The 72089-nt window shown below is 39.3% G+C and overlaps 2 protein-coding genes across 2 annotated transcripts; both read right to left on the bottom strand.

Annotated features, from left to right (window-relative positions):
• Nucleotides 1–39488: 39488 nt before the first annotated feature.
• On the bottom strand, nucleotides 39489–58296 carry LOC124275725 (monocarboxylate transporter 12-like). The gene is made up of 4 exons (XM_046711372.1): nucleotides 58133–58296; nucleotides 41611–41812; nucleotides 40993–41136; nucleotides 39489–40522 (listed from the first exon to the last, which is right to left on the bottom strand). Exons 1-4 carry the CDS (start codon nucleotides 58199–58201, stop codon nucleotides 39489–39491), a joined length of 1449 nt encoding a protein of 482 aa, XP_046567328.1. The 5' UTR covers nucleotides 58202–58296.
• A 1927-nt stretch (nucleotides 58297–60223) lies between these two features.
• Nucleotides 60224–68928, bottom strand: LOC124275724 (monocarboxylate transporter 12-like). The gene is made up of 5 exons (XM_046711370.1): nucleotides 68713–68928; nucleotides 64246–64389; nucleotides 62529–63407; nucleotides 61238–61288; nucleotides 60224–60886 (listed from the first exon to the last, which is right to left on the bottom strand). The coding sequence occupies exons 1-5, from the start codon at nucleotides 68906–68908 to the stop codon at nucleotides 60813–60815; spliced, it is 1344 nt and encodes a 447-aa protein (XP_046567326.1). The 5' UTR covers nucleotides 68909–68928; the 3' UTR covers nucleotides 60224–60812.
• Between the last annotated feature and the right edge of the window lie 3161 nt (nucleotides 68929–72089).

The following is a 72089-nucleotide window of genomic DNA, read 5'->3' as shown; positions in this document are numbered from 1 at the left end:
TCATATTTCATCATGGCTGAGAAGGTACAAAGTTAGGGATGGTAGGAGACCAGGTGGAGAATTGTTGCTGGATGGATATAGGTATCTGAGACGAACTGCCAACAGGAATGGTACCATTATATGGAGATGTCAGTGCCTGAAAACAGCCTCAGTCACTACAGCAGCAAATGGGACTGTTGTCAGAAGAGGGGACAAACAGCATACACATCCAGACCAAAGCTCTATTGGTTCCTATATCCTTACCAGTAATGTAAAAAACGGGCACGAGAAGAGCTGGACAAGGGTACCAAAGTTCATTGTCAAAATTGGGATAACTGGCTAGATAAATTACAGAAGTGAGAAAATTTCACTGTCAAAATTTGAGGCTGTCAAAATCGGGACTAAACCTATGTGGATATTGATGGATACATTACTCGAACAAGGTAATAACCTCGACATTGTTGCAGACTTTAGTCTGTTTTATTTCTAATATTTGCATTTTGTTTTTATTCATTTGTGGTAGCATTCAACAGAATAATTTGTTTTCGCCGTGTAGCGTAATGCGACAGACAACATACACTAGGTCATACCTAGGGCGTGTGGGAAATATGATTCATGTTGGCATTCTATAATATGTCTAGATATTACAGTCATGTTATAAATACGCTATAAGTATAAGTAGATCGTATGCTTTATTAAGTTTCAAAAATGCATACAAATATGGCAATAAAATAATTAGGATTATAAGACAAAATACAAAGACATACATTGACTTCTGGATGGCCTAAAAAGTCGGGCCAAGAAAAGTCGGGCCGGGCCACCGGGTAATACTAAAAATGGATTGCAGAATATTAAAACGAAACCCGCACATTTGGGTCGATACACTTCCCACCTTCACAATGCATAGTTTGATTGAAAATGTATCGTTAATGGGAAAAAAGACCAACACAACAACAAAGTCTACATACCGAGATTCCCGTAGAAAAGACACCGCCTTGTTGTTATGCTCTGTTTTCTTGATATGTTATGTGTTTTCATTGTAAAACGGCCCAAATTATAGCCAGCGCGTGATGTATATGCTTATATTTAACTTCAATAGACATGTATCCTGATTTGTTTAGTCTCTGTTCGGCCCAACTTGTCTTCGTGAAAAAAACAACAACTTAAACTCACAGATAGATGTGTTTATATCCATATATTAGTATTATATCTTACCTAAATAAATCTAGAAGCGTAATGCGTGATGTTACAAAAAGACACAATATCACAAGCAATATAGCCTCAATCAAAAGTGTTTACAGTTCTAATATAGTCTCTGTTCAGCCAGACTTGGCCCGTGCTGTCAAAACACCTTAAACCTCACAAATGTATCCTGATTTCTCTCTATATCTCTAGAATAGAGTCATATCTACCTAAGTACGTCTTTATAGAGTCTCAAAGCGTTGTATTTGAAGCAAACACGTTGCTTAAAGTGAAGCCTTATTTTTCTATACATTCTCAACAACCACACAGTATCACAGTCATGCTTTCGGTCCGGTTTGGCCCGGGCTCTCAAAAACAAATTAAACCCCACACATATGTCCTGATTTGTGTTTAATTCCATAGATTAGTAGTATATCTACCTAAATATCAATGTGTGATGTTACAAAATGCTATATGTAAAGATAACTAGTGAGGCCCTTTTCTCTCTCCATTCACAATATACTTGGCTAATGTTTATCATAGATATTCTAGATAACTGTGGATAAACACTGCTGTCCTCAATTACTGAATGTAATCTCATTCGCAACTATCAATTTTGCAGACATATGACTTGCTGTGAAATAGAAGCTATGGTAACGGATGTTTGCAAAAACGTGATCAAAGTCTGTCTCACCACAGGTATCTATGACAAACTAATCAAACGAATAAAGTCGATAACATATGGTTCACACAAAAGAAAAAAGGAAACCATGGTACACTGAAAATAGGCCAAATCATCCGCTACTTTTGTGGTTGTTGCAAACTATATTTGATTTACACTGCTTAAATAGCTTTTAAATGTACCATCAAATCTCTTATAAATTTAAGTTTTCCGTAAAGTTTACCAAACAAAACGTAAATAATCTTCAGGTTCCATATTCTTTCAATTAGGTTTCCGTTTTCCTGAAATTAATTTTATTTTATATCACAATATCTTTTATTTGAATTCTGATGTAAAGAAACACTGACATCACGAAACTAAACCCTATATAATACATAGGCAGTTTAACGTAGGTTAATGTAAGTTTCTGGATATATGCATATGGAGTCAAATATATTTTTCTACGAACGTTTCATTCAAGTTCTCACTAATATAAACCATCAATGGTGGTTTCCAGTTGCTTTATGCAATGGAAACTAACAATGATACATTACTGTCAGTTTCCATTTCTGGAAACTAACCTTGTTTGTTTCCGACAGTTTTCAGTCGCTGAAACTAACCGTGTTAGTTTCAGCAACAGGACTGACTGACTGACTGAGTTTAGTTTTACGCCGCTTTTAGCAATATTCCAGCAATATCACGGCGGGGGACACCAGAAATGGGCTTAACACATTGTGCCCATGTGGGAATCGAACCTGGCCTTCGGCGTGACGAGCCAACGCTTTAACCACTAGGCTACCCCACCGCCCCTTCAGCAACAGGAAACTGCCGGAAACAAACAATCATAGTTTCCGTGAGCAGAAACCTACATGATTCTGGCATTACCCAGTTTCATGTAGGTTTCCGGAAATCTGGAAACCCTGTTATTTTTGCTGTGTATAGTCTCAATCAAAAGTGTTTAGTCTCTCTTCAACCCGACTTGGCCTGTGCTGTCAAAAACAACTTAAACCTCACACATTTACCCTGATTTGTGTTTAAATCAATAGATCAGTATTATATCTACCTAAATATCAATGTGTGATGTTACAAAATGCTACATGTAAAGATAACTAGTGAAGCCCTTTTCTCTCCATTCACAATATACTTGGCTAATGTTTATCATAGATATTCTAGATAACTGTGGATAAACACTGCTGTCCTCAATTACTGAATGTAATCTCATTCGCAACTATCAATTTTGCAGACATATGACTTTGCTGTGAAATAGCTATGGTAACGGATGTTTGCAAAACGTGATCAAAGTCTGTCTCACCACAGGTATCTATGACAAACTAATCAAACGAATAAAGTCGATAACATATGGTTCACACAAAAGAAAAAAAAGGAAACCATGGTACACTGAAAATAGGCCAAATCATCCGCTACTTTTGTGGTTGTTGCAAACTATATTTGATTTACACTGCTTAAATAGCTTTTAAATGTACCATCAAATCTCTTATAAATTTAAGTTTTCCGTAAGTTTACCAAACAAAACGTAAATAATCTTCAGGTTCCATATTCTTTCAATTAGGTTTCCGTTTTCCTGAAATTAATTTTATTTTATGTGACGATATCTTTTATTTGAATTCTGATGTAAAGAAACACTGACATCACGAAACTAAACCCTATATAATACATAGGCAGTTTAACGTAGGTTAATGTAAGTTTCTGGATATATGCATATGGAGTCAAATATATTTTTCTACGAACGTTTCATTCAAGTTCTCACTAATATAAACCATCAATGGTGGTTTCCAGTTGCTTTATGCAATGGAAACTAACAATGATACATTACTGTCAGTTTCCATTTCTGGAAACTAACCTTGTTTGTTTCCGACAGTTTTCAGTCGCTGAAACTAACCGTGTTAGTTTCAGCAACAGGAAACTGCCGGAAACAAACAATCATAGTTTCCGTGAGCGGAAACCTACATGATTCTGGCATTACCCAGTTTCATGTAGGTTTCCGGAAATCTGGAAACCCTGTTATTTTTGCTGTGTATAGTCTCAATCAAAAGTGTTTAGTCTCTCTTCAGCCCGACTTGGCCCGTGCCTTCAAAAACAACTTAAACCTCACACATTTACCCTGATTCGTCTTTAAATCAATAGATTAGTATTATATCTACCTAAATATCACTTCACAGAGTCTCAAAGAGTAGAATTTGAAGCAAAAACGTTGCTGAAAGTGAAGCCCTATTTTCTATACATTCTCAACAACCACACAGTATCACAGTCATGCTTGGCCCGGGCTCTCAAAAACAACTTAAACCTCACACATATGTCCTGATTTGTGTTTAATTCCATAGATTAGTATTATATCTACCTAAATATCAATGTGTGATTTTACAAATGTCACATGTAAAGATAACTGGTTCGTTAAAGTGAAGCCCTTTTCTCTCCATTCACAACATAGCCTCAATCAAAAGTGTTGATAATTGGTGTAAACGTTGGCGTTTAACTATTAATAAGAAGAAAACTAATGCCGTTCATTACCGACCCTGTTGTTTCAATAGATCACAAATTGTATTCAAAATTGGTGATGTTACTATTGACTACACCAGTGCGTATAAGTATCTGGGCGTTTGGTTGCAGGAAAACATTGATTGAAGTTTACAGCTAAAGAAATCGCTAAATCGGCTAGACGAGCACTTGGTGCTATCATGTGTAAATTCAGATCTTGTGGTGGTTTGGCTTATAATGTCTTAATACTTTATACAATAACCTTGTCCAGCCGATCTTATCCTATTGGTCAGCCATATGGGGCACAAAACAATTCAATTGTATAAATGCAGTACAAAACAAGGCCTGTAGATTCTTCCTGGGCGTTGGCAGTAAGACTCCAACTCTAGCGGTCCGTGGAGAGATGGGTTGGACAACTCAATTTTCTAAACAAAAAATTGAAATTGTGCGGTTCTGGAGTAAGCTGAGAATACCTAGTGCTGTATGCAGATGGTCTAATACTTTTCCAAAATCCTGGAATAAAATTGTTGTAAATATTCTTAACAAATTGGATCTCCCCGTGGTTGACCTATATAATATGTCTAAAATGGAATTTTATTACGCCTCACTGTGGATACGATCATTAGATTGTCAGGACTGGAATAAAGAACTTTGGAACGACCGAGGGAAACCTAACGGGAATAAACTCCGTACTTACAGAAAGTTTAAGAAACTATTAACAGCTGAACCATATGTCACTGAACTTCTGCCTAGATCTCATCGCAGTACACTTAGCAAGTTACGATGTGGCACCTTACCCCTTGAAATAGAGGTCGGTAGATTTACACGCCCTAAAACACCTTTAGACGATAGAATTTGTAAATGTTGTCATGGCAATTCGATTGAGGACGAAGTTCACTTTTTTGGTCAGCTGCCCACTATATTCGGATTTACGATATGATTTGTGGGAAAATGTACTAAATATTAACCTTTTTTTCTCTCTCTTGCCACCTTCCGACCAGGCCAAATATATGCTAGGTAATGTTAAATTAATAAAACCCTTAGCTGCATTAGTTACTAAAATGTTTAATAGACGTAAACGCACTTTGTAGTCATGTAATTAAATATACCACACTCCACTGTTGCTTAGAGAATTGTGAGATTCTATTCTGTTTTAGGTAGAATGTAGTGGCTTGTGTCTCACAGGCCAGATGTTATATTTAGAGTCTTATGGTACAACATGTTAAACTGACTGACTGACAGAGTTTGGTTTTACGCCGCTTTTAGCAATATTCCAGCAACATCACGGCGGGGACACCAGAAATGGGCTTCACACATTGTGCGCATGTGGGGATTCGAACCTGGGTCTTCGGCGTGACGAGCCAACGCTTTAACCACTAGGCTACCCCACCGCCCCTACAACATGTTAAACACAAATTATAACACTCTTTCTTCTTGGTAACCATTTGTAAACGCAGTTTGTAGTCATGTAATTAAATATATATACCACACTCCAATGTTGCTTACAAAGCTGTGATATTTTATTTACTACTATACTGTTTTAGATATAATATAGTGCCTTGTGTCTCTTAGGCCATATGGCCGGATGTTATATTTTATTGAATGTTTTAAAGTTTATGTATGTTTTATGTATAACATGTGACACAAAAATAAAAATAGTTTCTTCTTCTTCTTCTTCTGATAATCCTGTTTTCCTGAACACGCATACAGACAATAGAAGTATTAGAGAGAGAAGTGGGAGAAGTATGTTTTCATTAAATCCACAGTGTCTCGCCTAACTGGCCGAGCTGGGCAGTAGCAGCCTATTTTCAAATCATCTGATCTTTACATGTTGCATTTGATAACATTACAAGGTGATATTTAGGTAGATATAATACTAATCTATGGATTTTAACACATTTCAAGATACATCTGTGAGGTATAAGGTGCGTTTGAGCGCCCGGGCCAAGCCGGACCGAAAGCTTGTGATATTGTGTCTTTGTTGAGAATGTATACAAAAATAGGGCTTCACTTTGAGCAAGGCGTTTGCTTCAAATACTACGCTTTGAGACTCTGTGAAGTGAAATGTAGGTAGATATAATACTAATCTACGGATTTAAACACATTTCAAGATACATGTGTGAGGTTTAAGTTGTTTTTGAAGGCACGGGCCAAGCCGGGCTGAAGAGAGACTAAACACTTTTGATTGAGACTATATTGTGAATGGAGAGAGAAAAGGGCTTCACTTTAACGGAGCAGTTGTCTTTACATGTGGCATTTTGTAACATCACACGTTGATATTTATGTAGATATAATACTAATCTATGGATTTAAACACATTTCAAGATACATCTGTGAGGTATAAGGTGCGTTTGAGCGCCCGGGCCAAGCCGGACCGAAAGCTTGTGATACTGTGTCTTTGTTGAGAATGTATAGAAAATAGGGCTTCACTTTGAGCAAGGTGTTTGCTTCAAATATTACGCTTTGAGACTCTGTGAAGTGAAATGACGGTAGATATAATACTAATCTATGGATATAAACACAAATCAGGATACATGTGTGAGGTTTAAGTTTTTTTTGACAGCACGGGCCAAGTCTGTCTGAACAGAGACCAAACACTTTTGCCTGAGGCTATGTTGAAAAAAGTGAGACAAGGGCTTCACTTTAACGGAGCAGTTTTCTTTACATGTTGCATTTTATAACACTACAAAGCGATATTTAGGTAGATATCATACCAGTCTATGGAATTAAACACATTTCAAGATACGTGTGTTACGTTTAAGCTGCTTTTGACGGCTCGAGCCAAGCCGGGCGGAAAATTGTGGCCGAGATAATGTTGAGAGTGTGGGGAAGAGATCGTATCATTTAAATATGGGCATGCTTTAAATACGATGAATAGTGAATTTATGGGGTGGTATGTGATTGGATATAGATCTAAAATCATTTTCGGGCCGACGGAAATGTGTATCGGAATTGGCTGAAGTATTTATACGTATTAAATCCCGTTTCGTTTAACGATTCCACTTATATACGTAACCTAGGTCAGCCAGTTCACAGGCTTCTCGTCTTCCTGGGTTTTAGCCGATTTACTCGTAATAAAGTTATTATGGTACGCGTTTGTGGCTTCCGATTGATCATTATTATCATGAGTGTATGTTGCATTGATTAATTGTAGGCATTGTTTTGGTTAATGGGTTTATTAGCCCATAATAGATTTGGCCCGCCTTGGCCCGGCCCGGCCCGACTTTTAGGCCATCCCATTGACTTCCTTATTTTTCAGTCATGATGTTTTACCACTGGCAGATGATTAAACTTCAAACTGTTTTCATTTGTTATAATACAAATGAAGATGGAAATATTATCGAGTAAAAAGATTTCATTTTGTTGATCAATCTATACCTATACGATCATTTGCGCATGCGCAAGGCGCAGCAAAGGTCACGAATCCATTGAAAATACTGGGATATCGTCCGGGTGCTCAGGGGAGAAAAGCAATAACAAAAGCAACAACCAGTGCGCGGAAATTGCTCTGGATCAGTGCCTTGTTAAATGTGTTCATCATATGATTGTTTTAATCATGTTTTTACACGGTCGGCTTCCGTGTGTGATGTGTTCACTTCCATCAACCACCAGCTCATAATAACACGTCACATGAGATTAGCCATGTGCTAAAATAACACACAAACTTCAAAGCCTACCCCTTGTCAACGTCCTGAGCCTTATAAAAATTGAAAGGTCGGCTTCCTGAGTCGACATCTCAAACTATTTTCATGTAAGTGGTAATAATTCCTGAGCATTAGAGAACAATTGGCTTGTTTGGAATTTAATGCTTTTCATAAACTAGAATCTCATAAACTATTTGTCTCTGGAATCATCTGTGATATGAACTTATGTAGTGATTTCTCTAGAAATTATTTAACGTTATCTAAAATTAAACATTTAGTCACCTTTTATTGTATATGACCAAATTAATAGTTACACTATAAAGATTTTAAGAAGGAATTCATTTCGGTTCTTTTTGCCTCAGTCCGCCCGTTTGTGGACAATATAACCAATTATCTATTATCAAGTTCATGATATTTCGTGAATACACCAACTGCATAACACCGTCTCTGACCACAAACCCAAATGGGTTGTTCTCTATTCGCCTACAGTCTTAAAACAACAGTCTTGACTGTTGATTTCGCAATGATAAACCACCCAAACGGTCCATCCCTTGTGACAGGTGTTAATTAGAGGTTACCATGAAAGAATGTATTCTACTACAATAAACCTATTATTCCCTGGCAAGGGTTCACTTTTATGACATGTAATAAACCTTGTCCAGTTAGTCAGTGGGTCCGGTAAACTTTTATTTAATCAATGATGTAACGTAGGTCTATGTAATTTATGTTTATGCAAACCGTGACAGGTCAAAACTATTTGCACTTCTGTGGATAATAAGTAAAACATACACTTAAAACGGTATTTTGGAAAATGCTAGCCATATCAGGGCAAACATGACAGTCAATAACAATTTTTAACACCTAGAACATCAAAGATGCAGACGAGTGAAGTTATACAAGGGATAATCTACAACGTCTTATAGTCTCCCTGGTTATACTAATATATAGAATTGGTTCCTAGTTGATCGCATAGGAGGACGAATACACTCCTAGGAGGACGAATACACAGTCTATACACTCATGGGGATCCTTGGGAAAAGGAGAAACTGAAAGAAGTAGTGGTAAAATCCTTCCTAAATTTCAAAAAATTTCCAAGCCTTGGAAACGTCATGTTTCCAATTTTGGAATTTTTTGGAAATATGATATTTCCAAATTGGAAATTTTTGGAAATCACCATTTTTTTTCTTGTGATATTTGGTGGGGGATTCTAAAGGCAGGCCGCATGTTATTCAGGCACATATTAAAAGCTCTGACACAATTGACATTTTTAAAGTCCAGACTTAAAACCTGTTCTAAGTTTATTACTTATAATCTCGGCTGTAAATACTCTCGTGTAAATTATCTGTACATGGCGCTTTGAGCATGCCCCATGATGTGGAATAGGCACACTATAAATATGCATTTATTATTATTATATTATGCCTGATGCCCAGCGTTCACACGCACTTGCACCTGAAACCAAGGTGCTCACTACCCTAATATTTTGCTCTAGCTTTTTTCTCCACGTTTACACATGGTTGGAAAAATACCAATGAAGGCCCGGGTTAGAATATTGAACTTCAATAACCCATGCTTGTCGTAAGAGGCCAGTAACGGGATCGGGTGGTCAGGCTCGCTGACTTGGTTGACACATGTAATCGGTTCCCAACTGCGCAGATCGATCCTCATGCTGTTGATCACTGGATTGTCTGGTCCAGACTCGATTATTTATAGCTAAGATACATAGCGTTCACTAACATGAACGCTCATGTTAGTGAACGCTATGCATCTAAGTTAGATTATTTACAGAGCGCCGCCATATAGCTGGACTATTGCTGAGTGCGGCGTAAATCTAAACTCACTCACTCATTCAGTTGGTTCGTAAACTACTTCCATCATTTGCTAGACTATGCAAAGGGAGATAACTCGTGCCTCCCATTCCTCTATCTCTCGCACGAAAGAGTCTCGATCTAAGCTTGGATCGGATCGTAAGATCGGGACCGGCTACAATCGACCTAAAATCGGTTAGTGAAACGGCACCCAGGACTATTAAAGTAATGTGGATATGTTTTCAGATTTATTCACTGTTAATTATCTCTAGGCCTACATGTTGATGCTTGACACTGAGGAGGAGCAATTAGTGCCCATAATCCGATGAAAAGACCCTTAAGCCCATAACAGCCCACTGTTGTCACTTTGGGTACTCACATTCAATCTCGCAGTACCACGACCCTGTCAGGTAAGACCAATTTATTTTGTTGTCAAATAACGTTTAATGAATTATTTACTTTACGTACAGAAATCTGGATTGGTAAACAAGCTAATCTATCGAATTACAGCCACTGGCCATAGGTATTCGTCACTATGCATTATTCGACTTACATGTTAATTTGGTGCAGCTAGAAATATGTCTTGAATTTATTTCATATCCGTTTGATATTGTTCATATTTTGCACATGGGTCATGAATCGTCTTAGCTACAAAGACATAATTTCCGTTTTATTTTCACTTCAGTGCGTGTCATGGTTATGGCAATTTTTAACATGGCGGTCTATGGGGAAAGAATACGCAATGTTGTATATATATGTTGCTCATGTAACTACAATGTGGAAAATTATGTATCTGTGACCAAGATGATTTCCTAACAACCTGCAAAATTTGACAACCAAATATGGAAAACTGAATTAATGAAAATTACACAGCTACACTAAAATAGCATGCAAGTCTATGAGAATTTTGCCGATGGACGTATATTTAAGTCCCATGACTGTATAAACTGTTTTGCTCGAACTAAGGTTGGTGAAGTAAAATAAGTCTATCTAAACATATACTACAATTTTGAAAAATATAGCAAATAGATTATATATTAATGGATTTGTTTTATTCATTTAGGCTGTTGTGAGGAAACATGTGTCACGACTACTCCTGGAGGAAAAGATCACCCTCTCTTACTGAAGGTATGTGTTTATGGTACTACGAAACATAGACATAATTTCACTTTGAATATTTTATTATTATGCTTCCCTAGATACATTTTCACAAAATGAACCATACTAAAGTTACATTTGCAATTGGATTTGAATAACCGGTAACTTAATCATGATTTCAAATTGGACCAAATAAATCTTAACTTAACACCTGTGTGAAATTGCAGTCAAAGTGATCCCTTGATGTTACAATACCGTAATTACTCCAAGGTTATGTCACATGAGATAACTAAACTTCATTCATCAGGATGTTTATGTCAGGCCGTTCACTTACTGAGTGCATAACCTAAAGTGATAAATCTGTAGTTTGCTTGTTGGTATAAATGTCGCTGCAGGTTTAAGGGTTTTTTTAAAACTCGAATGAATGAATGGGGAAATGCAAAGAAAAGTAACGTGTTATTGTTTATGTTTTTCAGCAAATCTGATGATGAGTCTGGAGACTGTATAACAAATGATCAAGGATGGTCAGCAGTAACATGTGAAGGTAATTTTGACCTATCTGTAGTGACTTTCATTATAAATAGTAAATAATTTCCAATTATTAGTGTAGAGACAAGGTTTATGGATGTCAACTCCTTTATTATGTTTTTACATAATAAAGACGTTGACATCCGTAAACATTCATGTCTTGCATTATTCACTTCTAAATACACCTCAAAGACTTAATGGTGTAAACATACAGTCACTACTGGGTGAATATACTTGTGCCTTCAACAATACGACTGACTGACTGAGTTTGGTTTTACGCCGCTTTTAGCAATATTCCAGCAACATCACGGCGGGGGACACCAGAAATGGGCTCAATACGAACTGTAAGAGATTGAATATAGCAATTTGATGAAAATCTATTACTAGTATCATTATTACTATATAGAAAATGCAATAAATGTTCATATATATATATAACGTATTACTACCTCTGGACTGGGAAGCATGTAACTTCAGAGCAAATTTTGTATAGATTGTGTGTCCTCTTTAGAAAATAAGATATTTCATTCCGTCAATGAAGTGTGATGAATTGCATAATTTGAGTTTTTGAGAAAACTAGTGCAAAGTGTGATTGTTCAATTTAGTTCTCTTTTATTCAAACTTCCTTTTGGATTACTCATTTTAAATCATCCTTGGCATTGTCAGTTTCTTGTTGATTGATGTTTGTGTAATTTATCAAAATAACCTAGTAATTCGTTATTACCTGCCATTTTCAGAAACTTGCACAACGCCTAAACAGACTTGCATCTATCGATTGGCCAGATAGACGAAAGAAAAAGGTAGCGACAACACTCACCATAGACATGACATCACCAGTCGTGAGTGACGAAGATGACGTCAATTAGTTGCATTCCGTCCCCTTTGTCTGGGAGTCCAGCAAGCTTAGGGCATACACGACGACACTGGACTTGGAAAGAATCTACACCTCCACTGCTCTCGTCATGGCCAACGTGAGGACGAGGATAAGGCATCCAATCAACCGGAGGGATCTTCACCCAGGGATGCCCCTTATTGGGCTAACTGACCAACTCTTGCAATATAATTGAATTTATTTTCAATTTCATAATGTAATTTTTATTTTATTTTTGTATTGTAAGCTGTATGTTGTGTTATTGTATGATGTATATCATTGTGGATGTTTGGCGATAGTTGTGACATAGAGTGTGTGTGGCTGAATGCCAAGGCGTGCAAATAAATGTCCGATGCAGTTATGTTTTATTACTGTTTTAAGTTGTATGTTAATGTTATTTTTCTCCATTAGCATGATTTCAAATTTCATATTTAACATGCTATTTCAAGATAATAAGTGAATGAAAGTTTAACTGATGAAAAATTACTACTTTGTTATAAATGATATATGATTTCTTAAACTGGATTGAGTTATGCCAAAATGTTTTGCCCTGTTTTTTTAGTGCTATATTACTAGTTATATGTATGATCTTTATTTGCCTTAAATGCTAATTCATATTCATGTTGAGAAAATAAAACAATGAATCTTATTATATATTCTGTTTTTCTTTAAGTAAATGTCATGATAACAAATTGCTTATATTGTTTTTAACAAGAGTTTATGATATGAGTAAAGAACAATGTTTAAATTTGGCTCTTTGAAACGCATATGGAAACCTGTGAACCTGAAATTGAAACCGGTAACTGAAACTATGCGGAAACTATGTCGAATAGCTGGTAACTGAAACTCTGCAGAAACCTGTTGGAGTCTTATTAATAACTGAAACCTTGCGGAAACCTGATGGATTCAAAGTTAACTGAAACTCAACGGAAACTTGTCGGAGTGTGGGTAACGGATACCTTGCGGAAACCTGTTGGAGTGTGGGTAACTGAAACCTTGCGGAAACCCTTAGAAAGTGGGTAATTGTAATTTTCAGTTATTGCGGAAACTCAATGTAAAAGAACGGAAACTCACTGGATTCTAGGTGGAAACTTAAGTTTCAGTCCACTTTCCACCATCTTATATAAAAAAACCTATCAAAGCAAAACAACTTCCTAAAGTAGCAAAGAAAAAAAACAAATTCAAATTCTAAACTAAAACATCTACTCTAAACAAAAACATTCACAAAGTTTTAAAAATACCATAAATCCAAACATACTAACAGGGTGATAACCGAAAAAACAAACAGGTCACACAAAACTAAATCCCCATCTTCATAAGTTTGTGAAATTAGTATTTACCATTAACATAGCCTTACATCGGTGGTTTTACAAAAGAGGTCACTGGTGTACCTATCTCCATGCTAAATAGAGGTATCATGTTTTCAACTCCTCTGGTAGCCATGTCATCTTTAGGGTTGTAAACAAATAACGATCTGTAAAGAGAGCAACTAATATTAAGGAAAACTTTACGAAATCGGGTTTGTTTGATTAATTGATTACTTGCATGCTTGCTTGCTTGTTTGTTTTGGCTTAGTGTAGTTTTCTGTGTTTGGTTTTGGTCGTTCAGTCGGTGGGTTGGTCGGTGTGTCGTTCGGTCAGTCATTCGGGCGGTAGTTTGTTCGGTCGGTCGGGTGGATGGGTGCGTAGGTGGTTGGTTGGTGTTTTGGGTAGCTTGTTGGTTTGGGTAGGGTCGTAGAAGTATATTGTATGAGGGGCAAGATGAAGGGTAATGTGAGACTAGAGGAAGATGAAAGCACGACAAGTGTATTAAGTCCAAAGGACTGAAAGGTGGTTACTAGGAAAGTAAGCAAGTGGATCAGAGAGGTGTGTAATATTTGGGCAAGAATGTGTACAGTGTCACTGGAGAAGTGACGGGGTGCTTAGCGGAAAGATGAGACGGGGTATAGTTACGGATGTGTAGTTGTAAATGTGTAAATAAAGCTACTGTAGGGAGTATGAGGATGGAAATATTAACAATATGATGTTATATGCATGACCTCAGGTCATACAAGAAGGCGGACATGGACACTGCAAAAACGTCTCGATATACAAACTTGTAAATGTCCTGTGAAGACGGGATTCAAAAGACAATTATAATTTCGTAAAGAGGAGATTTACAAGACATTTACACTTTTGTAAAGAGAAGATTTACAAGACATATACAATTTTGTAAAATGAAATTGCAAGACATTTACAATTTTGTAAAGATGAGATTTACGAGGAATTTACAATTTCGTAAAGATTAGATTTACAAGATATTTCCAATTCTGCAAACCTTCCATTTTGTTCTTGTGGGAGCGCTATATCTTGTATGCATTGTCCCTCACATCACTAAAAGCACCCGAAGGCATGGCACATTATTTACATGTTAAAAGTATAAATAATACAGCAGACAGTTTAATAGGAATATAAAAGTGTAACGGGTCAGAAGCTGGATAGTATAGGCAGTTTTAAAGTGGATAGTTGATTGGTGGTTCATAGTCTGGTGAAATGGGGTGCTTAGTTGACCGTGAGAAGGAAGTGAGTGAGTTTAGTTTTACGCCGCACTCGCGTGGGAAGGAAGTCAAATTGGGGTGGATGCTGAAAGATGTAGTGGTCACAAAGTCATAATAAAGATTGGTAGGGTGGTTTCGAGAATGAAGGGTCCTGTGAAGAGGGGGTAATCAAAAATTTTGGTATCGCCATATATATAATAATCTCACTGATAACAAATCTATGGACCATTCATTTACAGGAAACGAAGAGCATCTGTGAAATATTATACTTACCGCTTTACAAATGCCAGTACCTTGTCGTTGAAAGCGACAACACGTACTGGTGACTTTTCCCGCGACACCTGGAGTGTCTTGATTGTGCTGACGGTGTCATTAGACACCTGGACAACGTTCATAGTGCCGTCGTCGTAAGTGGCGTATATTCTCCGACCTGGGGACACAACATTAATTGGTCATTAGGTGAGTAAGTTTAGTTTTACGCTGCTTTAAGCAATATTTCAGCAATATCCCGAAGGGAGAGACGAGAAATGGGTTTCACACATTGTGCCTATGCGGAGAATTGAACCCGGATCTTCAGCATGACAAGAGAACGCCTTAACCACTAGGCTACCCCACCGCCCTGAGAGATCATTAAGCATAACACGACCAAACACAACACACTGCATTCTTCATCGGAATTACATATAATGACTTTCGTTGTGGAGTGATAGTGATGTGTTATGCAACGCAACTTGGTCAGTGGCCGTATGTTGATTCACCTAGTAAGTATTTATTCTGTTATTCTTCGCCAGTATATGACGTCACAGCTCTGGATGTTAACCACTTGTTTTCCTGTCACTGCACGTCACTTACAAAGGCGACCACTTCGGAGTGTTCAACAGAATCGAACAATCAAATAATGAACCCGATATATCCGGCAGCCCACCATAACAATCGAAACATATCTCGAGACTGATGACATACAATCGCCTACGGTGGTTTCACATTAAATGTTAGAATACAATCATAAATGCTTGTTACCACCAAAACATCTGCAAAGGATGCATTTGAAACGGATACAAATTAAACAAAACCCCAAGAACATAGTGTATAATAACATCATATTTCTGAACTGATGGTTCATGCCTCAGGTACAAGTAAGTAAGTGAGTATGGATTTACACCGTTTTTAGCGATATTCCAGCAATATCAAGGCGGGGACTCCAGAAATGGGCTTCACACATTGTACCCGTGTGATTAATCAAACCCGGGTCTCCAGCTTGACGAACGGACGCTGTAACCATTAGGCTTCCCAACTCGGCACCGTCTCGACTCAAGCGGAATTCTTCCCCACTCTTCCTGCAATGTGATGGCCAGTTGTGAAAGGGTTATTTTGATGTTGACGTACACGTACACGTCGATCCAGTTCCCATCGGGTTTAGATGTTCTATCGGGTTTAGATCTGGAGATCGGGAAGGCCATGGCAAGACACTGAGGTTAGAAATGGCAAGGTAGCAGATCGTAAGGCTGTATGAGAAGTAGCGCTGTCTTGCTGGACGAACTCCCTCTGGCGGTCCATAATCGGAAGCATGTGACTTGCAGGGACTTCGTTTATGAACCCCCACTAAATGAGATCTTTGTGTGCTGGATATCCCACCATCATGGACACCGATGGAAGTCTCTCAAAACAGGGGCGAAAACTGGCCTTCTTGGTCGAATCACCACTTCACGCAGTCGATTCCTTACAGTTTGTTCGGAAACTCTTTTCAAACCAGGGATGCGTTGTGCAGTCCCCACGGCTGTCGCAAGACGATGATGCAAGTGAGCAACAATGATGTATCAGTCATGGGCCTGGTTGGTAACTCTTGGACGACCACTTCTTGGTCGATCTTGGGCGGAATTAGTTTGCATGATCCCAAAGGCGAGATATGGTACTCAGATGACCGCTGAAATAAAAGTCGGACTGCGACTCCCCTGCTTCAAGGCTGCCTATGGTAAAGTTTCGATTGGCGGCACTCAGACCTGGCAAGATGATTTCCTCTTTTCCAGGCAAAAACGAATAACAAAATTAAACACAACGTTTGCTTTTTATAGTGATCGATACCGCGTGCTTTTCCGCTTACTTGCATGTGCATTTTTCTTTGCATATTTCCTTGGTGACAAACAAGGGTCAAAGGTGAACTTTCCGCGGTTTGGCACTGAAGCTGTTTGCAATCACACAAAGATGACGTTTTGGAAAGAAATAGTACATTTTGGCTTTTTAGCCCCAGCTACATGAGTCCAATATTCTCAAAATCACCTGTACGTTGTTTCTTCTGGAGCTAAAAGTGGCGTAAAACCCAACTAACTCACTCACTCACTCTCTCACTCTAACAGCGGATTGAAATAACATAATTTATTATCCTCAAGTGATTCAATATGCGTTTGCCTACAACAATAATTAATGAAGAAACAACTACCTTGCACACTTCTGGAAGATATTCATTGTGTAACATGGCAATACTTTTGTTTAACGTTCTTCCAAAATCATGGCAAATTTTGGTCAGAAAAAAGTTATGAGTAGGGCTTAACATTTGCTTTAGCACAGATATAGTTAGGAGATAAACCTAGTGTGTTTGAAAATCAGAGACATGCTTTACTGAATTGATGGCGACTAAATTTCAATTGGAACCGAACTTTAGTCGCCATCAATTCAGTAAAGCATGTCTCTGATTTTCAAACACACTAGGGTTATCTCCATTCTACCATGACCCATTTAAAATCGAACTTCCTCGCTCTGCGGAAGACACTGCGTAATCCGGCATGGGACGAGAGGCGAATTGAACTCGTCTGTGAAGGGAGCGGTAGATGCCGTTCGTATTTTTTTAACATTACAACATAACAATATTCTGTCCAAAGAAATCAAACTACTGTTTATTCAATGCAATTAGGTAATACCCGAGATCTTGTTGCTTTTTTTCATCCCAACTCCACACGACTAAAACCAGCCTATTGTTTTGTGTGCCGTGAAACTGTACCCCCCCTGGCCACACTATAATGGAATCGTCTGACCTACTTATTTTCTTGGAAGTAGACAGTTACGCAACAGTTTGAAATGGCGGACGAGCCAGTGTTGTTTACATTTTGCGAAAGGTTGAAATTTGAAGTGACAGTGGACAATACTTGACTGACTGTTGAATCTGAACCCTGCAGAATCGAAGAATAGATCCTTTCCTGATCAACCTACGACCTGTAACTCATCAAAGACTGTTGATTTTTATGACCGGCCGATCATGATTTCACGTACTGCCTCCACCCCGGCATGCGACAAAAGAGTGACAGTACTGCTGCTTATTGTACATGCGACAAACTTGTGATTCCTTGGAACTTTGTTTTCATTGTTTGGGACTGGACTGTTTCCGAGCGTTTTTCAAAGTAGATGAACATAACAGTGACAACCTTGCGGGGAAACTGGTAGAGAGCAGAATTATTTTGTGAACGATGCAACGGGATATGATGGAGTATGACTATGAGTGGCATAAATGTGGTGTTTCGCCAGACCGTTAGATCTATCTTGCAAATTTCCCATTCTAAACGGAATTAAATATACCATTTACCAGGTAGGTCAATGTTTACTAATGTTTTGCTGCATATTTTGTATAAATAGGGATGTATTTTTACAAGGCTTTCTGATTTATATGTTAAATATTGTTTTGTTTATGTTTGGGGCTGTGTATTGTATTGCATTGTAATTGAGTTTGAATATTTTTATAATAGAAGGTAATATGATAGTGAGGTTCCCTCATAATTGTTGGGGGGGAAATCATATAACTGTATTTTTCGAGTTTAAATAAATGTTTTATCAGCATTTCCATCACGTCTGTTGTGTTGATATTAGTCATGTTGGTGGTCAAGCTGAAGTAGTGCGGCAGTGTTCTATACGTGCGCAGTGAGGCGCAATGAAATCAAACGCATTTTTAATCCAAAAATTTCCAATTGCCTGTGTGGAAAATTCGAAAGTCAGCGTAAAAATCCATGGAGTTGTTGTTATGATCCGCCATCATTGTGGTCAAACGGAAGTAGTTCTCACAATAAGATTTGTTAATGCGCGGTGAAGCGGCCTTACAATCAGATGGGCGTCAATCCACAATTGATGCCGTCTGATTTTTCTGAACAACCAATCAGAATCTAGTATTTTCTTGATTCATGGTAGAATTTGTAGCAATCATGTAGTAAGACAAGGATACATGCTCTATCCATCGCTGACCATGATGAGCGTAATGACTATAAGGAATGAAATATGTTAATGAAATAATTGCCGATGTGTGGCAATTGGCATTGGACGTCTTTGTTTCAGTTATCCTCTACACCACTGACAAATTGTAGAAAATATATGCATGTTGTAAACTTTGTCATTACTGGGCAATGCAAGTCAATTTGTATTCATCAGACAATAGATAATGTGTTTGCCTACAACAATAATTAATGAAGAAACAACTACCTTGCGCACTTCTGTTAGGTATTCACTGTGTAACATGGCAATACTTTGTATAACGTTCTTCGAAAATGATTGCAAATTATGGTCATAAACAAGTCATGAGTAGGGCTTATCATTTGCTTTCATGGAGTAAGACAAGGATACATGCTCTATCAATCGTTGCCCATGATGGACGAAATAAAAGCAAGGGAAGAAATATGTTGATGAAACAATTGCAAATGTGTGCATCTTGGTATCGGACGTCTATCAGTTATCCTCTAAACCACTGGCAAATTGCAGAAGATATAATATATGTATGATGTAAACTTTGTCATTACTGTTCAATGCAAGTTGATTTGTATTCACCAAATATGTGGTATTGAGACACATGAACCTAAAATGGTGAAAAATGGTGATTATTACGAAATACCTTGATATCGTCTTTTCAGTGTGCACAAAAGCATTAAAACCGCTTGCCATGAATTATGTAACTCTCTCACCATGTGGGCTGAAAGCCATGAATAGGCCTCTTTCTCTATAGATGAACTGCCTCTGTGTCTCTCCGCGGTAGTTGACAGTGATGACTTCGAGGCTGTTTCTGAATATCAGGTATAGGCGCCTGAATAAGAAAATTGAAAATGCAGGGATACTGTTACCACAAATTAAAATTCATAACAGCAATCATGAATAACTATTATCGTTTTGTATGCAGCCTATGGTACAGTGATGTCTCCGCGAATCAGCAATCTCACGACGGCAGATACCAGAAATGGGCTTCACACATTGTACCCATGTGGGGAACCGAACCCGGATCTTTGGCGTGACGAGCGAATGGTTTAACCACAAGGCTTCTCCTTGTTTACGTGAATATGCCTTTCTGCTTAAATAGCATAGGACAATGAATGTCATTATGTAGCAAAGTTCTGTTTTTGGACATAATGTATCATATGAGCAAGGTAAACAAGGACACTAGGGACAAGTTGGGCAAGTTGTCTAAGGCGCCGCGCTTGTAAGCGAAAGGTCCCTGGATCGTTCCCCATTTGGGAAACCCTTGGAGATAACATTACTTGCAGGTTCTTTCAGTGTCACAAGCCGTAGTGTGCAGTACACAGCCATGTGTACCTAAAAGAACCCACTCATCCGATGGTAGGTGACCAGATGGTGGACACTCTAACATGTGCAGATGCCTAGTTGAAACGTGCACTATGTGTCCCAGTTCATCCAGCTTCAAATGGGTACCTTGCGGGGATAAGTCTATGTGATAACTCGCTACGCTTAACAGGCTGCATGAGTTGAATGCATTGCCAGAAGAAAACACAAAAAAACATCCGTTGATCAAGGGAACACTCTTCCACCTATTCCCACGAAATGTGCACCAGTTGTAATTTCACATGTCTCCGCATTAAAGAAAAAACCTCTTTTACTGATCATTTCATGTTTATATTAGGCGACAGGCTTAGTAGGTACCCGAGACATAGAACTTCTTAATGATCTGTTATTCATGTCTGTGACTTGGGGTAAAAAGTTAGTCAAAATCCCCAATATGTGCATGTTCATCTAGTGTGAACAAAACAGATTACATTTTCGACATAATATGTTGTCCCTTTCGTCCATACCCAGAACATATCCTCGTAAGGTTTATTTGTTTAGAATTTATGTTTAATATGTCTCCATAAAAGTGTAATCCACGTTACCCCATCAAAATGACCATGTAATTATTTTAAATATTATATGTATTCATCAGATAGTATGCCTTATTTACAGTTATATATTTGGACAATACAATATCAATCCCATAGCCACTAAATTTCAGACGATTTCTCACCATGATGCTTCACAGGTTTAAAGTTTTAGAGATTTGTTAAGTTAAAATACATTTTTAAATCATGCAATATTATTACCTGATAAATAATGGTATTTTACCATTTTGTAATCTTTTGCTTAGTTCCCACATTCAAATTTCGGGCTAGTGAAATATTTTTTGGGCTAGTAACTTTCAGGCATAGCTAACCCGACTGGCTATCCAAATCTGGAAACCATTTCACACACTGATTACATCACGCGCAGAGACACCCACAACAGGGGGCCTGTTTGGGGTCCAAACACAGAATGGACGAAATATAGACAAATAGGCCGACAATGTCTCTTTACAGATGGTTTGGAGAGTGCGCACTCGTTGTTATAGAGCTACAAACTTGAGAGACATGACAATACAAGATAAAAACAGGCTATAGATCGCCAACAACTGAAGGTAGATCCCCATACTAGGGACCATGGAAAGGGAGAGAGAGGGAGAATGAGAAAGAGAGAGAGAGTGTGTGAGGGAGAAAGAGAGGAAGATTGAGAGAAAGAAAGAGAGAGGAACCCATTTAAGAAAATAGTAACACACACGCATATATACTATCCCCAAAAAGAAACGCATAGGCCAGAAATCTGTTGAGAAAATGTTGCATTTTAAAACATGTATAACTCGTCCACAAATAGACTTTAGTACATGATTTTTTACACCAGTTTAGAAGAAGGTAATGTCTATACAACCAAGTGGATACTTTTAGATAACGGAGACGCTGAGCGAGATGGTGACGACGTAGCACGTTCCCGGCGTCGGGTCTCCTGGCTCTCAGACCAATCTCTTACAGTTTGACCGGATATCCTTCGACGTCCAGGCACCCTGGCTGCTGTGCTCTCACCCGTGGCAGTACGATCATGTTTAGTACCCAGATGTATCGATCTTGGGCTGCAGTGGTGACTCGAGGTCTGCCTGTACGGGGACTAATTAGGCCAGTAGAAAAAGCCCCCCAAAATATTTAACCCGGACATTTAACCTAACAACCAAATTTATGTTTTAAATTAATATACTATCATGGAGAATGCATTATAAAAAAAACCAGACAAAATCAGCCTTGGGGAAACTTTGTTACAGTGTAAAAAGTTTGAGTTGCAAGTCTGAAAATGCATTCACATATAATAACGAGTTGTGCGGAAAGTACAAGCATGTTGCTATGAAAAACAATATTGCAGCCACCATGTCGTCTGCTAGATCTATGAGCCTGCAGCTGTAACTTGTGCAAGCGTGCATCACAGACTTTTAAAAGCCTGACAACAATGGAAAACAGTGAGTATTGAACATTTGCCTTGTTATTATGATGGTATACCTTGGTTTAGCACAGTAAATACACTTGATATTGTAACAAACTAAGTGGAATATTTCAGTTGCCTGCTATGTTATAAAGGTACATTAAATTGCACATTTCTTGTGATTTTGTCAGTAACAAATACTTTTTAAGTATTGATTATTGCTTTCTATGCTATTTTGTACTATCAAACTTGAGGAAAAAATCAATTTGCAAAGAGAAACTGCTGTGTTAAAAGGGACTATTTTTTGTTGTGTGAAGCAAAGATACTATTCTCCTAAAACCATATTCTAATGATATGAACCTCTGTTGGATTACCAACTTACATTGTGAAGTAATAAAATATGGCTAAAATTAGAGTGAGCTTACAATGGTTTTAACACCTATGCATGGAGAGTATCATTTAGTTAAGATTCCCATCAATACCTGTAAATATTGCCTATCTCTAGTCAAATGAGTTATTAGTAAGCATGGAAATGCCTAAAGTCTAATCTCATCGCTTCCCCTGTGATTAACAACTGACAGATGATATTTTATGATTATGTTTTTATTAAAAGAATTTAAATCAATTAATAAATTTGTTCATTTAATACATTACTTTAGGTTTCACAGAAGTGATGGAAACAATATGGCAGGTAACATGGCATCTGCTATGAGGGACTAGAAAGATCTTCGCAAAAAGAGCGTGAAAAAGTGAGTATTCATGAAACTATTCATTGCTATGATGATCAGTGAATTGATATATGTAACAAAGTTGTATTTCAGTTGACTGTTGGAGGTAGATTAATTAATTTGTTTTCGTTAAACATTATTCATTCATGATATACGAAAATTTATAAATATTTATAAACAATATTAATTGTTCAACATTTATTTCGGGTTTGGATTGCTCAACTTTTGCACAAGAAATCTTCACGCACATGGCATGACAACCATGGAAAACAGTGAGCATTGACCATATACCTTGCTATCATGATAATGTTGTTAGATTGACAGATTCACAGGAAATTTTGAGATTAGGATAGATACAGTTTTGTTGCTCTTGAATTTTTTGTAGATTTTTCTGAAATGGCTTCATCTTAAATAAATTGATAAATAACGTTGATCAATTCAAATATTTTTTTCAGGTTTGGAATGCCTCATCTGTAATCAAAGTGGCGCTGATGTTAATGTTACACCGAAAGGACTTGATTCCATTTTAGCTGCATCACAGAAGAGAGGAGATGAAAAATTTAAATCATTTAGTAATTCAGAATCACAGATCTTCAGAGTTCATGAGGGATGCAGAAAGGCATACACTTCAACCAAAAATATTATAGCATCATGTAAAAAGAGTACCAATGGACCTGAACAAAGCTGCAGAATTCTTCGGAAGTCAGATAATACATTCAGTTATAAAACAAACTGCCTGATCTGTTGTGGACAAATTGACTTTAACAAGATTAAAAAACATCCTAACCGTGAAGGAGTAAGTAGTGTTGAAATAGTGAATAATTCTGAGAAATCAAGTACACTTCAATCTACACTTCTTGAAGTATGTTCTAAGCGAACAGATCCACAAGCTGTAAGTATACATTCACGAATTGTATGTGCAGGTGACATCAGAGCTGTTGAGGCTGTTTACCATCGCTATTGTATGCAGTTATTTCTCTTGGGTAGTGGAAACAGCAAAGAGAATTCAAGGAATCTGAACTCTTGCAATGCTGAAGCATTCAAGAAATTATGTCAAGTTTTAAACACCCAAACAGGAACACAATACACCATCAACGACCTCAGTCGCATACTTGCTTCATTTCTTACAGAGGACACAATTCCATACAGTGATAAACATCTCAAGCGAAAACTACAGCATCATTTTGGAGAAAATCTAAATATTACTGAGATTGATGGAAAGAAAAATGTGTACACTTTCACCAGTACAGCAGCTTCAATCTTACATGAAAATTACATTGATGATGATCCTTCTGATGAAGAAGAGATATACAAAGAAGCAAAGCATATGGGGAAAACATTGAGAAGCATCCTAATGGAACTGAGGCCCAACGGTGACTGCTATCCATCTCCAGATGATATCAACATTGAACATTTGGAAAGCCAAATACCCAAACTGCTCTTGACTTTCATGCATAGTCTTTTTGGAAAATCAAACTCAGGTGAAATCCACAGGAGGGTGAAGCTTCAAATAGTTTCTCTGTGTCATATAATCATGCATGCATGTACCCAAAACTCTTACCAATCCCCACTGTTACTTGCGTCTGGTCTGTTTGTTCATCAAACTACACGATCAAAGGTTCTACTGAATGCCCTGTCTGCTCTTGGTATGACAATATCATATGATCAAGTTTTGGACTTTGAAAGATCTGCAGTGACTAGTGAATCTGTGTTTGACCTACATCCTGGCATTGATACAAGTGATCAAAGGGGTTACTGCCAGTGGGTTGCAGACAATTTTGATTACAATGAGGATACAACAAGTGGTCATGATTCTACACATGTCATGGGCATCATTACTTGCCAAACACAAACTAAAACAACTGTACAGAAAAAGAAGCTACTTGCAAGTGACATTTTGCCTGTTTGAGAATTCAATAACATACAGCCCTATCTGAGTCCCCAAACTAACCACATGTCAAAGCTGATGTTTTCCTCATTACCATCTGTAGAGGTTCCAAAACTACAGGATTCAAACTTCAAGACACCCTTTGGATGTTGTCAAATTTTCGAAGTCAGATTACACCTGGATGGCAAGGATTCATGGCAGACATTGTAATGGGTGACTTCCACCAATCCAAAATATTGTATCATCCGATGATACCACTGAGTCCACAAACATGTGAAGCAGTTTATTCAACCATGGTGTTTGTGGATAATCAGAGACAGACAGTTAGACAGTGTTGTGCCCTACTTACCTTCGACCAGCCTCTCTATGCCAAAGCATTCAAGATTAAGACAGAGCATCCACTGGAATTTGCTCATGTGAAGTTACGTCTTGGTGGGTTCCATCAGTTGATGTCCTTTCTTGGAGCAGGATGTAAAAGTATGCAGTTTTCAGGCATGGAGGAGCTATGGTCATGTGTGTATGCAACAAACTCTATTCCTAAGATGTTCGAAGGAAAGTCCTACAGCAAGACAGTGAGGGCTTGTCTCTTAACATCAGCCGCATTGCACATTTTGCTCTTTGATAATCAGCAAACTGTCGACAGTGAGTGTGACACACCTGAACACTTCAATGATTCCATAAAATCAGATGATGATATGCTCCTAGAAGTGGAGAAGATTGTGAAGGATCTGTCAGACCATACTGTCAGTGTTGATGACATTAGTTCTACATCACTCATCTCCATCCTAAACACTGTCGAAAAGAAAAAAATGATATTACAAAAATCCAGAACAGCACGGTTATGGTTTCAGTTCATGGAATTTGTTTCCATCATATGCACATTCATTAGAGCGGAGCGCACAGGAAACTGGCTACTACACCTGAAATCATGTCAAGACATGCTTCCATGGTTTGCTGCACTGGGACACAATAACTATGCGAAATACTGTAGGCTGTACATCCAGGAATACATCAACCCTTGTCCCTGTCTAATGAAACCACTATCTGAAGGTCTATTCACTGTACACAGGAACCAACAGCTTTTCTGGAGTGGTACATGGTCCGACATGACGATTGAGCAGTCGCTTATGAGGTCTGGCAAAACACAAGGTGGACTTATTAACATAACACACAAGGATAGTGCGAGGACAAGATGGCTGCTTTCCGCACATGTTGTAGCTCAGTATATAGAAGAGTTGAGGCAACTGAGCAATGTCTCTAAATATTGGGCAGATCATCACCGTGAAATCAATCAAGGACGAGTGAAACAGGACTACAAGGACATGATGAAACTGCTTGACTATCTCAGGATTCACAACCCATTCAGTGTTGATGGATGTGACCTCCGCAACATCTCGACAGGTGTCATTGCGGATGCAAGAGTGAATGTTGACTCACTGATTGAAGTTGGATCCAGAATTCAATCAGCACTGACAAATCGCACCTTTGGTGAGGTTATTTTCAAAAGGAGCAGTCAGGTTGTTACTTTAGAGGTAATGAAAAAATCTCTCACTCTCACAAATGAGGAAAAAGTCCACATATCATCAACAGAGCTTCATCAACGACTCCTCTCAATCGCACATTCATCTGCCCCTTTAGTCTTCTCATATGAGCTGGCTTCTGTCTCACCGTCTTTGTTCCATGATGATGGTACCATGAGAAGAGAAAAATCCACTAAGTCACAACTTGTCAACTGCATCACAGATTTGTACCCAGATATTGTAATGCAAGACAGTAGTCAGCCAGAATATGTGATCATTGATGGATGTGCCCTCCTTCAACAGCTGAAGTGGCCAAAGGTAGGAACTATGGCAGATATGTGTACCTCTTATGTCAGTGCTGTGTCCCACAGATTCAACAGAGACTGTAAAGTAACAGTTGTGTTTGATAGTTACCAAGTTCACACTACCAAAGATCAGGAACAGATGAGGAGGAAACAGTTCAGGTCAGCAATGCCAGATATCGCTGTATTAGCAACAACACCTGTTCCAGGAGATTCAGCAAGCTTTCTTTGCAACAAGAAAAACAAGCAGCAAATCATCATCCTGATTTCTTCTCACCTTCAGACATCAGGAATTGACGTACATCATGCTGGTGTTGAAGGGGATGCCGATATTGTGATTGTGAGAAAGGCTGTGGAGTTAGCACAAGATAACCATACTGTACACGTCATTTCTGATGATACAGATGTCTTTATGGTACTCTTATACCATGTTGATCCGGGCAGTAAAGTGTATATGAAGACCAGATCTCGGACTCTGTCTGTACACACGGCAAAGCAGAGTCTTGGGACTCAAATGTGCCAGCTGATGCCCTTTGTTCATGCCATGTCAGGATGCGACACAACTTCAGCTGTTGTTGTATACAGGCTGGAATATCCCTAAATCCGCCATTTTGATTTTATGACGTCATCATCGAACACCTGGCTGACCTCATTTCACAGGGGTGTCAATGATCGTGGGATCCGGCGTCACATCATAGCATCACACCATGACATCATGCCATTAATTTGGACCAATCAGCATACAGCCAACTCACTCCGGTGTGACTCACCCTGACCGAGGGGTCAATGACCGCGCGCCCCGTGGGAAACACATCATAGCATCACACCATCACATCACGCCATTAATTTAGGCCAATCAGCGTAGAACAACTATCGGGGCTCACTGGACCACTGACCACAAACTAGTTTCGTCCGGTTTCAATTTTACCTATTAAAAAAACCCTCTGACAGTCAGTTGAAGTTATCATTTTGTCCTCTTACAAAATGTTTAGATTTTCTATACTCAATAACCTTTTCTGCGAAGAAAATCTGTCATCTCAGAGTGCGCACCGTTGAGGCATGGTGAATTAACAGTCGCAGCCTCCAGACACTTCCCTCGTCTCACTCAGCCGAGGTGTAATATGATACCTCCTCAAGTTGTACTCCAAAATCGTGGGTCTAACATTAGCCTGTCTCACGGTGTCTGACCCATATTATTTTGCCTACAGCCTAGCCCTCCCTGCACTGCTAAGGCTCTAAATGAAGTCTAGATTTCCCCCAGGTCTGCCTTGGGCTCCTTGTCAATTTAAATAGGTTTGTTTGTTACTATCAAGATAATACATTCAGACACTAAACATTAGTCTAGTCAAACATGTGCACTCATATGTGTAAAAGAAATGATACAGGTTCAGTTCACGGGTTTTATAACACATTTGTTCAATGCAATCAGCGTTCATGAAAATGGTTTGAGTTTGTCTTGACCATCACCAAAACAACCCAACTCAATAGAATTTCAAACGTATTTCAAACTTACCGGTATTCACATTCCGTATTTGAATATCCAATCCATATTGTCATTGTATCCTGCCTTGTAATGCGATAAATATAGGAATCAGGGATGATATTGAGATGTTATACCCAAATCCCATATGTTTGTGATTGTATTGAATGAATCAACCACCAAAACACATGAGACTAATATTGCACCTTCCATGTAAATAGAACATATCTGGGATTGTGTTGTGCAAAATAATCTCCCTCTCACAGTGCTAGCAGAGACGCGATCTGGTGACCCACATTTGCGTGTGTGGGACTATGCTGTGGCGAGAGGGGCGGGGGGCACTGTAGTCCCTGAACCACTTTAATTTCCCCACTGCCAAGCCCTCTCTGCAGTGCTAAAGCCCTAAATAAAGCAAGTCTAGATTTCCTCAGAATCTCTGGTCTCCCTAGGGCTCCTTTTCAATATAAATGAGCTTGTTTGTTACTATCAAAATTATATATTCAGAGACTAAGCCTTAGTCTAGGGGCACTGCTGTGGCAGAGGGAGGGAGGTTCCTGTCGACAGTTATAGCCTGACGACATTTCTCGCGAGTGTAAAAACACCCATGAATAAAACTGCTCGTTAGAATGAACACTAACTAGGGCGTGTCAGCTTTGAAATGTGCGTTCTGGTCATGGGGTTTTTTTTTACATCATATTTAGGAATGCAACTTTCTCTAAAATTCCATCAGGAATGGGGTGTAACTGTATAGTGTAAGCATGAAAGAGTAATCATAAATGACAATGCACTGGTGTATATTATTTTTATATGGGTATTTATATAGCACTATAGTCCATACCGCATGCATGCTCAAAGGGCTGGTAACTTTTTCCTTGGATGTCAATCACAGCCATATTACCATTCTCAACTCCCCGGGGAGCATCTTGCTGCCACTAGGCGCACTAAGTTAATGTGGCTCCCAACGAGGTATACATCACAAAAAAACAAGATAAACTGATTTCATTTTTTTATTAGCTCCGTTTCAAACGAGTACAACTACGGGATAGGAGCGCTCCCAGAAGTTTACTTTACATCTGTTGTCTTATCACCGTTCCCTAATCGTCATGGCCTTCACTCTCTTCATCAGATGTTATGTCTGCATTATCATCTTCGGTCAAGCCTTCGACCCAAGACTTATATTGGTACAGTTTGGAAAACACATCATGATACAGATTATTTGTGTCTCCTACTTGTTTCAGTATTCCTTGTGTCTTTGGACCATACTGCATATGGTACAGATAAGTAATAAATCGGGCATACGTCTCTTTAAACGTGCTCCACATGAATTTGTTCAGTTTGGCTTGAATCATGTCTTCGTTTAAACCTCTTTTCATGTACAGCTGTCGTTTCTCATCCAAAAAGTCTTTATTCAGCTCACGTGTATGTGAATACATTTGTCTTATACCTTGCTCTTCGAGATCAGCCATCTCTTTTTTCCCTGTTGTTTTGTGTGACATCGTTTAATGATTCATCATCATCATCATCATTTTCCATTTCAGGACATTGTTTATCGTGTAAATGCCTTTGTAAGTTGTGGTTATTGCTAAACACTTGACCACAATAGTCACAATCTGACAGTGTACGTGGCGCCTTCACAGGAGAGAAGTTGTCGTCTTCCTCCCTCTTCCTTTTAACTTGGGGTATTCCCGGTGGACACACTAAAGACTTTACAGGACACCAGTTTTTTCTGTGTTTTTGCAAATCATGCACGTCTTGAAACATGAGTCCACAGTCATCACAAGATGGCATGGCTGGGATGTTTTCTTCACACGTCTGCTCACGCCGAAAGGCTAACTCGGACTGAATGGTCCTAGCTTGAATGTCTCCTTTTAAGCTGAATGCATTGGGGCAAAGTCGCAAATGGGGAGGGTTTGGGGTTTTAGATCAACCAACAAGTAACCATATGGTTTCTGGATAGCCCTTTGAAACGGCTCCATGAAACGGTCTGTGTTACCTGGATACATTTGCCTCGCCAAAGTCATGATGGGTTGTTGATCGATAGGGTTGTTGAACAGAAGCAGATAATGGCAGTTTCTTCGTTGTGTGGGATCCTTACTGAAATACAAATTCTGGTTCAAGGCTATCACTGAGAGATTACGATGATGACTTCCTTCCGTAAACAGATCTGTAATGCATGGATCTTTGCTCGCTGTCGACATTAAATCATCGAGGATTACCACATTCCCCACATGGGGGTCCAGAAACGCATCCTTTTCGAGATCAGAAGGAATGCCTTGATGAAATTCCACATAGGGATAAACATGGGTATGAATGGGGTTATACAAGGGCTGCCATCGTTTGTAGAGCCAAATAATACGTTCAGGATAAGGTTTAATGTTCATGCGTTCTAGAATCTGTTTCACTAAGTACGTTTTCCCACAGGAGGTCGGCCCTGAGACAATCATGGTGAAGGGGTGGATCAGTCTACATTCTTCCAAAGCACCCACATGTGGTTGCACTGGTTGCATCATAGGTGGTGGTGGTGGTGTTGGTGGTGCTCGTGGTTGTGGTGGTGGTGGTGGTGGTGGTGTAGGTGGAGGTGGTGGTGGCTGCATTGCTTGTCTGTGTTGATTCCTGAGATGTCTAAGCATGGCATCCCTTCTGGAAAACGTCTAACAGCACACGGGACACTTTGCTGGCTGCATGGTGGTCCGAGTCTAAAATGGCAAAGAACCTGTCTACTAGCTGCTTTTATCTAAAAACACGTCTTCCGTTTCTTTGTGCGACTCTGGGAGGAAGTCATTATTTTGGCTTCAGTTTCCCGTTCTCCTGCATCTGAATACGAGCTTTGGCCTGTTGAACGACTTGTTGGGTTGGAGACGTGAGAGCAAACTTGTCTGTAGAATGGGGTAGGTCCATCTTGACGCCTTGTTTCTCATAATAGATCACATAATCATCCACGTTAGTAAAGGGATTGGGATAGCCTTTAGCCTGCAAATAATAATATTTGGTCCATTTCTTAGGGTCGTCCAAATAGGGTCTCCAGTATCTTCTGTTCATTGTCTTGTTCAGAACGAATACTGACTCTCACACAGAGGTTTCAGATGAAGTGTCACTATCACGGTCCCGTGATAAATGGAGCTTAATCACCGTTTCTGTCCTTTATATAGATGTATGCTAGCCGTAATTCTAACTCCTAAAAACATGTTGTTAGCAGAGCGTGGTTTCGATCCACGGTCCTCTGGGTTATGAGCCCAGTGCGCTTCCACTGTGCCACTCTGCTCTCCCTTCACCTACCTTTGTTAGGACTTTTATAACCAAAATTGATTTATTCTCAAATAGTCACAAATACACACAATATTGTACGATGAACATAACACTCGCGTACACATGTAAATCTACATGACTACTATGATGTCATTCTCTTCGGTCGCTATGCTCCTGATCTAAAAATACCCCCTGGGAAAGTGGTTTAATCCAAGGTCAGCTCAGTACAAGGTCATTGGCACCCTGTGAAATGAGGTCAGCCAGGTGTTCGATGATGACGTCATAAAATCAAAATGGCGGATTTAGGGCTATTCCAGCCTGTATACAACATTCAGCCATATTTGGTTTTGGAAAACCAAACACTTTAAGTATGTTAATACTAACTTGGCTCATAGATTTCATGAAAGGTATGTCATGTTTGGTGAAGCATCAGTTCCAAAAGAGGTGATTGGGGAAATTGGTGAGCAGTATGTAGCTGGACTGTACAGTGGCAGGAACGGCCTGAAACTTGATGAACTGCGTTTCATGAACATAAAGTCATCAAGATATATCAGTATTGAAAGGATGCCACCTACAAGCAGTGCTGCCTTTTTCCATTCACAGAGAGTGCATCTACAAGTCAGCACATGGAAGAATCTAGCAACAGTACTCGACAAATCACAGTATGGATTCAAGTGTGACAATGGCCATGTTATTCCTGTTATCACGGATCGGGCCCCTGCCCCTGCATATATATTGAAGGAGGTCAGATGCTGCTGTAAAACCCAAAATAAACTCTGTCGGTCATGAAGTTGTGTGAAAAGGGGGCTTTCATGCAGTATCCATTGCAAATGTGAAGGTGCATGTGGCAATGGATTTTTTGGTGACGATGATTGATACTCATTAAGATGGTATGATATGACATGATACGTGTGACCTTGAAATGTGAGTGATTTCCTATTATTAGAATGGAATCCCTGTTTCATCTCATGTTTATCATAAACAAAATGGCATCAGCAATTGACGTCAATATACCATAAAAGTTAAACCCCAGTGCCATTTTCTCAACTCACGGTAATCACGGTAATCACGGTATTTTGCCTGGTGCGACCTTGAAATTTGGGTCAAGGTCACACTGGTATATTAACAACTCTGAATTAACCATACACTTATGGTTACCAAATATGAAGGTAATTGTTATCAGTGGTTTATCAGAAACTGCATACTGTATTCATTTGTTTGGACGAAAACGGTCAAATTCCTCATATTGATCTATACTGGATGAGCTATGTTTGAAGGCTCATAAAACAGTTTCCCCATGTCTGATTTTGTCTGGGTTTTGACCAGGAGTTACCTTTAGTATGACGTAATAAATCCACATAAAATTTGGTTGTTAGGTAAAATGTCCTGGTTTTTTACCTTTTCCACTGGCCTATATACCTGTTTGGTTGTAACCAGCTGCAAGCAGTGATATTATTGTGCGCAGACTAACATTCAGTCGCCTGGCAACAGATGATTGGTAATCTCCAGCGTGCATTCTTTCAATGGCGATGTTCGACGTGGCGAAGTGATTTGACCTTGAAACTCCTTCAAAATGAATGCCATTTCCGAAGTAATCTTGATTTCTATAGCCAGACAGTGCATGCTCTTAATATCTTTGCTGCACAATTTCAACTGGAAGGTGATTTCTGTTGCGTTGTAGGGATGCCTTTTTTAATCCTTATCAAAATCAACATTTTCAGGTGAAGTCGATTTTTTTACTTGTGCAATTGTGTAAAGCCATGTTCTCAACACTTTCGTTACATACTTTGATGATTGTTTGAACACAATAAGTAATTAATGGTTTTTTAAAAATACAAATCGCCTATGCGTGTCTTTTCTTGGATAGTATATATAGTTTCTCGTGATATCGCTGCGTCCATGTGGATTGTGGCTTGCTCGTTTCTGGCTAAGTCAATGTCACATCGTACTGTCGCCATATTGCCTGGTATTTCAGGGAAATATAGTGATGACCCAAATCAGCCACCCTTATTTTACATACAAAAGGTCACCGAATCCTTAATATCCGTTCATAGGACAGATTGGCGGAAAATGACGAAGTTCAAAACGGACCTTTAACAAAAATTTATGATTAAAAGCAAAACTACCCTTTTAAAATTATACATTGACGTCTTCTTTTAACCCTTTCTTTCAGGCACTGAGTACAAGTGATGGTAATTACCATAACCTTTACATATACCATGTTTTGAATCCGTTATCAACATGAAATAATCACATATGAGATGATATTAGACAGCTTTCATTTGTGTTATGCTGCGATGGATGAGTGGATTATATCGCTGAATATGTGTTCTCGCAATTAGGTGGTTCACCCAAAATGTTACAACAATCTGTATCTAAATGAGAAAGTGTTGTCCCAAATATTACATATGTTACATTTGACCACTTTCTAAATGCCATAGCGTATTTTACACTTTTACTGTAACATATGCAAAGTCACGGGGAGACACGTCGTACAATGTGATTCGCGATACATTACCTACCAGGGTGACAGGACATTTGAACTGAGAATGTGTCTATTGTTCTACTGCACTCCCTGTGAGTCCCAAGGATCCCCAGTACGGTGGTCCAGCTGTGGTTGCTAATGGTCTTATTGCCCCTATTTTAATGGTATCTTTGTGTTAAACAGGATATCTTCATATTTGAAATAGTTAGTTTTTATTCTTACAATCTTACATCTTTATAATATATAAATGTCCGGTGTGACAGATATTTCACATATTTAACATAAATCATCTCGTCACTTCATGACTGAAATATTCCTGGTGTGACGGAAACTTTAAAAACAACAATCACACTCGCCCTCTGCTGCACTCACATCAAAATAATGAAGAAGCGGTGGGGTAGCCTACTGGTAAAGGCGTTCGGTCGTCAGGCTGAGTATCCGGGTTCGATTCCCAATGTGGAAGCCCCATTTCAGCTGGAACATTGCTAATAGGCAGCGTAAAACTAAACTCACTCCCCAAAATATTAACTTACCTACCTAGTAATGTATATGCCCCGATGAGGGTAGACCCGATCCATGACACCTTAGTGAAGTCATTCTCCACGGTTCGATTCCCACATGGGTTCAATGTATTAAGCCCATTTCTGGTGTCCCGTGCCGTGATATTTCTGGGATATTGCTCAACGCGGCGTAAAACTAAACTCATTCACCTGAGTGAACTGCAGTCAGGATTTGAAGCGTTAATGACTGTGGTTGTCTGGAGACGTCACAATCAATAACGACCGCCTCCGTGGTGTAGTGGTAGGAGCGTCCGCCCGGAGAGCGGAAGGTCGCGGGTTCGATCCCCGACCGCGTCATACCAACAGACGTTGAAATATGGTACTTTGTTGGTCCCTGTCTGGCGCTCGGCATTAATGGGTACAACAAGGACTGGTCGACTCGGAGTCAGTATAATGTGTCTGAGTGGGGTATTCATGCTTCACTGCGGCATGGTATCTCAGTGGGCTAGCACTATAAAACCAGCTTCAGTCTGGGCTAGTACAAGCAGCCGCACATACACGTACACACGCATGTACGTCGTCATATGAGCGAAATATTCTCAAGTACGACGTTAAACCCACTTCACCTCACCCCACGTTGTCACGGTATTACTGCCCAGTGACACGTCCGTGAATAGCATGTAAAGGTGTTCTGGCATTCACGGTGATGTCATCCCACACCATTACTGACTCACCGCCACAACAATCATTCTGTTCTGACGTTAGCAGCATGAAAACGCTCATTCCGTCCACGCCACATCTGGTTGCGCCTGTCAAGGAGGTCCAAAGTGAACATTGATTCATGTGCAATCATATCTTTTACCCAACGACGATTGACCCAGCGCTGCCGGTCTTGACTTCTTGTAGTAATGTGACGGTCCGTCAATCGCGGGAGTAAGTGAGTGAGTTAAGTGTTACGCCGCACTCAGCGGATAACATGTCGAGTGTATGTGGGTTTCATCTGTGTAGCGAATTACAAATCACCTGTCCACTCTGACACCCATAACAGTTGAAATATTCGTGTGCGCCAGTTTTCGCCTTTGTCAACCAGATCGACGTCTGTCGTCATTATTTGTCTGTCGATCGTAACCTGTAAGTACTGACGTGACGAGTTGCTCGCACCCTTGCTCTGTCTCGTTGTTTTTTATTACCCAGAATGTACTCCAACACTCTTGTCACTTTTCACTTTAAAATGTCAAATTTTACCTCGACCATCACACACGTGCACATCATGACAAACAGCCGCATGAAATTCATAACACGTTGTGAATGGAATAAGTAATATTTTCTATCCATGTACTGTCATACGACTTGGTTTCGAAATAATATTTCAAAATGGAATATCCCCTACATTTTTAATATCTTATTTCTGGACTGAAACTATTACTTGATCTTGGTTTCAGTTATGTGTGTAATGAGTTGTCTTGTCCTTGTGTTATCGGAAGCAATGTTTCAACCGCTGTGAGCTGCCAGTGTACTAGTAACTGGCTATGCTAGCTAACGATATATTTTAAAGGGCTCTTCTGGGTGATTTTATACTCGTGTCTCCATCCTCGGCCATCACGCGTCGTATTTAGGATGATGAGTACAATTACTTCTAACTGGACAAAGACAAATACTCCCGTGCTATGTATATCAACGGAATGAGCAACTGTGCTTCATACAAGCTGGTGTAACTGTAGTGTTACTGAAAATAACATCATGTTGGGTCATTCGTGTGATTATCGTTTTATGGTAACAAATGCATTTCACCAATGCCATTCTTGGTCACAGGAGACGGCAACACGGCATTGTACAACCTAATTAATAATGTCTGTAACGCGAGTGACCACTATTTGTGCCGATGTGGGCGAGGCATCAGCGGTATATTTGAGGCACAAGATGGTTAAACCAGCGTGGGGGATGTTGCCATACACTGACTGCAATACAAAAGCGTTCTCGGATGGTTTTGATCCTGTCGTATGCATCCAATTGTCTCACTCTAGATTGTTTTCTATTGGGTAGAGTCCCGAGTGCGTTACAGCATGAGCAATGTGGGTGGTCAGTATCCACATTCAACTTGACGTTACACTCATCAATTTAAATCAGTGATAGAACATAGGTCTTGCTTGCTGGCTGTACCTATATACATGCAAGACCCAAACAAATCAGAACGCATCCCATGATGATTTGTTTATTGTTCATTAATGTTCTATGATTCCTTACCGATTTAAAAATGATGATCTGTATGTACCCAGTTAATTTTCGGGGTCGCCGTTCTCGTTCCAACGTGGGAATCAACAGATAGCAATAAATTCCCAAACGACAGAAGGTTGACAGTGAGAATAATTGTCCGAATAGATATTTTTATTCAAAATGCCATTACATCGTTTAAGCAAAACAGAATCTGTTTTCCCGGACATTCTATGGTGTTTGACGTCTTTTTATTTTACTGTATATACAGAAATGGACAATTAGCATGCATCTTAACGCTTGATGTTACCCCAAACAACTGCTCAAACAATTTCTGTTGTTTTGTTTGCTGTTTAACGCTATATTCCAGCTATATGACGGTATTCTGTAATGATTAAGATAAACAGCACGTCAGCGCTGTTGGGATACGATGACATAGAGATTTAGTTCGATAAGAAGTATAATATAACGGAACAAAAGGAAATACGTACATATTATGCTTCCATATTACTTCGTGAAAACTTACACTCATCCCTAAACATGTCCTAAACATGGTCCTCAACGGCTACTTGTATGTGGACGGTTCTTGGACAGTAAGATACAACTATATTGTCTATGTGTCATATTAAAATAGTTACATCCCTACTTGTATGAGGACGGTTCTTGGACAGTCAGATACAACTATATTGTCTATGTGTCATGTTAAAATAGTTACATAACTACTGGATATGTTTCTATACTGAATGTATGCTCAGAATACAATTTGTTGATTGGTTAATGTTTGACGCCTCACTCAGCAATATTACAGCTATATAGCGTCTGTCTGAAAACAATTGAGTCTGACCAGACAATCCAGTGATCAACAGCATGAGCACAGATCTACACAGTTAGGTGGGATATGAACCCATGTGGTCAACCAGGTCAGCGAGCCTGACCACCTAGAGTCGCCTGTTACGACAAGCATGGGCTGCTAAAGACACATTTTAACCAGGATCTCCACAGGTACCTCATATAGAATGTGCAATGAATAGTCAAACCTCCAGTATTAATTTATATAATTTTTATGCTGAACGTCAACACAACCTGCCATGACAAATGTGACAATATTCACAGCTGTGCATATCTATAAATAGAATACAAGTAGCAATTCATACAGAAACCGTTCGCGTATGCTCCTAGTTTAGGTCCAAAGCAAGGATTTGGACTTGAGAAATAGAGAATGGGCTCTTATTTTAATGATGTGAATACATGTCAGCTATGGCCTGATTTAGAAATGGACTTCAGCAACTCATGCTTGTCGTAAGAAGCGAATAACGGTAGAGGTTGTCGTAAGAAGCAAATAACGGTATAGGTTGTCGTAAGAAGCGAATAACGGGATAGGTTGTCAGGTTCGCTGACTTGGTTGATGCATGCTATCGTTTCCCAATTGCGTAGATCGATGCTCATGCTGTCAGTCACTGTATTGTCTGGTCCAGACTTGATTGTTTACATACCGCCGTCATAAAGCTGGAATATTGCTCTGTGCAATACAAACAGAACATGTTCAGTTTATAATTTTCATTAAATCTACTCATTGATGCATATAAAGTCTAACCTAAAACCTAATTGCAACGTTCCATGGTAAATTATCGCGAGAGACAAGCCAAGTACAAAAAATACAGACAATCACTGTCTTTTTTTAACACAAATTCCATCCATTTTAGCTGTAATAGGGGTACGCTGTTTTCGGAGCAATATAATTTCCAGAAGCCCTCGTTTTTTTTCAACTTCCATCTTTCGTCAGGCAGTTATTGAAGACCTAGGGCTTCTACTAATGATAATGCCCTGAAAAGCAGCGTTACCCCTATACAACTGAGCATTGTGTCACACTTTTCTTGATCTTCAGTCACAGAGTATGTTGTTTAAGTAGACACTTTGAAGGTTCTCTCAGAGTTCTCTTCTCTTCCTACACACCGTTATTGCTGCTGTTGATATAGAACTCAACAGGAAACATATACCTGAAACACAATATACAGGTGAACATACATTTACAAAAATATTCACATTATACATCCTGTTTTGATTTTTGACTAGATGATACATGTGTTCAAACACAAGCCATAAACTCACTCACTCACTCACTCACTACTGCTGAGGTAGTGTTTTAACATGTGTGTCAGATGGCCATCCCAAGATGAAGAAGTTACTAGAAGACCCTCAGCTGACACGCTATGATATTTGTATGCGACAAATACGTCTTTATGAATGAGATTTACTTATGTATAATTTCTCCAGAGTTGCCCTTGACATACTAATGTATTTGCTTGGCGCAGTCATGCATCAACCGTGGCTGTGACGGGTGATGACGTGATGCTTTACTCTTGTTCTGTCCCTGTTGTCTTGCAACGGGTATGCCGGATGAAGCACACCGATGATACAGAGTATGTGGTTAATAATTTCTCAGAATAAAATATTGTTTAAATGTTACATCTACCAACTAAACATTTATGGCATGTTTTGTTATAATAACATGTAGGTACAAGTGCTTAAACAGGTTATTTGCGACTTACCTGCAAAAATGAACGTATAATCGTACAACCCCGAGCTTTCGTAAATGCAACCTGAAAGCAATTCATCACCTGATTACCATGTATCTGTGCATTTATTTTAACATGACATTTCTGAAATGGATAACATTACTCCCTACAAGAATATAATGCACATTTGAAACCAAAAGGAAAACATATTTGTACAACGTATTCAAGTTAAGTTTGATAAATGAACTTCTGAAACAATGACTATTTCGTTTAAAGTTTGTTCACGAACGACGACACTCAATTACACACATATACGGTACAAATATTTGTGTCAAATTCCTTAATGTGTTTGTCAATATAGAACTTACTCGCGATGACAGGTCCAAGAAGGTATCCAACTCCACATGAGAAGTATACCACACCAAACCCAACAGCAACGGTCGCCAAACCCGCCAGTTCTATTGCGAAGGGACCCATTAATGAATTCGTGCCATGACTGTAAACCCCGTAAAAGAAACTAAAACCAAGTTGCCAGCGGTAGGTATCCGACATCAGAGGAAACAGAACTGTAATCACCCCAGTAATGCCAAGGAAACCCACTTGGAGCACTGAAAATTCCATGCTGGAATCGGAGGCCCAAAGTCCTATAATAAACCTTGCAACCACGCCCCCGGCACCCAATGCACTTAACAGATTTGAAGCTGCTGTTGGAGAACTTCCCATCACCTCTGCATAATTTGGTAAGTGGAATATGCACGCAGCGTCACCTAATGACCAGAAAATGATGGCTGTGTTATACAGAAGGAACGATTTGTTAGAAACACTCTTTAGAACAGTACATGTTGATTTGAGGCAACACGGTTTTGAGATTTCCTTTTCAATTGAAATGCTGGAACAGTTTGTTTTATGAAGAAAGGGAGTTTTTGTTAGCTGATCATCAGAATTTTCCAAGCATTGAGATGACACCACAGTTGTTCCGTTTTCAGTGCCTGAGTGCAGATTTCTCGGACAGAAAGCATCTTCCACCAATGCATCTATCTTCTTGACGGATTCGTCTTGAATGTTTTGCTCAATTTCAATAGTTCTGATGGACAGTGGTGGTTTACGTATGAGGGATGCTGCAACGCACATGTGAAATGCAATAGCACCAATGATGAGTAGTGTCCCATGCAGTTTGTACTCGTCCAGTAGATACCGTGCAAGGGGGCCAGCCACAAACAGACCCATACCTCCTCCTACCATGCACAATCCATAGGCAGCGGGTCTCTTCTTCTCAAAATATTGTCCAGGGATGACGCCGACGACATTGGCACCCAAACACAATCCAAACCCTGTTGATGAGAAACCAGCAATAAGCCATGGGACATATAACCGACATTACTTCACGAGAGAAAGATACCTTGAATATGAACATTGTGTGTGAACTGTGAATTGTATTTCAGTAATATCACAGAGTACTAGCTTAATGTTTCTGACTACCTTTGTCCTCGATATGAACGGTAGGTTGGAAACTTGCGTGAGTGAGTTTAGCTTTACGCCGCTGTTAGCAATATTGCAGCAATATCACGTCGGGGGACATCAGAAATGAGTTTTTCACAATGTACCCATGTGGGGAGTAGAAGTCTTCGACGGCGTCCCGTTTGTCAGACGGTTCCGAGGCTCGTATTTTCAAAGTATTGAACACATGAGGGGTTATTATTGCTCTCCTTCATTTGTAGTTCGGATGTGTGTATATCAGTGGAGGGAAGTTGAATGTTCGACGGATAATTGAGAGAGTGACTTTACTTGATAGTTTTCTTACCCGCCATTATTCCATACGTAAAGATCAGCCCTACGATTGTTTGACAAAACGATGCAATGGTCATCCCCAGGAGTGCCAGCGTTCCTCCGGCGAACGCCGTCAGTTTAGACCCAATTCGGTGTTGAACCATACCAGCTAATGGTCCTGAAGAGAATGAGTGAGTGATTTAGGGATCATGTCCAACAATGGTAAGTTCGTGACATGTGTTCTCCGCAGCTGTGAAAGTATTTCAACAAAACCATGACGTGTCTCCTTGATATGACCAAAACCATGAACACTACTCAAAAGTCTGTGTCTCACACCTCCAGCACAGAAGGATGTCCTTAAATTACAGCTGACACGCCGGGATTTATAACTGAAATACTGTTACTGCAAAACTAATTACAAACACAGCGTTGATCATCTGACTAAACAGACCCCGATGGACGTAAAAAGGTGAAGTTTATGTGAATAAATCAGGTTTTGGCGAAAAGGGTAAGCATATCACCGTCCGGCTTTCGCACATGTATAGAATGTATGATTTGTGTACCAGATACAACCTCACTCATTCTCACTATTCAGCAAATAGCATTTATAAAAGAACTGGTGAAATTAATTAACACAAGCTGTTTCTCCCACCGAGTAATGTGTAAGATCCAATTAGAGTTGAACCTATCCATGATGTTTCCGTGATGTCATTCTCCACCTCTTGCATGATGGCGATGTTGATGACTCCTGATGAAAAGGCAACCAGTCCTGCTAGAAGCTGAATAGAGACAGCTGCTGCCAGAGCTACCCAGGCGTACCCTTGGTCCACGTCCTTCCGAGTTGTCATCATCAGCTGTAGAACATAAAATATTTTCTTTAAAAACGGGCATGGTGGACAGTTGTAGCATGTTCCCAGGTTTTTACGCAACGGACAATCCAGTGATCAGCAGCATGAACATCGGCCTACGCAATTGTGTTAACCAAGTCAGCGAGCCTTACCACCCGATCCCGTTAGTTGCCTCTTACTGAATTCTAGCCCGACTCTTCACGTGTATTAGGCAGCAGAGAATCAAGCAGACTGGTAAAAGCAGAATCAATTGTACAACTGTGACAATACCATGTTGTTGTTATCATTTTTTTCACGCCTCATCTGCACAGATTATAGAACATTTTGCTCCCGTCCGGGATTCGAACCCAAACTCTCAGAGTGATACACCTAATCGTCAGTATATAAAGGCAGTGATCTATTAGTTATAGACAAAGTGAACTCCCAAATATATCATTATGCTGCATTAAATGATTTTGTCTACTGATTCCTCAATGTGTCACAAAGAATAACTTGCCGACATTACATCCCACAGAGTATCTATCTTTGCTATTTAAAACTGAGACAAAAATAATGTCTGATGCTATTTTCAGTTTTACCGGTACCATCCATGGCGTGTTCCTCTCTGGGCGAACAGTTGTCTTCCCGCGACATGTGTTTGGTAAACTATCACATCAATAGCAGGACGCGCTCATCATTTTGCCAACAGTTGGTATCATCACAATTTGACATTAATTAAATGAACACATGCTTCCGATGTTCCGAACAGCTCAATAGACTCCATCTTGAGCATTTTGTAGACAGTTATAGTCATTATAACTTAGCTATCATTTTATGCATATGTTGGTTATATATTCGACTGATATACTTCACAGCAAAAAATAACTTGGTTTCCGCAATGCGGAAACCTGGTGGAAAGTGGACTGAAACTTAAGTTTCCACCTAGAATCCAGTGAGTTTCCGTTCTTTTACATTGAGTTTCCGCAATAACGGAAAATTACAATTACCCACTTTCTAAGGGTTTCCGCAAGGTTTCCGTTACCCACACTCCAACAGGTTTCCACAAGGTATCCGTTACCCACATTCTGACAAGTTTCCGTTGAGTTTCAGTTAACTTTGTATCCATCAGGTTTCCGCAAGGTTTCAGTTATTAATAAGACTCCAACAGGTTTCCGCAGAGTTTCAGTTACCAGCTATTCGACATAGTTTCCACATAGTTTCAGTTACCGGTTTCAATTTCAGGTTCACAGGTTTTCATATGCGTTTCAAAGAGCCAAATTTAAACATTGTTCTTTACTCATATCATAAACTCTTGTTAAAAACAATATAAGCAATTTGTTATCATGACATTTACTTAAAGAAAAACAGAATATATAATAAGATTCATTGTTTTATTTTCTCAACATGAATATGAATTAGCATTTAAGGCAAATAAAGATCATACATATAACTAGTAATATAGCACTAAAAAACAGGGCAAAACATTTTGGCATAACTCAATCCAGTTTAAGAAATCATATATCATTTATAACAAAGTAGTAATTTTTCATCAGTTAAACTTTCATTCACTTATTATCTTGAAATAGCATGTTAGATATGAAATTTATTTCTAAAATCATGCTAATGGTGAAAAATAACATTAACATACAACTTAACACAGTAATAAAACATAGCTGCATCGGACATTTATTTGCACGCCTTGGCATTCAGCCACACACACTCTATGTCACAACTATCGCCAAACATCCACTATGATATACATCATACAATAACACAACATACAGCTTACAATACAAAAATAAAATAAAAATTACATTATGAAATTGAAAATAAATTCAATTGTATTGCAAGAGTTGGTCAGTTAGCCCAATAAGGGGCATCCCTGGGTGGAGATCCCTCCGGTTGATTGGATGCCTTATCCTCGTCCTCACGTTGGCCATGACGAGAGGAGTGGAGGTGTAAATTCTTTCCAAGTCCAGTGTCGTCGTGTATGCCCTAAGCTTGCTGGACTCCCAGACAAAGGGGACGGAATGCAACTAATTGACGTCATCTTCGTCACTCACGACTGGTGATGTCATGTCTATGGTGAGTGTTGTCGCTACCTTTTTCTTTCGTCTATCTGGCCAATCGATAGATGCAAGTCTTTTTTAGGCGTTGTGCAAGTTTCTGAAAATGGTAGGTAATAACGAATTACTAGGTTATTTTGATAAATTACACAAACATCAATCAACAAGAAACTGACAATGCCAAGGATGATTTAAAATGAGTAATCCAAAAGGAAGTTTGAATAAAAGAGAACTAAATTGAACAATCACACTTTGCACTAGTTTTCTCAAAACTCAAATTATGCAATTCATCACACTTCATTGTGTGTCCTCTTTAGAAAATAAGATATTTCATTCGGTCAATCTATACAAAATTTGCTCTGAAGTTACATGCTTCCCAGTCCAGAGGTAGTAATACGTTATATATATATATGAACATTTATTGCATTTTCTATATAGTAATAATGATACTAGTAATAGATTTTCATCAAATTGCTATATTCAATCTCTTACAGTTCGTATTGAGCCCATTTCTGGTGTCCCCCGCCGTGATGTTGCTGGATTATTGCTAAAAGCGGCGTAAAACCAAACTCAGTCAGTCAGTCGTATTGTTGAAGGCACAAGTATATTCACCTAGTAGTGACTGTATGTTTACACCATTAAGTCTTTGAGGTGTATGTAGAAGTGAATAATGCAAGACATGAATGTTTACGGATGTCAACGTCTTTATTATGTAAAAACATAATAAAGGAGTTGACATCCATAAACCTTGTCTCTACACTATTAATTGGAAATTATTTACTATTTATAATGAAAGTCACTACAGATAGGTCAAAATTACCTTCACATGTTACTGCTGACCATCCTTGATCATTTGTTATACAGTCTCCAGACTCATCATCAGATTTGCTGAAAAAAATAAACAATAACACGTTACTTTTCTTTGCATTTCCCCATTCATTCATTCGAGTTTTAAAAAAACCCTTAAACCTGCAGCGACATTTATACCAACAAGCAAACTACAGATTTATCACTTTAGGTTATGCAATCAGTAAGTGAACGGCCTGACATAAACATCCTGATGAATGAAGTTTAGTTATCTCATGTGACATAACCTTGGAGTAATTACGGTATTGTAAAATCAAGGGGTCACTTTGACTGCAATTTCACACAGGTGTTAAGATAAGATTTATTTGGTCCAATTTGAAATCATGATTAAGTTACCGGTTATTCAAATCCAATTGCAAATGTAACTTTAGTATGGTTCATTTTGTGAAAATGTATCTAGGGAAGCATAATAATAAAATATTCAAAGTGAAATTATGTCTATGTTTCGTAGTACCATAAACACATACCTTCAGTAAGAGAGGGTGATCTTTTCCTCCAGGAGTAGTCGTGACACATGTTTCCTCACAACAGCCTAAATGAATAAAACAAATCCATTAATATATAATCTATTTGCTATATTTTTCAAAATTGTAGTATATGTTTAGATAGACTTATTTTACTTCACCAACCTTAGTTCGAGCAAAACAGTTTATACAGTCATGGGACTTAAATATACGTCCATCGGCAAAATTCTCATAGACTTGCATGCTATTTTAGTGTAGCTGTGTAATTTTCATTAATTCAGTTTTCCATATTTGGTTGTCAAATTTTGCAGGTTGTTAGGAAATCATCTTGGTCACAGATACATAATTTTCCACATTGTAGTTACATGAGCAACATATATATACAACATTGCGTATTCTTTCCCCATAGACCGCCATGTTAAAAATTGCCATAACCATGACACGCACTGAAGTGAAAATAAAACGGAAATTATGTCTTTGTAGTTAAGACGATTCATGACCCATGTGCAAAATATGAACAATATCAAACGGATCTGAAATAAATTCAAGACATATTTCTAGCTGCACCAAATTAACATGTAAGTCGAATAATGCATAGTGACGAATACCTATGGCCAGTGGCTGTAATTCGATAGATTAGCTTGTTTACCAATCCAGATTTCTGTACGTAAAGTAAATAATTCATTAAACGTTATTTGACAACAAAATAAATTGGTCTTACCTGACAGGGTCGTGATACTGCGAGTTTTTCGCAGCCATTTCCATCTCTCTTTTCCAGGTAGCGAATTCTCTCTTCCAGTGCTTTGAGGGAAACTGAGGCGGCTATGAAAATGGCGTCTCGCAAAGACTCACGGGAAAAACACTTTGTTGTTGTTTTTTAATCTAAATCTAGCATTACAGTTTGACAATATCTTTCCGCGTTATACAACAAAATAAACATACACTATACACCTAAAATGTCAGCTGTGTGTTTTTATAATTATTTAGGTAGTCTCGCGTGGACGTGATCCGGTCGCCATTGTTTTATTCGTTTACATTGCCGACATCAAAGGTACTGTGAAAGGTGGAAATGAGCAGATTGAATGTGAGTACCCAAAGTGACAACAGTGGGCTGTTATGGGCTTAAGGGTCTTTTCATCGGATTATGGGCACTAATTGCTCCTCCTCAGTGTCAAGCATCAACATGTAGGCCTAGAGATAATTAACAGTGAATAAATCTGAAAACATATCCACATTACTTTAATAGTCCTGGGTGCCGTTCCACTAACCGATTTTAGGCCGATTGTAGCCGGTCCCGATCTTACGATCCGATCCAAGCTTAGATCGAGACTCTTTCGTCCGAGAGATAGAGGAATGGGAGGCACGAGTTATCTCCCTTTGCATAGTCTAGCAAATGATGGAAGTAGTTTACGAACCAACTGAATGAGTGAGTGAGTTTAGATTTACGCCGCACTCAGCAATAGTCCAGCTATATGGCGGCGCTCTGTAAATAATCTAACTTAGATGCATAGCGTTCACTAACATGAGCGTTCATGTTAGTGAACGCTATGTATATCTAGCTATAAATAATCGAGTCTGACCAGACAACCCAGTGATCAACAGCATGAGGATCGATCTGCGCAGTTGGGAACCGATTACATGTGTCAACCAAGTCAGCGAGCCTGACCACCCGATCCCGTTACTGGCCTCTTACGACAAGCATGGGTTATTGAAGTTCAATATTCTAACCCGGCCTTTCATTGGTATTTTTCCAACCATGTGTAAACGTGGAGAAAAAAGCTAGAGCAAAATATTAGGGTAGTGAGCACCTTGGTTTCAGGTGCAAGTGCGTGTGAACGCTGGGTATCAGGCATAATATAATAATAATAAATGCATATATATAGTGCGCCTATTCCACATCCTGGGGCATGCTCAAAGCGCCATGTACAGATAATTTACACGAGAGTATTTACAGCCGAGATTATAAGTAATAAACTTAGAACAGGTTTTAAGTCTGGACTTTAAAAATGTCAATTGTGTCAGAGCTTTTAATATGTGCCTGAATAACACGCGGCCTGCCTTTAGAATCCCCCACCAAATATGCGCAGTGAAATCAAACATATTTGTATCTTTTTGCTTCAGAACATTGTTCACTTCACAGCTGTCCCATGACGTTGCAATATTGTTGTACAAATGTGTTACACCGACTCGCTCGGTTGTGTTCCCATGACGACAGTGGTCAGACTGGCCTGACATTTGTAAGGCTTCAGTGCAGTGTTTGTTTACATCACAGCAATATACAAATTCATTTCATAGGGGGGTTTAGGGGACGCTCACGGTGAAATGCTCGCTCTTATTTTTCAGATAGAATAGGAAAGCCACCATTTTGGTTTCTCTACGATTGATTTTAGCTATCCTAAGTTGGTAATGAGCAACTTAGACTTTGAATCTTAACTTTACGATTGACTTGGGTAAGATTGGTTAGTGGAACGGTATGCCGATCGTAACGTCACGCTAAGATTGGGATTTTAGGGGTTTACGATTGGCGTAGGGCTAAGATCGGTTAGTGGAACGGCACCCTGATCGAGCTTCATGAGTCCTACTCGTGAGAACTTGTGTAAGTGACAAATAGGTGATTTTTCAAAACCCTGTCAGGAGTAGGCAATATACGAAAATATTTTTGCTGGACGTAAAACTTCATCATGTAAGTAATTTACCCATTGAGATCCAAACATGCAAGTGTATTAGACATGCTTATATCATGTTCATTCTTTTCAGTTCTACACCTAGATATACTATTCCCATGTATTATAAGTTAAATTATCTAATTTTGCAGTATATATTGCTAGCTTATATGTAATGTCAGCTCAATATATCCGAGTGAGTGAGTTTAGTATTACGCCGCACTCAGCAATATTCCAGCTATATGGCGGTATTTATCCAATTATACCAGTTCATCTATTTTATCATTTTATAACCATTAAATCAATTATTACATATACTTTACACTCATAGCTTTGTGTAATAATTTGTGTATTTCAATTATTAAACATCTTAGCCTTACAATGCATTGACACAAGTCACGTATAACATTTCTAAAAGAATCATTGTTTCAATTTACCGATACCTTTTGTGGATCTAGGGACTTGTTGGAGATTGACAAGTGGCTTGTCTTGGTAATCATTTATAGTTACACCCTACCATGCTCCTAATTGCATTAAAGGAAATCTTAAAACAATATTTTTTATTCATCAGCATTTAGTCAAAAACAAGTAAACACTAAATAGATACATAGAATAAATTTCTTTATCTTTGTGAAAAATATAATCACTGAAAGTGTCAGTGCGTGGATTCCAGTGTAATTTTAAGATGATATGTTTTTCAGTTCAAAGAAGAAGACCAGTTTTCTGTCCGCACTGCCAGTCGCTTGTTTCAAGGAAACAAGGAATCCGTCTGGAATTGACGGCAGTTTCTCATCAGGTTAGTCGTCAAAGATACTTCACTTCATAGGTTTCACTTAACGACTTCAGTTTGATCTGTCCCTTTGTTATCCATCATATATCAATAATGAATATATTTAATTATTGTATATCAAATATGTAACTGTAACTGTAAGTGAATAAGTTGTGTTACACATTTTACCGTTTTTAAATTAAAGTAAAGGTCACATTAAAAAATAATATTTTTTGTTATTATATTGCTGTGAATGTTTCTTTAGAGGGTTGATAAAACTAAGAAATACCCACGATTTTTCATTCATGGGAAATGTTAGGTTTTGTATGCTTTTCTCAGTAGAGTTGGTCCTTTCAATTTGAAATGAATAAGATCACATGTATAATAAGGTGTTACATTCAGTGTTTAAACATGATTCGTATCTATTTAAAATATGTATGTACCGTTTTACCTATTCTTAGATTTCAATTGGCGATTTGGTAGTAGATGTTACCTTGAATATGAGTACAGTAACAGTAATAAATATTACCACAATTTGCTTCAGAATACTGGGTTGGCTACTATTTTCTGGTACCAATCAATCAAATAAGTGACATGTCCAATGGAACATACATTATACATGTATACTACAGATCTTTCCTTTGTGATTGTGAAAAAAATCTTTTGGGTACATCTACAAATTAGTCGTTCTAATTTTATAATTTCATTGTGATCAGATATACCACTGTGCATGTTTTGAATATGTATACATGTGTTACTTTGGCTGTTTTTGTAGTTTTACTAAGCATTGTATGTATTGTATTTGCAGGATGATGCAAAGTCTGTGTGGGACCATGAGCATGGCAACGATGTTGTGCCAGACATCAACCAGGACTCTTCATATTCACCCACAGATCTTAAGTAGAGCATACACCATCTGTTTGCGGTTGTGGACTGGTTCAAGCCTTGTTGTAATCAACTTATATTTCCCCTTTCTCTGTGTGGCAAAACAAATGTCTCAACTCAGGCTCTGCTTCATATGTACCAGATCAGAGGATTGCTGTCAGCTCAGTATGAGTGCAATAGAAGCTTCATGATTGTCAGCACGTTGCCAAGTCTTTACTATGTGAGATTGTTAGTGTGTATGTGTTAAGATACATTGAGGCAGCTTCAAATGTACACTTCATGTATATGGGCCCATGACCTTTCATACAATAAACATTTGAATTTGAATTTAAAATCTGTTTAATAAATACCACAGCAAGTATGTTATGCCTGCACTAGTAGACATCATTTCATCATATGCATAAAATGTTGTAGGGTTTTGACATATTTGTATTTGCATATTCATACAGAAGTTGTGTTCTCCAATGCTGAAGATTCCCTCTTGATGTGGCTTCTCTCATACATACATACATACATACATACACACACACACACACACACACACACACACACACACACACACACACACACACACACACACACACACACATACATACATACATACATACATACATTATTGGGTTCTCTTGAAATGTGAGCTATTCAAAATAATGAAACAGATGAATCATATCAGTGACTGTGTTACTGTGTTTGTTGTTTTTCGTGTACAATGTAATAAATGGTACATTCACAAGTTATGCAGAATGGTAGTGAGTTACAAAGTCACATCGGCAGCCATATCGTGAAAGTCGTAAATCTAAATTTGTAAATGTGTACATGAAATAAAAAAGAACTTATATACCTACCTGTCTTCTAAGGACAGTAAAATAACTAGTCTATCACAAATGTACACTAAAAACTGGCATGTAATCATAAACACTTTAACGGTACAGCATAAAAATGGGCTATAGATTGCCAACACCTGAAGGTTGATCAACATACTAGGGACTACGGGAACGTACAGTACTTTTGCTTCCTGCATGGACCCTAGCTGGATTCTGTATATAGAAATTATCTTGCAAATGTAACAGTAAGTAAATATTGTCCCCCGATGGAACAGCACAAAGTTAAGTTTGCCATTTCATCTAAGCTGAAACCAACAGAAACCTAGCGGAAACCTACATTACCCAGTATTCAATAGGTTTCCGCAATAGCGGAAACTAAGTCATTTTGCTATGAATGTTTCAGCGAACTGAAACTAAATGGAAACGCATAATGATAATTTCAGTTGTAGAAACTTGACCGAAACCTAGATTTGTTAGTTTCAGTTTTGTAAACTATGCGGAAACTCGCATTGTCTGTTTCCGGATACTGAAACCTAGCGGAAACCTACATTACCCAGTATTAATTAGGTTTCTGCAAGAACGGAAACTAAGTTATTTTTGCTGTGCTTATTCTAATTGTTGTTATCACACACAACAATGGGGCCTGAGGGACTTGCTGATGCTGGCGACAAACCAGAATGCCTCCTAAATATCGACGTACATCTGTAACTAAACTGACTCGCCACAACAGTTTAGTTTTAAAGGGCTTTCAGCAATAATCCAGCCATATGGCGGCGGTCAGTAAATAATTGAGTCTGGACCAGACATCCCAGTAATCGACAACATGAGCATCGATCTACGCAATAAGGATTCGATGACATGTGTCAACCAAGTAAGTGAGCCTGACCACCCGATCCAGTTAGTCGCCTCTTACGACTGAAGATCAATTCTGACCATGGGTTACGTGCAGTGCAACACACTGACCGTGTTGCGGCTCAACAATCCATTAATTCAGTATCACACACAGACATGTTCTCACAAGAGACAGCTGTCAGTTACCAAATCCAATTATGTAATACTAAACTGGGCCCTGTTTCACAAAGCTATCTTAGTGCTACGGCTGTTGTAACTCTATGGTAAAGTATAGGAGATAAGCTAGTCGTAGTCCTATGATCCCTCTGTGAAATGCGGCCCTGTATGACTGTACAGGAAGGGACCTGTGAATGTACGTCTTCTCACAACAAACATGGCAATTGTGGTCAGGAAACAAGACACAAATGTTCACAGGAACACGCACAGACGCAAAACACGGTCCTACATAGCAGTTATTATAGATCATGCATGCATATTGTCATACTTACACTTGCTCAGTCGTGCACAATGCGACCCACTTCCCTAACCCAGTGCCACAAAACAGCTAAAGTCCTGTGGACGAAACAGTACGTTGTTTCTAAATAAAGCTCTTCACATATGGCTGACACATTGAGGTTTATTCACGCGAGCAGTGGGGTCTGGTAGCTCTACAAAGGAGCTAAACACACTCATAACGGTGCATTTTCCTCTTGCTTCTTTTTGTGTCAAATCATCATCTCCTAAGTTGCATACCAAGGGTTCATTTCACAAGTGCAAGGAAGGGACATGACACGTATTCCAAACCTGTATAATTATATTCAATGAAAGGAATTCGGTTAATGAAATGAAGCGTATTTATTACGACAGGTGGGGTTAATGAACATATATTATTTGCTATACAGATATAGTTTGATAAAAGGGGACATACGTACATACATGTATTATGATGTAATATGAATTCGTGAAAACCTGTTCCCTAATCTGTATGAGGACGGTTCCTGGTCAGTAAGATACAGGAGTTACTACATTGTATCATGCTAAGGTAGTTACACCACTGCTGGATGTTTCCATACTGATTGTAATCTCTGAACATAAGTTGGCTTGTTGTTGGTCTGTTTAACGCCGCACGTTTGTCTTGACCAGACAATCCAGCGATCAACAGCATGAACATCAATCTACGTAATTGGGGTACGATGACATGTGTCACCACCCGATCCCGTTTATCACCTCTTACGACAAGCATGGATTACTGAAGACTAATTCTAACCCGGATCATTACACGTCTCAGAACATTAGTAAAGCATCTCCTCTGTGAATTCAGGACACATGGCCTTAGCCAGAGTATAATAGAAGACACCCAATCGTTAATGGACAATGCAGACCCAGGGCAGGTACAATTTGGTTTTATCTCTCACATGAAATAGTTGTCTGAATCCCCATTTCTTAAACTCGGGTCTTGTTTTTACTGTCATGCAATAAATGCTTTCATTGCCCGAAGTCCAAATATTTTCTGAGTCATTTCAACTCATGGCGTACGTGCATTGTGTTACTAAGAGTGAGTGAGTGAGTTAATATTTAACGTCACATTGGCACTATTGCAGCCATATCGTGACGTAAACAAACCAGACAATAAAAAGTAGAAACATTTTGAAGATTAAAACCTGTCGACGATGGACAGTAAAAAGACTAGAGAATCACAGTTATAAATATAAAACTAGCGCACAGTTAAAATATTCCAATTAAAGAAGACAATACAATATAAAATACGGGCTATAGATCGCCGACAACTGAAGGTAGATCACCATACTAAGGCCCATGGGGACTTACATTACTTTTGCTACCTGCATGGACCATAGCTGGATTTACACCATCCCTTCAGCCATTGGCGTTGATGCTGAGATTTAGCCATACATTAAAAACACAAAAATACTACGATTAAAAACCTGGTACACTTAAACTGACTTGAAAATGTTTTGGGAGTTACGTACCCTCGCAGGAGGACAATAATTTTACGCTACTTCAACCCCCTTTGAGGGTACAGCCACTAACAATCTCAGTTACTAATTCAAACTACCAATAATAAAATATATATCTATTTACAAATCAGTTAACAAGTCTAATTTTTTTAAAAAGGCAATAATTAAATGAGAACTTATATTACTAAAAAGATCCTTCATAGTTTTTACTTTGAAATAGATATCCCTTGTGATGGAATATTCAACACAGTCAAGCAGTACAGTGTTACTAAGAAGTACATAGACGATGGTGGGTGCAGGCGATAATAAAATACTGTTATACTAGTGACAATGTAAACAACAAAATGTGTCATGTAAATACAACGCATCTTTTATTCTTGTCTTGGCTTCAGTCCTGCTAGGATTCAGAACCAAGAAAAGATTATGAAATCATTTGAACATTTTGGGACGTTGTGAGCGTGATGTAAATACATGGAATTTGTGGCTTTGCGGTGCCCACTTCGCTTTTCATTTCTCTAAAATACGTAATTAAAGATATTACAGAAAGTGAGATTACAGATAATGAATCACAGGGTAATTTGGGTCGTCATGTAATTATCAACTACTCTGTCACCTTCTCTTTGTTGGGCAACCGCTACGCTGGTGATGGTGGACCGACTGTGGCTCAGTGCTGCACCAATGAGCAGATATAACGTTGACCCGATGACCACAGCGGGCCCTGTCCACTGACTTTGAAAGACTTGACAGCTTGCTACAATTAAGCCGTAAACCTCAAGTGGACAACTACCACATGAACCTGTATGCTTTCGCATACCTTCAACCCAATTGCTTATATGCCAGTTGTTCCGTATGGGTTAATGTTCCAAGTGCTTGTGATGGCGGATTGCTGACTGAGAATCCTTCTCGGCTGGGGACTACACTTAAGATTTAACTTCTGCCCTCCCCTTAAAGATACAAAGAGCAATTTGGAAAGATATTGAGGCAAGTATTTTTTTTAGGAAATGACATTTTATCTTTGGTTAGAGTTGCACAGAGTAACCCTTTTCCTTTCAATCAAATTTGACTCATCTCGAAGTTACTGATAAGACGTCAATTGCCGAAACGAAGTCATGGTGGCGAATGGAACATTTGAAGATATCATATAATGGATTATGGATGACGCGTTGCGATTATGTGGAAATACATACCTGTACTAAGGGACTGGAAATAGATACTGGCTAACCAACCCTGTGCCGCAGCTATTAGAGGCGAGAAGGAAGCTGTATTCCTCACATGCTTACCCCAGCTTATGCGGTGGCCTGATGGTGACGGATAGCGTTCAGCATGTGATAAAAAATTATGATTAGTATGCATACCGTCGAACTTTGCTTTGATTAAGGGATGGAATACAAAGTAACAGTACGAGCACATATACAATGTGCAGCCTGAACTAGAAATAAGGGGCCCGTGAGATTAATGCATCTGTTTCAAATAAGGTATATGCATGAAGATTCAAATTGACAAGAACTGTTCCACTAAATACAATATGCAACCTGAACTAGAAATAAGGGACCAGTAAGACTGATGCATCTGTTTCGAATACGATATATGCACGAAGATTCAAAGTGACAAGAACTTCTCCACTCGAATGTCTTCAAGTCACAAAAAGCTTAATGCCTTTTAATAGGAGGCAACACTCCGTCAACTCGAGCATTTTGTTATCACATTTCACAGCCTGATTTACAGTCGTGCAAGCTCTTTCAACGAAGACTTCAAAGAACGTTGAAGGACAAAAGTGATCACGGTTATAACATTCATGGCCTTGGTTTTCAGGTACACAACTCACGTGCCTTTGCATGTATTTACCAGGTGTGCCACCACTGGGGAGGATAAGCGTGCCCATCGTAAAGTCATGGTATAATTACCGACTGTGATTCATACTTGTATAATTATGATTTAGTCGCGACCGTACAATAAAATGAGAGATTTCTTATGGTCGTTGAAATAGATGATGTTTCTCGCTTTACCGGTGATGAAATGGGTTCCTTGATTAGTCAGACCGATAAATGAGGACAGGCAGAGTTGATTCCCCAAGAGGAAAACTGCTCCTGGAGCGGGTCCTTGGTCAGGCGGTGACTGCTGACAAGAGTACAGATCCAGGGAATATGATAGTCAAACCAACGAACGTACATTCCATGAACCATTGTTTGCTTCTTGGTTAACGCTGCACTTAGGCAAAATCTCAGCAATATGGCGATGATCTGTAAATAATCGAGTCTCGGCATGTCAATCCAGTGATCAACAGCATGAGCATCGATCTACGTAACGGAGATACAATGACATTCAAGAATGGATTTGGTTATAGCATTAAGCGCTAAGGCTTGATCAAGTTAACTGCCATGGCGTTGTGAGGCCCACAGTTTCCTATTGAGGGGAGTATAGCAGAGTTGGAATTATGTTGAATGCTCGTCTCCTTTGATATTACATACTTTATTATATCATTATAAATGAATGCTCTCAATTTAAGTCACGTTAAAATGTCATCTGACTAACAAATATCATATAAGGGTGTTCAAATGTTTTGAAATGATACCTGACTATGTAACATATTCAGAACATTATCAAGTGTGCATATAAACCATTTGCAATTTCTAGATGTTTAATTGATATAAATCAAATTAAGTTTTTTAAACGAGTGGGTTTGCTGAAGACCAATTCTGACTCGGATCTTCACGGGAGTTGTTCATGTGCAGCCAAATGGCACTGTTATGTACGACAATATAGCTGTCTTGGTCATCCATATCTTGCATCACCTTTAGCGCCGATCCCCCAATACCCGGTCCAATAAAGGGGGTAACAGTTGTCAAACTTTGTACCGTATTATCTAGTTATCACATAACCCCCGGGTGATGACAAACATAGTATCGTGATTAAGATGAATCACTTATTCGAAGCCAAGACCATAGGGATGCTAAATGATCAGAGGAACGCCAACCTCACACCAAGGGAACCAAGTTTGTCCACATCAAATTATTTCCTCAGTGATCTATTCAGCAGTAAATTTAAAAACGAAATCTAAATGTGCATTACATTAATGCAAAAAACAAAACATCAAAACAACGATCGTTTTGAAAAAATATCAGTAAACGATGCAGCTTGGATCTTACCTGTTTCTGAGTAGCTTAAACGTGTGAATTATCATGTCATAACTAAGCTCCTTTCATAGCCACGGAGTTTAATGTTACCGTGTAATTCGCTGTTTGAGTCTTTGTAGTACAGGCAATGTGTTATAACGTCTGGCCATTTAAACAGATCACTTAGTTGAAATCATAGTCTTGGCAGGGTGTGCGTTGATATGGGCTGGCAAGTAGTTGACAGATCTTGACCCCAGATAACTATTGCATGCAAATGCAACGCTACGTCTAAAGTCAACTTGTTGACATGACCTCGGTATGAGCAAGATAGGGGTCCCTAACCTATTGTGCCTCTCAAACAGGTGACGTCTACAGTGTTGTGTTGTCATTCACGTTTGGCCATGATGCGGAACGATTAAGGTGAAGGAGGTCACAAAGATTTCAAACGCTGTACCTGTTCGGGACTCGCACCTTGCTCTTCTTTTATATATAAACATTTCTGTCCCGTGTTGGTGATTGGGAGGTTTCCAACAGAAAATATTGTTGTGTGTTTGTTTCTTTGTTTCTTTAAGCAGTAATTAGGAAAATTGAGTCTGGACACACAATCTATTGACTGACACCATGAGCAACGGTCTACTCATTTGGGATACGATGGAATACATCGCCTCCCAGATATATGCGTTAAGCACCGTTCTCGTAGGTGACAGAACCCTTGGCTCGGGTAGGAGTGAGTTTAGTCAATTGTAGCGCGGATCTTCACGGGTCGGGTAGGTAGCATAGAGGGAACATATACCCCTCTCATGGAACATGCACACGTAATCATATCACAATTTGGGCAACAATTACTTGGGTGACCACTGTAATAACAAATGACATTAGTTTTCAGATGAACTGAGTATGGATGGGAGTAAATGGTGGCATGGTGGGCGAGCTGGCTAGGGCGCCAGGGGCTACTGATCCAGCGAGCTTGAGGTGACGGGATCGAGCCCACCTTTGATCGGGCGTAAGAACATTGGCGTCAACTTTGAGTGCAGACTTCCATTGTTGTCACAACCCCTAGTGTACAGTACACAAACCTGTGCACTTAAAAGAACCCACGAATCCGTTGGTATATGACCATATGATGGCCACATGGATATGCGCAAACACCTAGTTGCGGATACAGCAACGTGCAGTAAACTTGGACAAAGTACTGTGACTATGTGTCGCAGTCCACCTAGCTGTAAATAGGTACCTCGTAAGGATGAGACAGCCGCAATACCTCGGTGCGCTTAGTGGCTGCAAGAGTTGTATGACCCCGGGGAGTTGAGATTGATAAAAAAACGATGTGCCGTTGAGATTGACATCTAGTGATCGAGGGAAAAAATGTCAGCGCCTTGATCATGTACTAACTGCATGGCAATGTGCGCTATATAAATATCCTATAATAATAATAATATAATCACTGAGTGAGTAGTCCCTTGAAGATCCGGGTTAAAATTGATCTTCAGTAGCAGCCCATGCTTGTCGCAAGAGGCGACCCACGGGATCGGGTTGTCAGACTCGCTGACTTGGTTGACACATGTCATCGTATCCCAGTTGCGAAAATCGATGCTCATGCTGCTGTTCACTGGATTGTCTGGTCCAGACTCGATTATTTACAGATCGTCGCCATACAGCTGGAATATTGAGGCGTAAAAATAAACTCACTGAGTGAGTTAAATGGTACTTACGCCATGCCTCATGAGTTAGTTAAGATTTATAGTCACATCGGCAATATTTCAGCCATACCGTGACTCGCACATATCGTGACTCGGCTTAGTCTCGGGCTCATAGCTTACATGCAGATCATGTGACACGACACAATGCATATGATGGTTCACACAAATGAGATCTAAAATATAAGTGACCTTGATTAGGAGATGTAGGTTGTACGTTATTATAGCCGGTGCATAGAGTATTGCTGCAGGCTTCTTCATATGGAAAGTTCCAGATATCCGAGAACTTGCTATGATGTGTTACGGATTCATGATGCTAATGGTAAGATAAATTGGGGTTTTCATATCCGTAAGCTATTATTCGAAACCAGGTTTTCGTTTATCTGGATTACTCATGTATCTGGATTGTGCTAATATCAGTGTCTTTTTTTGAGTGGCTGAGATGTAAAGAAATAGAGTTACAGAAGTGGTATGACAAGATTTCAAATTTGAATTTGTATCGTGGTTTCAAACCTATAATGGGCGTTGACAAAATGTATAATTATATCCTTCTAAGCACGTACTGAGGGTATATTGTAATTGTCGTAGTGCAGTACATAAGTTGAGTAAGTGCAGTATACGGCTAAACGCAAATGATGATCCCCAAATGGTTTCGTGCATAAATTGTAATTCACGTTCCACTGACGTCCTTGTCGAATGTTCTGCCGAGCAGAGAAATGTTTTTACAGCATTAATATTATAGGAATCCTCCACTGATAAATTATACGAGTTTAGTATGTCATGAACAATTCGTTCAGGTATCAACAATAGTATTTAAAAAGAAATCTTCCAAGATAAACGTTCATGTATAATTGCAGAAGCAGCGCACTGTGTGCATGCATTGTATATGCAGAACTACGGGCCATGTGACCTTAAGTGAACATAATCTTGTCACTCGTTTCAGCACTGCATTGCTGTGTGGGTTTACAACTTACTTCGTTTGTTGCATTAACTTCAAAACTTCAATTAGTCCTGAAGTGCGTTATATGAGGAACAGATAGCCTTTATGTTCTTCTGCATAGTGGAGCGAGCGAGTGATTTTAGTTTTACGTCGACTCAGCAATATTCCAGCTATATGGCGGTGGTCTGTAGATAATCGAGTCTGGACCAGTCAATCCAGTGATCAACAGTATGAGCATCGATCTACTGGGGTACGAACTGAGGTACGATAACATGTGTCAACCAAGTCAGCTAGTCTGACCACCCGATCCGGTTAGTGGCGACAAGCATGGAACACTGAAGATCAATTCTAACCCTGATCTTCACGGGTGTGCATAATGGATATCTATGGATAAAGAAACACGTTATGTTTGCCAATTTGAAATCAAAGGTTCGCATATTACAATGTGATGTTCGTCTACGTTGCATTTACAATGCGCAACTAATCTGCTTCCGATCTCTATTCAACTACGGGTAGCTGAGTGGTTAAAGCGTTCACTCGTCACGTCGAATACCCGGGTTCGATTTCCCATATGGTTTCAATGTATGAAGATCATTTCTGTTGTCCCCCGCCACGATATTGCTGGAATATTTCTAAAAGCGGCGTACAAACCATATTCAAATACTCACTATTCACCTAGTCAGAGACAGTAGAATTGAGACAAAAGTGCTCACTACATCGGCCTGTTTGCCTGTTCCTTATTCACAAGAAAGTGAGTGAGTGAGTGAGTTAAGATTTAACGTCACATCGGCAATATTGCAGCCATATCGTGACGAAAACAAGCCATAGAATGAAAAGTAGAAACATTTTAAAGATTAAAACCTGTCGACGATGGACAGTAAAAAGACTAGAGAATCACTGTTATAAATATAAAACTAGCGCAAAGTTAAAATATTCCAATTAAAGAAGACAATACAATATAAAATACGGGCTATAGAGCGCCAACAACTGAACGTAGATCACCATACTAAGGCCCTTCACAAGAAAGAAGCCTACAGGTTATAAAAACCTTTTATGCCAAATGTATCATTCTTGGATTTTGCATGTATCTCAATTCACAAGAGAGAAAATATTCGAGTGATCTAATGTCAATATTGTGGTAACATATGAACAATAATACTTTAAGGTGGTACGGCAAGTCCAACTGAAAAAATATGCTCACAGATCGCAGAAATCCAAGAGCAACAAACCCCTTCTTTTTTAAGTTCCCACTATGTTATTTAAAGTGTAGATAACTATCTTTTGCAATTTGAGTAAAATATTGAACTTACAATAAAAACAAAAAGCAACACTTTTGCCATTGTACTCAAACGCCAGCGGACAACTCATGAGAAAGGCTGTAACTGCACGCTTCATCAAGTCAAACAGTTTGCATGACAATATTACTCGAAAAAAAATTAAGACCTTTGCTTCATTGGATAAAGGTATATTTTCCCGTGGAAAACAGACGCCATCAACAGCTTGAACCAACCATCATAGATGTGTTGCTATGGAGATTGTCCGTGATGTAGATGTAGACAGTCCACTGGGTCATGATTCATCCGTTGATCCGCCCTCACTCGCTACCAGTCATAGCGGACCTACGGACAATTCACAGCTAGGATCTATCCTGGTAAACAGGTCTTCAGTTCAAGAACAATCCTACGTTCCAAAGTCACCAGTATAGTATATATACCGTATTCTAAGTATTCAGCGCCCCTCTGTCGATACGCCCTTTATCAGAAAACGTAGCATTTAGGGCACCAACATTTGGTTTGTTAGGGTATACATACCAGTGTACAGTTAGGTGTCTAAATGTTAATAAGCCATACAGCATTTACTTAATATACAGTTCGCGCATAATACACGATTTCGTTGAATCAAACCAACATGTCAACCGCGATAGATCTGGCTTTAATCGTCTAGCCGCCTACTTCTAAATGCACTTGTGGATGCAACTGATATTGAACTCAGGACAGAACATAGACCTGGAAAGAAAAATGAGAGTATTATTGATGGCGCAAACATAATACAAACACCATAATAAAACAGTCTAGAATTGAAATATTCCAAGGAAAGCAGCAAAGAGTCAAAGTACAACATATAACGAAATGCAATTTAAGTTACCTTGTTTCTGTAATGTGCGAAGACTCGCCAGTAACGACCCTCTTTCACAAATTATTTACTAGGAATATTGAAACACAATGTCATGTTCGCAGAAACAAAACCCGCATATATATGTAGTTTATTGGGACGAGAAACTGCCACCTTATGTTTTGCGCATATGCACGTGTCAGCAGTGGACCAGAATCTCAGTCAATGACATTACATGTTCTTACCTGAAAATACGTAGGTATATTCATATATCCCACTTCCTTTATAGAAGAAACCTGAAAACATGTAAAAAATGCATCTGAAATAATAATGGACATCAAATATTTACAATGTTGAGGGAAATCCGTTTGACTGGAAGGTGTAGTCGGGTCATTAAAAAGCGGTAAACCCCTGTTCAAATCCACAAGAACTCTCTGCAAAGAGCAGAGTCTTTATACGATTTCGACTATATCACAAGCATGCGTTTATAAAACACTATCAAACAGCGATGATAACGGGTGCTTGAGAAAGAGTGCATACCCTGCCCAACTGGTCGCACACTTCATAAACACATGCAAGGGCTAGTCAATTGTTCACATGAAAACCATTTAGAAACCTACTAATGTAACAAATGGTCCATGACGAGTAGGATAAGAAATCATATTGTAAGAGTAGCGGTTTTCCCGCAATGGCAAAACACTCTTCATGAATATGTCTACTAGTTATAATTATATCAAATGTTTTGCTGTGTATATGGCAAAGTGGAAGGAGAGTATTGAAAGGTTTTCAAGTTCTGCTCCAGTAAGGAGCACTACCACCAAATACAGTCGAAGCCTGGCAGCACGGAAACACAAAAAAATACTTTGTTCCGAATTCCAAAAATATCAAAAGGCACCAGTACACCACCAGACCTATCTATGTGCCGATTTGGGTGAAGAAATAGTGAATGGTTTTAAGGTTCTGCCCCGGAAAAGAGCACAACCACCAAATTCAGTCGAAGTAGAACTTGTTGCCATGGAAACGCAAAAAAAGTATTTTATTCAGAATTCCAAAACTATCAAAAGGCACCAGTACACCACATGACCAATCTATGTGCCAGGTTTGGTGAAGAAATAGTTAACGGTTTCCAAGTTTTGCTCCGGAAAAGAACACTACCACCAATTTCAGTCAAAGTCAAACTTGTTGCCAAGGAAACGCAATAAATATTTTATTCAGAAATCCAAAACTATCAAAAGACACCAGTACACCACCAGATCTATATAAGTGCCAAGTTTGGTAAAGAAATAGAGATTGGTTTTGAAGTTCTGCTCCGGAAAAGAGGAATACGCACGGATGGAGCGCATTTTAATAAAAACAACACCAACACCCCCACCCCCACCCCCATGTGGAGGATAATTAGAGTACATCAATCCTCAACTTTATCTAGCAGTGCTCCCGACAGTGATGTCAACATGATACGTATTTAAAATAACCCATTCGTGACATAGATCGATTTACTCAATTCAAGGAGAGACTATCAAGAGGGTGCAAACTTACTTGCAATAGGTGGTCCCAGCAAATGTCCACCTCCGATGAAGAGACTAACGATTCCGTACGAAATAGAAGCATTTGGTAAACCAAGAAGCCTAATTGTCATAGGTCCAAGAAGCGAATATACGCCATGGCAATATGTCCCATACAAACAACTGAACACAAGCTGAGCATTGTAACAGTTGGGCAATAATGGGAAGACGAGCGCTAATGTTCCTGTTATCCCAGTTATTCCAAACTGGAGCAACACAATGTCAATGTTTTTGTCAGATGAAACTAACCCCACGACTATTCTTGAGAAGATACTACCTGCACCCACAGCAGGAAGCAGAGTGGCAGCCTGAATAGGTGAACTTCCTTTATATTCAGCGTAGTTCGGCAAGTGAATTATGCAAGATGATGCTCCCAAACACCACAGAAAAACACTAACATTGTACAATACAAAATCTAGCTGTATGAAGATCCTGAATCGTGCATATAAACAGGATCCTGTGTAACCTGGATCAGGGGATCCATCATCTGATGATTGGACAGATCTGATGATTGCGTTGTTCTCTTCTGACTGTCTCATGAGACTGGTCGCTTCTGGATGAGGTTGTTGGCAACCTTCTTCTTCTGTCTTTCTGACAATGGATTTGGTTTGTACTTGGTTCCTTACCGGTCGTAACAAGGCACCAGCGATGCACATGTTGAAGCCGATGCCGCCCAAGATGAGAAGTGTTCCATGTAGGTTGTATTGGTCGAGGAGGTACCGTGCCAATGGCCCAGTGAAGAGACCAGCTCCACCCCCGGCCATGGACACTCCAAAAGCAATAGGTCTTCTTTTCAGAAAGTAATATCCTGGGACGACTCCAGCAACATTTGATGCAAGACCTAAAGCCAATCCTGTAACAATAGCAAAAGGCAAATCAGAGGCCATAGTTCTCGAGTATCTCTCACTCACTGGGGCGGTGGGGTAGCCTAGTGGTTAAAGCGTTCAATCGTCACGCTGAAGAATCGGGTTCGATTACCCACGTGAGGGCAAGGTGTGAAGCCCATATTCGGTGTCCCACCGCCTTAGAATTACTGAAATATTGATAAAAGCGACATAAACCATACTCACTCACTCTGCAACACACCATTTATTTAGTTGTTCCAAAACATACCTAACGAGTGAAAGCAGGTAATATGCGATTATTCTAAAAAGAAGTTAAGATAAATGGCATTCAACTGACAGAGATATGTTTTTCCCACCCTTAGTTCGCAGCGTTAAGCATAAAATCGGTGTACATTTTAGCCACTATCATGGTCACAGTGGTGTATTATGTCGAACCCCAAAGGGGTCATATCTGGCATGACCCTGAACACAAACATGTCCATCATGTTGATGTTCGTGTAAAGATACAAATGAAAATAAAAAAAACCTAAAGAAATTTATTCACACTCTAAAAACCACACAGTTTCTGTTGCTAAGTTATAATTCACGTCTGAAATTGCGAATTCATGTTTCAAGTTTCAGCTTCCAGTTAAATTAAGTTAATTGCGGTTAAGTACATTGATGTTATCAATTACATCCATGTAGCTTTCAAGTATAACATTTGACAGCATGTCACCTCACAAAGAAAAACTTAACGCGGAAGACCATTTCCTAAGCATACGTCCCAAAGCACTAATATGACTGGAAACGGTTGCGTTACCAAGATGTGACTCTTGTGGATAAAACGGTAAATGGAGATATTCCTACCTGTCACCAGTCCGTATGTGATTAATAACCCCAACACTGTTTGACAGAAGTATGCCGATGTCATCCCAATCAGCATCAACACCCCGCATATCATAGCTGTTTTTCTGGAGCCTAGTTTCTGATGAACCATACCAGCAACAGGGCCTGTTGAAATCAGTAAATCAGAGATTAGTGCTCTCGATTTCGGATTTGTGTGAATGTCAGATTCGTTTAACTCGCTTTTGAGAGAAACTGAGTCGTACCACTGCTCTTCGGCTTTGGAGTACGAAGCTCCTGAAGGGACATTTGCGTAATTAGAAATAGAAAAATAATCTCGTAATAACGACCTTTAGATCTCGTTATAACAACTTTCCAAACACTCGTAATAACGACTTTTAAATCTCGTTATAACGACTTTTGGTGGCGTTCATCTACTTCTGAATTGGGTCTTCTGCATGGACTGCTTGAACATAGAGTTCATGGTTGGGACCAACTTGATGAGCATCTGTTCTTTACAGTCCTGCATAACATCCTTGCTTCCCTTGTTTGATCTGTAGCCTGGCTGAAATATGCTTCCCTGACATAATGTGAACATAGTACATATTTTGAAACTAAACACCAATGCCACCTTTCTTCACTTTCTGAACTAATTTCCGTTTCATGTATTTGCTTTTCTTCTTTGTGTATCTCATCATGATTAATATATACCGGTATAGTTATGTGTACTGACTTTAGCAAATCCTTAGTATATTTAGGTGTGAAGGTTAGTGCTCTGTATAAGAGGCCATATTATTTCATTATCACAATGGCCAAGTTATAGCAAGCAGTCACTGCGCATGTTTTACCTGGTACTTCAGCTTAAATGTTGTCCGCTTAAAGTCATATGGCTGCTATGGCAACTAGGGTCACTCACTCACTCGCCCACCCACACTTTCACACACTCGCTGTCATCCACTCACTCACTCATGGGCAGTGGGGTAGCCTAATGGTTAAAGCATCCTCTCATCACGGGTTCGATTACCCAAATGGGGACTATATATGAAGCCCATTTCTGGTGTCTCCCGCGTGATATTGCTGGGATATTGCTAAAGCAGCGTAAAACCATACTCACTCACTCATTCACTATCACTCACTCACTATCTATCCCTCACTCACTCACACACTCAATCTGTTCCACTCAGCTCAGCCACTCATTCACTATCGTACACTCACTCATTCATTATCGTATACTCACACGGCTCCGCTCTACCCTGCTCAGTCACTCACTCACTCACTCAGCTCATTCACATCCATCCACACAACAGAAACATTTCCTTGTCCTACTGATGTATTAGAACTGGATCAGATCTACAAGTTGCTGCTGGGGATCGATATTAATAATCCACATCACTCCATATATACACTACACTTGTTTTAAGAATCAACCAGAACTTAATAATTCACCAAACTGCATGTAACGAGAATTTGTTGAATAAATCAGATTTATGGGAGGGTTTGCTTTTGAAACATGTTTCCGACATGAGACATGGAATACTTCCTAATGTAGATAAGACTGAGGACAGCTGTCAGAATGTTTTTGAACCTTAAATTTGTTGTTTGGCCAACTTGGGTCTGCCTGCCAAATCTCTTTGAAGACGTATATTCCTGTTCAGAGTGATTAAGAATGTATTACTGACTGACTGACTGAGCATGATGTTACGTCGTGTTTAGCAATATTCCAGCAATATCAAGGAGGGGAGACACCAGAAATGGGCTTCACAAACTGTACCCATGTGAAGAATCGAACCCTGGCCTTCCGGCGTGACGAGCGAACCACTAGGCTATCCCACCGCCTCTAAGACTGTATTAACCTATTCTAGGTTATATGTGTCCATATATTTGGGTATTAAAGAAAAGATGGATAATAATTTACAATAATAGTTGTCTAAAAGACACGTATTTTTTATCTGATGTTTATGTTAACTTCACTCTTGATATACTTGTCCTTATGGGTTTCAGTAGGTCTGTCATAAATGTTTGACTTATGATAGTCTCACAGGTCCCATCAGGTGAGAGAATCATAGTCTCACAGGTCCCATCAGGTGAGAGAATCATAGTCTCACAGGTCCCATCAGGTGAGAGAATCATATTCTCACAGGTCCCATCAGGTGAGAGAATCATAGTCTCACAGTTCCCACCAGGAGAGAGAATCATAGTCTCACAGGTCCCATCAGGTGAGAGAATTATGGTCTCACAGTTCCAATCAGGTGAGAGAATCATGGTCTCACAGTTTCTATCAGGTGAGATAATCATGGTCTCACAGTTCCCATCAGGTGAGAGAATCATGGTCTCACAGTTTCTATCAGGTGAGAGAATCATGGTCTCACAGTTCCCATCAGGTGAGAGAATCATGGTCTCACAGTTCCCATCAGCTGAGAGAATCATGGTCTCACAGTTCCCATCAGCTGAGAGAATCATGGTCTCACAGTTCCCATCAGCTGAGAGAATCATGGTCTCACAGTTCCCATCAGGTGAGAGAATCATGGTCTCACAGTTCCCACCAGGTGAGAGAATCATAGTCCCACAGTTCCCATCAGGTGAGCGAATCATGGTCTCACACCCCATCAGGTGAGAGAATCATGGTCTCACAATTCCCATCAGGTGAGCGAATCATGGTCTCACAGTTCCCATCAGGTGAGAGAATCATGGTCTCACAGGTCCAATCAGGTGATATAATCATGGTCTCACAGTTCCAATCAGGTGAGAGAATCATAGTCTCACAGGTCCCATCAGGTGAGAGAATCATGGTCTCACAGTTTCTATCAGGTGAGATAATCATGGTCTCACAGTTCCCATCAGGTGAGAGAATCATGGTCTCACAGTTTCTATCAGGTGAGAGAATCATGGTCTCACAGGTCCCATCAGGTGAGAGAATCATGGTCTCACAGTTCCCATCAGGTGAGAGAATCATGGTCTCACAGTTCCCATCAGGTGAGAGAATCATGGTCTCACAGTCACACTTATGCGACGTCAGGGTCTCCTCTCTTCCTGCCAATGGTTGGATATATTTATACACCAAGCCTCTGCTGTGCAAACCTTGGGATGCGACTTCCATGGAGGTATCAGGAAGGCAAGCAGGGATGCTACGCAGGATAAGACCAGATGCTCATCAAGTCGTTCCAAACCATGAACTCTATGTTCAAGCAGTCCATGCAGAAGACCCAATTCAGAAGTAGATGAAGGCCACCAAAAGTCGTTATAACGAGATTTAAAAATCGTTATAACGAGTTTTTTAAAAATCGTTATAACGAGGTTTTTTCTAGTCGTTATAACGAGATTTAAAGTCGTTATAACGAGATCTAAAAATCGTTATTACGAGATTATAAGTGGTTATTACGAGATTATAAGTCGTTATAACGAGATTTGAAGTCGTTATTACGAGATTGTAAGTCGTTATTACGAGATTATTATTTTTATTGTTGGTTACGAAAATGTCCCTCCAGGAGCTTCGTATTGGAGAACAAACGCCAATTGCAGGTCGTAGACGCTTATCACTTCTGAGAAACCTACGGACAGGGGTATGGTGCTGTCAGTCCTAGACTCCACCATGGAGAAACGAGACAGGGATAACAGATAAGATAACAGTATTCGCACAACATACGGACAACTCTTGTACATCAGACATCAGGGCCAACTACTCAGGAACCATTATTTGAAGATTGAAATGTATCTGAAGAACTTCATCAACTTCTTAGAATATATTCATTTAATCGATGTATTTGTCAAATATTTAAACGAAGAATGAACTAGCACTTTGTTTAATTTCAGTAAAACCAGAAATATTCTTGAAATACATAAGAAATAAGATTCACAAGGAAAACTCTAGGGGCAGTTGAATCGGTTTTACGATTCCTAAATTATGTTGGGGTTGTGTTCATACATTACTATCAGATAGTGATGCAAGTGAAAAGGGTGAGCACATCCTGCATATTAAGACCCGTAAAGGTCCGGGTTAGAATGAGTCTTCAGTAACCCAAGCTTGTCGTATGAGGCGACTAACAGGATCGGGTGGTCAGGCTCGCTGGCTTTGTTGACACATGTCATCGGTTTCCAATTGCGTAGATCGATGCTCATACTGTTGATCAGTGGATTGTCTGGTCCAGACTCGATTATTTACAAACCGCCGCCATATAGCTGGAATATTGCTGACTGTGGCGTAAAACATTACTCCCTCACTCACTCCTGCATATTAATATTAATGACACGTGCACCCGTCAGAAACATATGCAACTGCTCTCCATGAAACAGACACAAGGAATGTCATGGCATAGTAAAAACCGGAAACAATATTATCACAAAACCAACGAATACTCTTCAGAATATGATGTTGGCAACTTTAAAACTGTTGATCTTAGAACTTTGATACATCAATATCTTGTGAGACAATAACTGTGATATCAAAATGATCAATGTAGAATGTGTGAATTCCGTTGACAGAATCGGTCTTACCACTTAGAGAAGTAGTCCCAAATAACGTAGAACCAATCCAAGACGTTTTTGTTATGTCATCTTCTATTTCTTCCATTATAGCGATATTTATCACTCCAAAGCTATATCCCATTAGTCCAATTGTAAAATGGATGCTGAACGACGCTGCCAGGGCCACCCAAGCATAACCATGGTCTACGTCTCTTGTAAACCCCATCTGCAAGCATAAAGCATACCTGGATTAACAGCTCATTGCAGATATCATCTGCAAATATGCTAAAATATGCATAGGCATCAGACTAATGGATGCAGCGAGTCAATTGTAATGAATAATAGTTGCAACAGATTGGAGCGTCAATTACTGTTGTTTCCAGTTTTCAAATGATGGTATGGACCGGAGTACTTAAGAATTATCATCCTTGTAGTAGTGATACACTGCACTGGATAGAATACATTCTTTGAGCGGATTCTGTAAGAAAACAATAAAGGGTAGACAAACAATATGTCAGGATGAGTGAGTATGGTTTCATCCCATTTATGGCAAACATTTGACCAATATCACGACGTGGGAACCTGAAGTGGGCGAACTCAGGAGTTTGGCGGACTATAACCATCGGACTACCCAAATGCACCGCCTGCCCCACGAAGGCTATCCGAGATCTTCTGGAGTCCGACTTGCAAAGCTATCAGGCGTTTCTGCGTGCATCTGACTGTGTTCTCAGGATTCAAGATACGAACTTGTGCTTCATTGAAGACTTTTGACCGTGACAAATTCTTACATAAATCCGCGCTTAGTGACTGAGAAGGAAGACTACAATCACGGTGAATGTGAGAATAAATCATTCCATAGCCACGAAGCAACGCCCCAAAAGACGCCTGATGCTTTCTAAAGCGACTCTGTTCAACGTAAGTCATTCATTTTAATCAGTGGAACTATTGTCGGCAACAACAATGAATATATCAAACGTCGCACTTAGAGTGCTTATCCATAACGCTTTGTCAATATTGAACCTTATACCGTGTGGACTATCATTCACCATGTGTGTTTATGAATGGCCAATGAAGTTAATCTGTGTACAAACCAGACACTCGGTATTTAACTGAGACTGAGTAGCACTGACAATGCACGTTACACCACGATCACCAGATTCGTTCTTTAACCGCCACATCCACACAATCACGTAGTGCAAATCACATGCTTCATCACAAATCACATAAACTCACTGGACATAAAGGACAGCCACATATGAAAATGGTTATCTGTGGTGCCAAAGTCAAACCACAGTGCGCCGCCTCAGAAATGATGCAGACGGATGCAGGCAGCCTTCAGCCCTTGTACCAGTGGCGGGAACCAAACTAGGGCTCTTGTTAATGGATATTACTGTTTGCAGAGTTGCTTTGATTTCTTTATGAAAATGGCCTAGAGGCGACATTTTTAGCTTATTCTTTAGTCATACTCTTACTGGTTAGTTATTGAATTTATTACCCACGTGGTCAACATATGGGAGTTGCATTCTAATCTCGTACGTCACACGTGTGTCGTATCGCGTTGACCTGTGTCGTAACGACTTGACCTGAGATTCTAACGATTTGATTGATAACCGATGACCTCTCAGTTAGGTCATGTTGTGACGGAACTACTTTTTCATTCATAACAAACACGTGGATCCATTCATTCTACAACTAAATGCATTGTGGGAATGTAAACATCGCGAACGTTGCCGTGTCGCTGTTTTATTGTGAGTCGAACTGGAGACATTATACCCGTCGAAAACGTAAACGCAATGTTTCCACCAGTGATGTTAGCCGAATGAAGCAACTGCAAACCAAGAAACGGGGTGCTACGGAGTAGTTTACTGTAGGAGGCTGTACGAGGCGAAGACAACTGACATGCATCGTGACGTCGGTTACCAAGGCAGTGACGTCATTACAGTGACGTCATGCAAATATTGTACTACAGTACAAAACTCTCTTCCGCAACCTCTTTATGAAACCGGTTTCGGTTTGAAACCAAAATATTAACAAAACTACGTTATTTTGTCAATTTAATGCATGTAAGACGTGGTAATAAATAAATATATCACACGAAGGTCTCATTACATTACGAATTATACGAAACTGTGATCTTCCTATGTTATCTGACCTCGCTTTCGCCGGTCAGATACCATAGGAAGGACACTCGTTTCTGTATAATTCGTATGTAATGAGACCTCGTGTAGTATTCTCATTTATGTGAATAATAGCGACAAAACCCTGTGTTTTCATCGTTCATAAAATCTTTGCTGGGGAAGGGGCCCAGTGTAAGATTCCAACTCTATCATGAGCATATTATGCGTCAGAATTTGATATTGTCTCTTTATTTCCGCGATGAAACTTTTTGATTCCTCAAAAGTCATTACATTATCTGAGAATATTTTGGCAAGAGTCATATGGCGCTCGTTAAAATTTTCGCAGAAAGAGCATGCCTGATTTTACCTTCAAATTGTGAAATGCAAACACGTTATTCAGATAAGCAACATACTGCTTGTTTACCAAAACGGTTCCACATCTGACATAAATATTTTTAATCAATGTTGATGCTGCAGGAATATTGCTTGGCAATTTGAAAGTTCAATAAAGGGATAAAGCCTTAACCTCTGCTGAAGGTCGATTGTGCTGTCATCAAATAACAATAATACCAAGTGTTCGCGAAAAGATTAGCTATCTTGACCAAGTGTTACAAACACACACAAAGGGTGTCGACAAAATTAATGCATTAAGAACAAGTGAAATCTGGCAACTGCTTTGGACATACTTTTTGTCACTTATGAATCAGATTTGGAAAGGGCCTTGACGCTTCTACCGTAAAAGTTTTACAATCTTTAGAATAGAATAGAATAATACTTTTAATGCCTTTTCAGGAATTTGTGTTACATCAGCAGAGCTACTGACACATCAGAGAGATGCAAAACATATTATTACATAAATTCATTAATTTAGGTATCTTCACATTTGTTTAAGAGATATATGGTACTTGGAATAAAGGATGTACGGGCTCTCCTAGTTTCACAATTGCAACTTTTGTAGCGGCGGCCTGAAGGAGGAGGTTGTATTCCCAATTTAAGTAGTGAGTACGGTCAGATATAATTTTGACAGCTTGATTCACGAGTTGCCGCTCATATATTGATGATAAACATTCCAATCTGACTCCAGCGATTTTACTTGGAGTGTTAATAATTTTTTCTATTTTAAATTTGAGATAGCTGAGAGTGACCCGTACCAACAATGGAAGGAAAATGTTAAAATACCCTGAATAAATGCTGCATAAAAAGATGACATCACAGATGGGTAAACATTAAAATATCTCAGTTTACGCATGAGATGAAGACGTTGTTCACACTTTTTTTGTATAGGGCTTC

This window comes from Haliotis rubra, unplaced genomic scaffold (assembly GCF_003918875.1).
Source record: "Haliotis rubra isolate DU_JTF1 unplaced genomic scaffold, ASM391887v1 Scf2015, whole genome shotgun sequence".
Taxonomy (NCBI): Eukaryota; Metazoa; Mollusca; class Gastropoda; order Lepetellida; family Haliotidae; genus Haliotis; species Haliotis rubra.
This window is presented reverse-complemented; position numbering and strand designations above follow the sequence as displayed.

Bases quoted from the DNA above. Each gene is read 5' to 3' on its own strand.
- LOC124275725 (XM_046711372.1), bottom strand. From the start codon at position 58,201: ATGAAGAAGCCTGCAGCAATACTCTATGCACCGGCTATAATAACGTAC. The intron at 41,137-41,610 runs GTGGGAGAAACA...CATTCTCTTCAG, and splicing joins TGGATCTTACACATTACTCG to GACCATTAGCTGGTATGGTT. The intron at 40,523-40,992 runs GTAAGAAAACTA...TCTCATCAACAG, and splicing joins TACGTATGGAATAATGGCGG to GGTTTGGATTGTGTTTGGGT.
- LOC124275724 (XM_046711370.1), bottom strand. From the start codon at position 68,908: ATGGGGTTTACAAGAGACGTAGACCATGGTTATGCTTGGGTGGCCCTG. The intron at 64,390-68,712 runs GTAAGACCGATT...TGATTTCAACAG, and splicing joins TGGGACTACTTCTCTAAGTG to GCCCTGTTGCTGGTATGGTT. The intron at 60,887-61,237 runs GTAAGAACATGT...TTTTCTTTCCAG, and splicing joins ATATACCTACGTATTTTCAG to GTCTATGTTCTGTCCTGAGT.